Source organism: Micromesistius poutassou, assembly GCF_964030765.1.
Source record: "Micromesistius poutassou genome assembly, chromosome: 5".
In the NCBI taxonomy this organism is placed as follows: domain Eukaryota; kingdom Metazoa; phylum Chordata; class Actinopteri; order Gadiformes; family Gadidae; genus Micromesistius; species Micromesistius poutassou.
In genome coordinates, this window is record NC_140275.1 from 402303 (window position 1) to 471817 (window position 69515).

General features: G+C 46.9%; 5 protein-coding genes and 16 non-coding genes across 22 annotated transcripts; 2 read left to right on the forward strand and 19 right to left on the reverse strand.

Annotated features, from left to right (window-relative positions):
* Positions 1–5316: 5316 nt before the first annotated feature.
* Positions 5317–5913, reverse strand: LOC311343902 (uncharacterized protein; the record flags this gene model as incomplete). The annotated part of the gene is made up of 1 exon (XM_084468871.1): positions 5317–5913. The coding sequence occupies one exon, from the start codon at positions 5911–5913 to the stop codon at positions 5317–5319; it is 597 nt and encodes a 198-aa protein (XP_084324997.1).
* A 4505-nt stretch (positions 5914–10418) lies between these two features.
* On the forward strand, positions 10419–21325 carry fam81b (family with sequence similarity 81 member B; the record flags this gene model as incomplete). The annotated part of the gene is made up of 8 exons (XM_084468872.1): positions 10419–10510; positions 12505–12718; positions 14306–14424; positions 15708–15837; positions 16799–16896; positions 18705–18840; positions 19196–19382; positions 21249–21325. 8 exons carry the CDS (start codon positions 10419–10421, stop codon positions 21323–21325), a joined length of 1053 nt encoding a protein of 350 aa, XP_084324998.1.
* AC3HAE_014161 (transfer RNA isoleucine (anticodon AAU)) lies at positions 16057–16130 on the reverse strand. Its single transcript has one exon. It is a non-coding gene; the product is annotated as a tRNA-Ile (tRNA).
* Positions 16256–16329, reverse strand: AC3HAE_014162 (transfer RNA isoleucine (anticodon AAU)). The gene has a single exon. It is a non-coding gene; the product is annotated as a tRNA-Ile (tRNA).
* On the reverse strand, positions 19520–19593 carry AC3HAE_014164 (transfer RNA isoleucine (anticodon AAU)). Its single transcript has one exon. It is a non-coding gene; the product is annotated as a tRNA-Ile (tRNA).
* Positions 19734–19807, reverse strand: AC3HAE_014165 (transfer RNA isoleucine (anticodon AAU)). Its single transcript has one exon. It is a non-coding gene; the product is annotated as a tRNA-Ile (tRNA).
* AC3HAE_014166 (transfer RNA isoleucine (anticodon AAU)) lies at positions 19950–20023 on the reverse strand. Its single transcript has one exon. It is a non-coding gene; the product is annotated as a tRNA-Ile (tRNA).
* Positions 20156–20229, reverse strand: AC3HAE_014167 (transfer RNA isoleucine (anticodon AAU)). The gene has a single exon. It is a non-coding gene; the product is annotated as a tRNA-Ile (tRNA).
* AC3HAE_014168 (transfer RNA isoleucine (anticodon AAU)) lies at positions 20357–20430 on the reverse strand. The gene has a single exon. It is a non-coding gene; the product is annotated as a tRNA-Ile (tRNA).
* A 1008-nt stretch (positions 21326–22333) lies between the features above and the next one.
* On the reverse strand, positions 22334–22406 carry AC3HAE_014169 (transfer RNA phenylalanine (anticodon GAA)). The gene has a single exon. It is a non-coding gene; the product is annotated as a tRNA-Phe (tRNA).
* Positions 22407–23954: 1548 nt separating this feature from the next.
* AC3HAE_014170 (transfer RNA phenylalanine (anticodon GAA)) lies at positions 23955–24027 on the reverse strand. Its single transcript has one exon. It is a non-coding gene; the product is annotated as a tRNA-Phe (tRNA).
* A 3579-nt stretch (positions 24028–27606) lies between these two features.
* On the reverse strand, positions 27607–27679 carry AC3HAE_014171 (transfer RNA phenylalanine (anticodon GAA)). The gene has a single exon. It is a non-coding gene; the product is annotated as a tRNA-Phe (tRNA).
* A 182-nt stretch (positions 27680–27861) lies between these two features.
* Positions 27862–27935, reverse strand: AC3HAE_014173 (transfer RNA isoleucine (anticodon AAU)). The gene has a single exon. It is a non-coding gene; the product is annotated as a tRNA-Ile (tRNA).
* Positions 27936–28055: 120 nt separating this feature from the next.
* On the reverse strand, positions 28056–28129 carry AC3HAE_014175 (transfer RNA isoleucine (anticodon AAU)). Its single transcript has one exon. It is a non-coding gene; the product is annotated as a tRNA-Ile (tRNA).
* A 129-nt stretch (positions 28130–28258) lies between these two features.
* AC3HAE_014176 (transfer RNA isoleucine (anticodon AAU)) lies at positions 28259–28332 on the reverse strand. Its single transcript has one exon. It is a non-coding gene; the product is annotated as a tRNA-Ile (tRNA).
* Positions 28333–28465: 133 nt separating this feature from the next.
* Positions 28466–28539, reverse strand: AC3HAE_014177 (transfer RNA isoleucine (anticodon AAU)). The gene has a single exon. It is a non-coding gene; the product is annotated as a tRNA-Ile (tRNA).
* Positions 28540–28738: 199 nt separating this feature from the next.
* On the reverse strand, positions 28739–53435 carry skic3 (SKI3 subunit of superkiller complex). The gene is given in 42 exon segments (XM_084467766.1): positions 28739–28962; positions 29793–29925; positions 31389–31522; positions 32253–32405; positions 33532–33702; positions 35361–35485; positions 36507–36558; positions 36560–36642; positions 36992–37103; positions 37515–37568; positions 37847–37919; positions 39044–39268; positions 39718–39841; positions 40184–40308; positions 40917–40994; positions 41959–42052; positions 42967–43108; positions 43571–43645; positions 43872–43940; positions 44031–44087; positions 44185–44246; positions 44336–44414; positions 44558–44705; positions 44866–45048; positions 45302–45404; positions 45602–45852; positions 46608–46732; positions 47129–47308; positions 47776–47902; positions 48014–48117; positions 48614–48700; positions 48986–49110; positions 49418–49516; positions 49662–49802; positions 49962–50070; positions 51020–51118; positions 51450–51596; positions 51790–51865; positions 52134–52225; positions 52500–52643; positions 52826–52926; positions 53362–53435. Coding segments are annotated over 41 exon segments (4731 nt in total). The 5' UTR covers positions 52916–52926; positions 53362–53435; the 3' UTR covers positions 28739–28881.
* On the reverse strand, positions 30244–30317 carry AC3HAE_014178 (transfer RNA isoleucine (anticodon AAU)). Its single transcript has one exon. It is a non-coding gene; the product is annotated as a tRNA-Ile (tRNA).
* AC3HAE_014179 (transfer RNA isoleucine (anticodon AAU)) lies at positions 30800–30873 on the reverse strand. Its single transcript has one exon. It is a non-coding gene; the product is annotated as a tRNA-Ile (tRNA).
* Positions 53436–53779: 344 nt separating the features above from the next.
* On the reverse strand, positions 53780–57395 carry arsk (arylsulfatase family, member K). The gene is made up of 8 exons (XM_084468850.1): positions 57076–57395; positions 56794–56923; positions 56421–56580; positions 55881–56163; positions 55597–55768; positions 55164–55388; positions 54808–55023; positions 53780–54470 (listed from the first exon to the last, which is right to left on the reverse strand). The coding sequence occupies exons 1-8, from the start codon at positions 57178–57180 to the stop codon at positions 54199–54201; spliced, it is 1563 nt and encodes a 520-aa protein (XP_084324976.1). The 5' UTR covers positions 57181–57395; the 3' UTR covers positions 53780–54198.
* A 1710-nt stretch (positions 57396–59105) lies between these two features.
* On the forward strand, positions 59106–68276 carry arrdc3a (arrestin domain containing 3a). 2 transcript variants are annotated; one of them, XM_084468701.1, is made up of 8 exons: positions 59106–59622; positions 61465–61546; positions 61748–61895; positions 62530–62632; positions 62854–63110; positions 64196–64358; positions 64613–64755; positions 65207–68276. In XM_084468701.1, the coding sequence occupies exons 1-8, from the start codon at positions 59343–59345 to the stop codon at positions 65273–65275; spliced, it is 1245 nt and encodes a 414-aa protein (XP_084324827.1). In that variant the 5' UTR covers positions 59106–59342; the 3' UTR covers positions 65276–68276. The 2 variants fall into 2 exon arrangements, with proteins under 2 accessions (XP_084324827.1, XP_084324828.1); XM_084468702.1 differs by having other exon boundaries at positions 59489–59622; positions 61391–61546.
* Positions 68277–69515: the final 1239 nt, after the last annotated feature.

The window sequence follows — 69515 nt, forward strand, 5'->3', positions numbered from 1 at the left end:
CCAGACATCTAGGGGTTATCATGGATTCAGATTGACATTTCGACAGTTACAAAATCTGCATATTATCACCTTAAAAACGTAGCAAGACTTAGAGGGCTCATGTCTACAGAAGACTTGTACAGAAGACAAAAACTTGTACATGCCTTTATCACTAGCAAGCTTGATTACTGCAATGGTCTCCTTACAGGTCTCCCAAAAAAAACTCTAAGGCAACTACAGCTTGTTCAGAATGCTGCTGCTAGAGTTCTAACAAAGACCAAAAAATTTGAACATATTACACCAATTCGTAAATCGTTACATTGGCTCCCTGCATGTCAGAGGATTTATTTTAAAATCGTGTAACCTATAAATCCCTACATGGTTCAGGGCCAAAATATTTAACTGATATGCTTCCACTACATATATTAATTATCCCCAGAGTCAACACGAAACATGGGTTACTATGCAACAAATAGCTGGAATAAACTCCCTGAGGATTTAAGACTTGCCCCAACTCTGACAGCTTTTAAAAAAAGACTGAAGACTTTTATGTTTGCTTTAGCTTTCTGCTAAATCTTAAATCTACAATGCTTCTATATATTTTTTAGAAGCATGCCTTCTAACTAACTTTGCCTTTATTTTCTCACTTTCTAAAATGCATTTTTCTTTTTACTTTGCCTTTCTAAAATGTTTCTAAAATGGTTTTTTTTTTACTTTGCCTTTATTTTCTATATATTTTACTTTTTACTTATCTATTTTCTTTTATTGTATGACAATGTTTATATGTGAAGCACTTTGAGTCTGCCTTGTGTATGAAAAGTGCTATATAAATAAAGTTGCCTTGCCTTGCCTAAAGGTGAATTGTGTAGAATTGAGTGTAATCTAGCAGAACGGACTTGGCAGTAATGAATATAATGTGCATAAGTATTGTTCTTCACTTGCCGAGCAGGTGATTGTAGAATGTATTTAAACACTGTGCAGCTTAGAACAGCACAAAACCCTACAGCACACACGGTGCAGCGTCCGCTTTAATGAATCTCCACGAGATTTACGTGAAGGAAAAAAAACATTGTGATCCCGACATAAAGGAACAAAATAATGTTATCTGTCCCACCATCGTGCTGTGGGACGGGGTCAATAATTCAATAATCGAATCAACTCCTTCTTTGCCGAGTCGTTGACCCAATGCTTTTACCTGAGCTGGCTTGGTGTTAAATGAGGAGCAGGCAGCGGGTGGCCACCGGACACAACGACGCCCACAGGCCCGGCGCCATCAACCAACCACTCACTCTCAGATCCAAGTGGAAGATCCTAATAACAATTCATTCCTATAGTGCCCTTTCCTGAAGTGGTAAAACCAGAAACCCATGCCATCAAATATTCAAACCTCCTTATAGTCCAATTTGAGAGGGCGTGCTTTGAGCAGGGCGTTGGATGTGTTGAGAGGGTTCGCTCTGAGCGTGGGAGTGCGTTCCTCAGCCGGCCAGCAGCACCGCTGCCCTCCACCGTGCGTTTGCGACGGGGCTGCAGGGGGTTCAAGGAGCGGGGTACTGCTCGGACAGGTAGGGTGGGCCAGTGGAATGGACGGCCTGGGAGGGGCGGACCAGGACCTTGAAGTCAAGGTCACTAGCCCCGATGCTAACCTGCCCCCGTATAGGTTCCCGCTAGTTGGGCTCCCTTCACGACTCTCTCCCTAATCTCTCTCGGAAACACTGACAGGATTTGATCCCTTATCAAAGCTCATTTGCATCAGTGTGTCGTTACATCTGCCATCAAAATATTGTCGGTTGTACTTTGCTTTTGTCCACTTGTGATCTCATTCGGCTCTCAACATGCAAATTACCTCAATTTCCGGAGAAGGTCCTTTCGGGAAATTGAGAATAAAGCGGAATTAAGAATATTTATGAGACTGAAAGAAAGAGAAGAGGAAAGTCATTCAGGTCTGTATAACAACATGCATCAGGTATGAACCGCGGTGTGTCAGGAGGAACCAGACGAAGCTCCGCTGTGTGATTAATGCCCGACTAGACCTTTAGGGGCTGTGGACCGTCTCCAGGAACCTGGACTGAGCGTAGACCTAGACCTGACCTTTAGGGGCTCCAGGAACCTGGACTGAGCGTAGACCTAGACCTGACCTTTAGGGGCTCCAGGAACCTGGACTGAGCGGAGCGCTTTTACAAATGTACCTCTTCCGTCTGAATTGAACCGTTTTCCTTTTATTAATTATAAAGCTACACAGCTACAGAGACACACAAACAAACAAGAACACACAGGATGCTGTGTTGTGCTCACCGCAGCTCCAACACAGCATGCATGCTGGTAACATGGAGTGGCTCCTGCCAGAAATGCAAAAGGGTGGCATTCAATCAGAAGGTGGCAGCATAAACCTATCAACGTCCACAAACCGCATCACTCAAGCTTTCTCTCTGGTGGGATTGTGTTTTCACACCCTCCTCTTCCTCCCAGCAGACACCATGAAGGGCTCAGCATCCATCGTGTGGGAGGCAGCCTGCGCTGGGTGCGTCCCACAAGGGAGGAGGCAGTGCACATCCATCTCAGTTAAAATGCCAATGACAGCTTCGCCATCAAGGGGGACCACAGGCGTGATGGTCACCACCAGCCAAAACAGCTCCTCATGCAGAGCCACAACCCAGATAAACCGCCCATATGGAGCGCTCTCTTCCCACAGGGCTGCAGGCTAATGCAACAACAACAACAACTAAATACACATATCAATGTACTTGATATCGTGATATTAATATTTCACATTGTAGGAGCTACTTCTGTAATATTTGTAGTCCTTGAGAGCATCTAATATATGACTTTGCAAAAAGGCAGATAATTATGTTAGGAGTTGTCCATTTGAGTAATACAACACCATATTATGTACACTGATGCGTATGTTATAGTGTTGCTATCGCTGCATCACTAATTGCGTCACACCGGCTGTAATTGCTTTACATGATCAAATGTGTAACTGGAGAACGTGAACCATGACGTCACTTGGTCTCATGTGTTCCACGAGTAGAAAGGAGAAGAGCATAAAGCAAGCGTCGCTACAAACATGAAACGACGGAGGTTAAGTTTTACACAAGAACGTCGGTGGTACGTGAGAGCGTGGTGGTGTCCCCATGACACAGAAACCCACATCACCAGAAACAGTGTTGAATATTTTACATCTCTCCATATGAACGGAGGGACGGAGAGGGCTAGGGGAGGCTCTGGAGCTACAAAACTAATTGTAGGCTTCTCAAGGCAGGTTCATTTTCCTTTCATCAACAGACAAGATACTGTGTGTCTGGCATTAAGTGCCCACTTGGCTCTGTAATAGTGGAGGCTTTCAGGGGTATCCTGTTGGGAGGAGAAGCAGCCATTGTTTTCATGGTTGCTCCACTGCCACAAGATGTAGAATTTAAGAATTGATTTGGTATAGTGAGGAAAAAAAGCTGTCCTTTAGGTATTCATACCTTTATTTAAAAAGGATAAAATAAGTATTAGAAAAATATACAGTTAAAAGATAATGTTCAAATTCAACGTTGAAAATGATTAGGCCTATAACTGACCATTCGTATCTATCAACCATGTATAGTGCAGCGTCTTTGTACATAAAACAAGCTGGAAAAAGAAAGTCAGTAAACATATCTTGGTGTTGTCATCGGTAATTGGACGCCTGTGTCTGCGTGTCTTGTTAGTTCTGTTCGTTTGTTTTCCCTCTCGTAGCCCCTAGCCTCTCACTGAATGATAACCAGGGAATATTAAGAGAAACCTTTAGGGGCTGTGGAATTGTGTGTCAATGAAAAGCGAGTAGTACAAATGAAAATTAAAAAGGGGAACTGCAGATTTCATTACTTGTATGCATCCTCTTTTCAAAGAGGGTGTCAACATTATGAACAAATATGCAGAAAATCATCAGTTGTCTTGGTAAGATGTAATAATTGTGGATGTAAACCAAAAAGGTATCAATTGTTATTAATATATAGGTATTTATATGTTGTTTCTTTTTATGTGTTTTCTTCTCTCTTTTGCATCCTTTGTGCAACTCCAAGTAAACAGCAAACAGTAGCATGAGTAAACAATCAACATAATACCACAAACACAGACCGCAGTACAACTAAATCAAAAAATAAACACATAATACGCACATTACATAAGCCTGCTCTCTACGTCCCGAAGAAGTGAATCATCTCAAACAGTACTGGGAATAGCACAGCACTGCTACAACACCCGCCATTCTTCAAAAGAAACAATCCTTGAAAACGTTGTTCAACCACCGGGTGAATCCCGGAGTACACAGGAGCTTCTGAGCGTTAAGGGGCTTGATAGACCTCTGATAAGAGTGCGTGATGTTCCCATCGACTTCATGTTTGCCCCCCTACTCTACAGCCGATTCAACGGAGGCCCGAGAGGTGCTTGGCCTGGAGGAGTGCACTTAGGACTGATCCTCTTGCCAGATACACTCATCAACATGATGACACCCACAGAACTGCCATGGTGTGTGCTTAAAACAACAGACAAACGTGTGGAGAAGCGCATTGATTAAAAGGCTATAGTCTGCACAGAGTTCAGCAGTCAGCTGAATGACAACATCTTAATTCACGTAATGCTGCTGCCTATTGCTGCATCCACGCAGTAATAGTATATAAATAACATCAATAATACTAATCCCGGTATGGGATAGGATACATAATAAACATGTTGATTGATTGATTTTACAAGCAGTACACAGCAGTATATAATCAGATAAATGGAAAGGGAGTTAACTTGTTAGTAGTTATCCTAGGTTGTAAAGCTTACAGGATAAGTATGTGCCTAAATAGAGGAGAGAGGAAAGAGACAACATGGGAAAGTCCCTTGGGGAATATGTGGTAAAACGATGGTGATGATGAGCAATTGACCCCTAGCAAACTAGGGGTCAGTCTCTATTGTCACAGAAAGCATGAGCACTGACACAATATTGGGCTTATTTTAAAATAAAGAAAATAAAGATATTTTATAAAACAAATTGAGCCAAATGGCACACATGGCCTATTTACCACAACCATCAATTTAAACAAGCGCCAGGACTGATAACGAATACCACTATCACAACGCAATATCAGCAGGGTGCACGCCACCAATAACTACAAGAAGCACCAAGAATGCTCATCAATATCATTTGAATAGCCATATGAGTGATGGATGCATGGAGTGATGGCGGCAGTAGGCTAATCACCATCCAGTATAGAAAACGCGCTTCATGGCTCAATGTATCTGAACTTATTTTTACACTTCTTGAGATGAGGACGAATGTTTATGCATGTATGCATTTGTGTTTTGGAAGAGGACAGGACGCTGTCTTCACGCCACGCGTTTCACCACACCGGTTCCATAACAACTCACCGAGTCGCTTGCGTTTTTACGCAGCTCAGCCTCCTCACCCAACGCCAACACAGCTGGGTCAACCACCAGCTTCTCGAAGCACGCCGAGCCGAGGGAGGAGCTCTTCTGTTGGGACAGAATCAGCTGAGCGACGGCGAGCTTGGGGCTGCCGTGGTGCGTGGTCAGCTCCGGCTTGCTTCCTGTGGCTCCGGCTGCTGCCCCCATCAGGGGCTGCATGGGACCCCCTGCGCTGGTACCCGGGAGCGGGTCACCTCCCCGAGACGCGCCCCCCTTGAACGCCGGCGGATGAGAGCTGGACAGATTGGGCTGGGACGACGAAAAGACGCGGTCCATCTGTTTCTTTTTCCTCTTAAACATCCACAGACCCGATTCCTTCTTACTGCCATCTGCCCCACCGGAACTCCGACGCTCGGAGCCCAATTTGGGGCTCAGCCACGGTTTGGTTTTCCCTGTGAAATTCTTCCACATCCTCCGTTGGTAGGACTGCGATTCTTGTCCCTTATGGGTGCTGCTGCTGCTGCCGCTGCTCTCTTCCTTGGGTGTCCGGTCCTCCATGGTGCTTGTGCAGCAACCTGCCAGCCTGAGCCCACTCTGTGTGTTGAATGGATGTCAACGTGTGCAGAGACAGCGTAGTGCCACTTCTTCCACTGACGACGATGAGGATGTCAGTGCCAAGCCGATCCCGCGCAACGTGAGGAGTGGGTAGTCTTCTTAACACATTCAAAATAATCCAGTCTTTCGCAGGTGGGGAAGTGGGTGAATGCAAGGTGGTGATACGACCAACATCTTTCGTTTTTTTCTTGATTTATCCTGTCGTTCTTAAATTGACGCAAGTTGTCGCACAATGTTTGGTCATTCTATGTTTTGGGCATATCGACGCGAATAATAATAATAATATAGTTGGACATTCAGTGATGTTTAGGGTTCAACATCCTGCAGGGTGTGGGTGCTGAACTCTTCCACAGGCTTTGAAGAAACCTATTGCAATGAACTGCTGCTGTCAAAAGTAGTGGGCTGCATAGCGCCCCCCACTGGCCGGCTGGCTGGCTAAATGATTGCCGAAAGCCGGCGATTGCGTAATCCAAGTCGCATAATTCCCCTGCGAAAGGTCTTGTCGCTATTCATCTTTTTTATTAGATGGTTATGTTATGTTATTAAGTCTGATACATGTTTGCATGTGTAACATGCACACAGATATTCCTATGCCTATTAATGTTTGTGGTTCAGTTTAGACTATGACTATTATTTTAGAATAGGTCAATAATATATTATGTATTGACTTGGAAATGAGCTGAGCTGTAGGATTGACCACCTTGATTCGTTGGGGGTTTTCCCTCACTGAGAACCCGACCTGTTACAGAGCTGCAGTCAAACCCTGCAATCGATAGGCCTAATGCTCAATATTTCTAGCCAGGCAACTAAGACGCTGTAACTGCTGCAGTGCATAATTAATCATTGCCACCAACCAAGCCTGTAGCCAATTTTCCAGCATTGTCCTGCAGTGGAGACCAATGCACAGATACCAGTGGATGTCTCTCTCTTGCTCTCTCTCTGAGTTCATCCACTGATCCTTTTTTCCAAGAGAACTGATTAAATTGCGGATGAAAGGACAAAGGTGACTGGAATAAATGAGATCAGCTTCTCCCAGTGCTCCCACTATACAACAGGTCTCCCGACAGAACCAGGGCTTTGCACTTTTTATTTAATTATTTAAGGACCGCGTCGGTATGGGTTATCGTTTTAAGAGGCCAGTAAAAGCCTGCTGAAGTCTCATGTGTTATTCGTACGTTTCTTGAATAACGGCTTCTTCAGGTCCAGTGACCCCGAAGCTGAACACTACAAGATAATGCCAGGGCGACTTACCTTACACAACAATGCGAGCTCATCTACACACCGTAGGCTACAATAGCTCATACACTATCATGGTTTTCTCATCCATCTCATGAGGCTGTTAGGCGCTTCTTGTTCCCATCGGGGGAGTGTAGCCCACCACCAGCCTCCGAGGACACTGGTGCTTCATTATAATTATGCACAGGAAAGATGTGTAACAGTGTATTAATTATGTTTAGTTTATAGTAAACTGCCCCAATTCCAACCTGTACCATACATCATTTATTTAGTTCCACTCACCGTTGTGTTATTGTTTCCGATGGAGCGCTAATTGAGGTTGAACACGCCCAGACTCGCTGGAAGTCTGGAAAAGGGGTAAGCTGGGTTTATGAATCCTACGTTAAAGAACTTAATTAATGTACCATTTATCTCATTGTTTTTTATGACATATTTTTCGTTGTGTAAGAATGTCTACTCTCAGTTCCGCTGTTAGTAATTCGGCGAATATGCAAATTATCATAATAAAGCCTGCGTGAGTTGTTGAATGTATTTAAGTAGGCGCTAACTGGCTAATTACTGTCGTAGGGATGCCAGCGTTCTTCTCCCCTGCCATGTGTGATGTGCCCTGTCTGTCCTGTGTTACAGTATTAAGAGTATTTAAAGATGTCAAGTATTTAATTCATAATCATGCATGTATTTTTATTCTTTTCAGTTATTATACTATTACTACACTATATGATCACTAGTATTGTCTTCCATTATTTTGTTGCTCTCGCTGGAAGTCTGGAAAAGGTGTGTGAATTGCCCTGTCTGCCGTGTGTTACAGAATACAGACAGATCAACTCCACGTCAGTCATCCCCTAGTCAAACAAAGACTTTGATATTAATGCAACAGGCTGGTCAAAGTCTGTTACAGATGCACCTTCATTAGACGGGGTGGTGTGGGGCGATAGAATAATCCATATTTCAATTTATATACAAATGGATCACAACGCCTCCATTCACCGACCGTAGAGCCTGTGGGGCTTCTAAATCAACACACACGCCCGAGACTGCATAACTCAAAGCCCATAATATTATCCCATGGAAAATGGTCATTAAAGTGTTATATGTGCTTTCATACTCACCTAATTATGTTGTGCATGTTTAGGTTAAGTTTAACGATCGAGTCCTTGATTCATTTATATCTTAACAGGAGTTCATCTTCATTTGGATGCCAACACCAGGAGCAGCACTTTGTGATGAGCAAGCCTCACCTGCAAAATGGAATCTGAGTAATAAATCCATGCGTTTGTCCGGCAGCAGGTTTTTTTACTGGCGCTAGACTGTTGTTGCACCCCACTGTTTGGGGGTAGTGGTGGAGGTAACAGATGTAAAATGGCGGGGTTACGGCTGATGGATAAGTAAGGCGACAAATGATGGTGAACATGGCTTTACTAAGGACTGGTGAACACAGAACATAAAACAAGCTCCACGCCACAACACCACCAGGCCTTAAGTGTTGCCAAAGAAATGAACCAAATCAAAACAAAGCTAAGCTAACAGCTAACACAGGGAAGCAAAGCTTACCAGCTGCCAAGCAGACCACATGTCTACTTCCCTAACTAAACTAACCCAATATCACAGTGGTTAGCAACCCTCCTAACCTATTGTGTCTAACCAGAGAACAGCACTGCGTGTTGTAACTGTACAGAGGCCTCGTCTTACCTGTCTCAAGACCGCAAGGCAGCAACAAAGAACATAAAAGTGGATCTATGAAGTCAAAGGATCAAGCAATCCTCAAACCTCTCCAGGGACACAACCAGCAGACCGAGAGAGAAACAGAGAGATAGTCTAGCTAGCATAACACGCTTTTAAATGTGTAGCAGGCCTCTCCCCTCGCTGGGAATTGATTGGTGGAATCGGACGAGCTGATTGGTAGAGGCGGGATGAGGATCAAGGTGGTTGACTGGCACCCGCACACGAAAACACGACGGCAACAAGAGGGAAACAAGGCAGCAACATGCAAACAGTTGCCGTAACAACTGTATTGAGGTCCAGACATGGTCCAGGCCATGATAGATAAAAGACATGACCCCTGAGAAGTTAGGTAAATGGATCCTCTGAGGGAAGACAAAATGGCATGTGAGTACCCTCTGTCCTACAATAACCCCTCAATGTAAAGACTCCTCAGGGATACAAGACACAGACACACACACACACACACACACACTCACATTTCCAATTATTCGGGGTGCACCCAACACTTCCACCATTATGGGGTCCGCCCTTTCCAGTGCTACACAAAAATCAGCCAATATGAGCAAAAAATCCTGATCACAACTATAACAGCAACTAAGCAGAATCCTAAACTTAAAAAAAAAAAAGTTTTTTGCCAACATGGTGGGGCCCCGTTTTTTAACACTGCTATCTGTCCAGCTAGGCTGCTATCCTTCTTGTCTTTCTGGATACAAAAACCTTTAAAATGTCTATGAAGTCCATCTGTCATTTCAGTTTCACGCCCAGCGGAGTAGCCTTCTGCCAGGTGGTTCAGCCTGTCCAGGCTCATAGTGGGACTCCTGTAATGCCTCACTAATTGAATCTGCTGAAAGTATCTCTCTCCTCCTGCTGCGTTGACGGGCACAATCTTGATGGCATTGAGAGCCGATGTTCCACGCATCCCCCGGCCGGGTCAGGTGTGGACACACTCCGCCCGCCAGCTCATCACGAGGCTGGCTAGACGTAGATAAAACCACGCCCCCACAACCTTCTTTCCACAGAGGCTTCGTGCTATTGCGCTATCCCTCTTTGCTAATGTTACACAGCAAATGATCCCACTTTGGGATTAATCAAGGATCATCTTAATTGCCAGTTTATTTGTATAGTCCGTGACCAAAGTTTCAAAGGTCTATGGATGGCAACACACAGCCCTAGCCCCCCCCCCATAGGGCAGGAGAAGGAAACGAGAGTGGGGCTCTAACCCTTCCAGGGATGGGAGGGCGTGCACATAGCAGTATTACAAGACAACAATACAAATATACAAACATTTAAAGTATGGTCCATGGTTATGGGGTACTGCTAGTGAGAGGCTGTAGCCGTCGGGGGGGGGGGTGTCAGGCGTCACCATCACATCAACACACTAAAACAGAGACGGCACTAGATGGCAGGGGGGACAAGGGCGATGGGGAAACTCTAGACCAGAACCTCTCTGCAGCGGGGGCACAGATGGCTTACAGGTCGATTGAGCTGTAATGAGAGCGTTCCTCCAGCGGGACGTGAACCCTCACCACCTGCTGGTGGCGAGCTCCGGCGTGGTCCAGACCCGGGCCCCCTCCCCCGAGAGGTGGACGCCAACAACCTCCAGGACGGACGGCCGCTGAGTGCCGGCCGCCGCTGCTGAGTGGGGTCCCTGAGGCTCTGAGAGGAGCTTCAGATCCACGTGAGAATCCTCAAGGCACAGCTTCACACACACACGTCAAGGCCTGGCTCTGCTTTGGTTTCATCATATCCTAGCACCCTGTTTGTTCTCTTTCTTGCAGGTCTCATGATGTGTGGGCCCATTGGCGCACCATCTTGGCCATGGCAAGGGACAATCGCAATAATGCAATAAGTGTAATGCATATTATGTATTTTATATCATTATGCGTTGCACTACTGCCTTGTACTTTTTACTGTGTGCATACTTGGGTGCTGCTACCATTCCGTTGTACACTGTACAATGACAAATAAAAGGATTCTGACTCTAAAGGTTAAGTGATGGACTTTTGATTTGCCATGATAATCTTCTATCGATTGATTTTCTATGCTTAATGACCTGGTATTAATGACCTGTTGATGTCAGGTCATTAATACTGTTTTAGGTGCTCACTGTAGCTCTAATAAGAGTAGCAGTCGACCCAAACCCTAATAGCTCCGCGTCCCGTCAGCTTGGCCGAGGCAGGCTGCCACCTGCTTAGGACTACACATCAAACTCAAACCATGGTGTTGACGAGTCTACTGTGTGGCCAACAACAGTAACCAACAGTGACCAGGACAAACAAAGGAATCAAGCTAAGGTACAGCCCTGGTCTGTAAGTATCCTGGAGAGCAGTTTATACCGTACAATAATCTCTATTTGTTGGTATTTGTGTCGATAAAGAAGCCGTAATCCAATAGCAGATTAGTAGACAGTAGCCTGAATCGTGTCTATGAGAGCTTCCATTAATACTGCAGTTATTCTACTTTAATGAAATCGTTGGATTAAGGAAAACGGGCAAATGTTGTCGGACTATTTTCCTTTTTCAGATAAGCCAATCAGGAGGAGCCATGTCACGCAGGTCAATGTTACATCAGAATCACAGCAAGTAAATAAAATCTGTTACCAGCTAGTGCGCTTTATGTTTACTTTTCTTTATTTACCATGGCAACAATATCTTATTCGTTATGAGAAGTGAAAACATGTATGTTCATGTGTTATTTGATGCAGTCTAAGGGTAAGGGTTAGGGTTAGGATTAGCCCCTATATGTCGTTGCATTTTCTATATTGTTGTTTGGACAGAAATCAGCAGGCTGGATACTTCTAGTTACCTGCATTCAAATACTGTAGATCTCCCTTCATCAAATGAATCCTTCATAAAGTAACCTTAGATTCGATCCAACTACTATTTAGTATTTTTGTTTTTTGTCACTCACACAGTGTGCTTAAAGCTGCATGCATGCATCAGCAACTTGAGTCGTGGTTCTCATGAATTGGTTTGACCATTTGTCCTTGATGGAGACCCTAATGCATGAGAACCACAAGACTCAACAAATCACGATGTAATAAAAGCAAAGTGGGGCAAGCAGAAATTGCTGACTGCAGCTTTAATAATCCATACCATCTCCTTAGTTATCTCAAGGCATTCTGAGTCCAGGTGAATGAGGCTAAACCAGTGAATATGTCAGTCACCTTCCATGTGTCTGTACCTTAAGGGTGGTTGTGTGGGAGGGGCGTCCAGGGGCTGTAGGAACCACCTCATTATTCAATATTGCAACAAAGTGTGTTGTGATTCTGCACATATTGTGGTACATATTGTGATTCGTTCAGGGCGAATTAAATGGTTGGACCGTCTGATTACCGGCCTGTGAAAGCCACAGATACCGTTTTTTTCTAAAATATATGTCAGCGCTTTTGTATTGATCGTTTGCTGTCTTGATGTAAAGAGAATTTCAACAAAAATTCCCCAAAATGCTACTAAATAAATGTCAGATCCTAGCTTTAATAAATCTCTGTGTTACAATATACATGACATAATATGATAACATTTAAAACCGATAGTATAAAAACGTGACGTGAATGGACTTGTCCCCGGCCCCTAGCGGTCTGGAGGGTCCGGAGGGTCCGGAGGGGGCTCTGGGCCGGCTCCTGGAGCGCGCTCTGAGGATCAGCGAGGAGGTGGTAGGGCTCCAGACCCCCCAGGCCCCCCTCCCTCCCCAGGGCCCCCTCCAGGGGGGGGCCCCGTCCCGCAGGCTGCTGGAGAACCACATCCACACCATCACACACATCGTCCAGCAGCTCAGCACCAACACACAGGTACCACTCGTCCACTGATGGTGTAAGGGTGTGTGTGTGTGTGTGTGTGTGTGTGTGTGTGTGTGTGTGTGTGTGTCCATCCATGCATGTGTTTGCATATATGCATGTAAATGAACTGAGTTCATCTGTTGGGTTATGTAGCTCTATTTGTATTTCTGCACCCTCAACACAACATCCTCTTCTCTACATGACTTCCACATGCACGAGTGCACAAGCACCCTTGAGCTTATTTACCACCACTTGATTGGAATGGAAAATGGCAGAAGGAGTCAAAAACCCCCTACAGTTCCAATCCAGTGTGTGTGTGTGTGTGTGTGTGTGTGTGTGTGTGTATGTGTGAGTGCCTGCGTGTGTGCATGCGTGCGTGCGAGTGTTTGTGTAGACGTTATGCTGAGATCAGCACATTTGCGTTGAGTCATGACATCAGATTTAGTGTTGCCGCGTTCTGAAAGCCTTTCCAATCAAAAGGCATTGCTCGTTAGAGCAATCGTCTGGACAGGTTTAGGAAAACAAGAAGGCATCTCTCTTCCTATCCCGGTCTCCTAAATACTTGCTAATAGATTCTGGGGATGTGAGTGTCCATTACTAGTTATTAGTGACCACTCCCAAACCATCACGTCTTGATAATGAAACTCATGGGAGGTTCACCTGAAGGATCTCATGTTGCTGAGATGATTTCTGATCGTTTCACTGCTCCTGGCCTTCAGAGCAGCTAATGATGATAATGGTGATGGTGTAAGTGTAGGTGTGTTTGTGTGTGTGTCTGTGTCTGCCTGTGTGTGTGTGTGTACGTGTGTGTACGTGTGTGTGTGTGTGTACGCGTGTGTGTGTACGTGTGTGTGTGTGTGTGTGTGTGTGTGTCGGTGGCCGGTAGGAAAGCTGATCAATAATTGATCCCTGGTCTAAGCAGAGATAATTGTTTTAGTTAATTTGTTCAGACTTGGCAGCTTCTACAGCATGATGTGATGGAGGATAAAGATAATCTTCCTTTTTCCACCCATCTGAATCACCATAACAGATTTTTGGCTGCAGCAGTTTATATTTAGTTGAGTCCTTCATGTGTGGGCCCTGTTCCATGGATCCACAGCTGATTCCAACTTGGACCCCTGCCAAGCTCAGCGTGCTCAAAGTTGACTTGAGGTTCAACATAAGAAGCGATTCTCTCTGTGGATCAAAGTTGACTTGAGGTTCAACATAAGAAGCGATTCTCTCTGTGGATCATTTTGGATGGTTTTAGGGGGCAGGATAATTTATGATTTAGATTAAACACAGTCATAGTCCATGGGCAAGAAATGTGTTATTCTGTCCACAGGCAAGATATTAGACACAGCAAGGATGTGATATTTATATTCAGTGATTCAAATAGTACTTCACGCTGTCCCATTGCCATTGTAAGTAAGCAAAGAAAATGAAAATGCATCTCTCAAATGCCTTCTTCTGTTGGCCGCAAGCTAAATAAAATTCTACATATCCTTTCGTCTTCCAAAATGAAAATGTCCTAACGCTATTCAGCGTGAAAAAGGAGTGTGCTTGTGCTCCCCATCACACCAGGTCCATCAGGCGTCTTTTGTCCCTCCGTGTGTGTAGGCCTTGGAGGGCCAGGGCGCCCAGAGAGACGCGCTCGCCGCTGAAACCACGCTGGCCGTTCAGAGCCTGGACCAGAAGAGCCGGGCGGCGATCGGGGACCTGAGGGGCAGAGTGGCTCGGTACGCACCTCACCACATCTGTTGATCAGTGACCCTGGCGTCGCCGTTCATTACATCACAACGACACGACAAGGTTACTGCGCCGGAATCGAATCGCTCTGTCGTGTTTTTGTTCTCTGATATGTTTTTTATTATTTGTCCCTCCGTTTTAATATATTTTTTATTGTCATACTTTTTGAAAACACTTTGGAGAGCATAAACACTTTGTGTGCGACAACTCGGGTGCTTATTTGTGTTTTTGTTGTTTATATAATGTGATGGAATCGATTCAGACGACCTGATTGAGATGTATGTAGCACATACATCAGAAACCATGCCAGGACTCTGTAGTGTAGGGGAAAAACACCAGCACATGTACATTGATACGTGGAGTTCAAAGATTACAGTCTTTAGCTCAGGCCTTAATAAATGGGTGTGATCCAACATGGGTTTAAGTGTTTCGTCGCCAGTCTGACCTCGTCTGGATATCTGGCCTGTGGCCTGCTGTAGCGTTGACTAAGAGGTCTGAGGGGGGAGACCCAGAGGTGCTCAACACAACAGAGGAGATATACGGCCCTCGGGAGGGGCTGTCGGGAAACGGCTCGCTTCAGAGCCATGACAAAACAGAAATCTGTCGAGCTTCAGTGTTTTTAGCACAAGCGTCTAAATGTAGCGTGCTTCTAGTGTTGCACTCCCGGCAAAGAGGGAACAACGTCAAGTAGATTGGGTCCTCCATCAGTCCACGTGTTTATTGAGCATGGTGCACATCAACACACACACACACACACACACACACATAAAATTGATCTGTGTTGCCTTGTTTATTTATTTTCCCACAAATTAGATTCAATAGCCGGCCTGCCGGAGGAATGACGACGACCATAAATTAGGAAGAAAGAAAGCAATAGTGGAGCTTTGCAGAGCGAGAGAGAGAGCGAGAGAGAGAGAGAGAGAGAGAGAGAGAGAGAGAGAGAGAGAGGCTGCCCGGGCTGCCCCTGTTGCTCTTTCAAAGTGGAAGCAGGGAGGGATGGTTGAGGAGAGCAGTTATCAATAAGAATGTTTCATACCTGTACTTTTAGATGGATATGGTGTGTGTGTGTGTGTGTGTGTGTGTGTGTGTGTGTGTGTGTGTGTGTGTGTGTGTGTGTGTACATGTTTATTCATATTCATGCAATGCTCCATTATCTGAGTGGTATGTGGTATGTGTTGCTCGCTCGCTCTCTCTCTCTCTCTCTCGCTCTCTCTCTCGCTCTCTCGCTCTCTCTCTCTCTCATTAACTGTGTGCCTGACTCAATCCTTCACAGCTGTGATGCCAGCATAGCACGAGTGAGTGCTGATGTCCTCTCTGGAGGGCAGCAGGCAAAGAGACTCCAACAGGAGGTGACAGAGCTCAGGTCCACCCTGGATGTCCGACTGAAAAGAATGGAGACCAAGGTGAGACTGGGTTGAAAAACACACCTTTTTAAAATAGATTTTCCCATTTCAATCACCCACCCCCCTTTTGGGCTGCTGTGTACACATATGTATATAGATATATATACTAATTTGATATTTTTATGTGAATCTTATATGCATCGTACACCGCTACTGACAAACACTACGTTATACAAGGTAAAAACGTTACTGTTATAGCTATGTGGTGCAAGAAACATATGGCCATTACGGGTATCGAACCCGCGACCTTCGCGTTATTAGCACGACGCTCTAACCAACTGAGCTAAACGGCCACGTGTTCAATAAAGCGGATAACATATAAAATATGCCGTAGACAGTTTCTTTGCCCCGATTTTCTGACCACCCAACACTATGTTACACACGGTGAAAAGATTACCCTTGTAGGGCAATAAGTATATGGCCATTACGGGTATCGAACCCGCGACCTTCGCGTTATTAGCACGACGCTCTAACCAACTGAGCTAAACGGCCATGTGTTTTAGACACACTATGTACACTCCATCGGTATGATTGAAGACTATTGGCTTTTAGAAGACCGTCAATTTGTGCTATAAAACGAATTCTAGTGGAAGTGGATGATTTATTTTGGTCGTGAACAACCAACACTTTAGCGTGGTGGTCTTCCTGACTCAGCAGAAACGACAAAGCCCAAAGAGCAGAGCCACGAAATTGTTGTACCGGCACTTCTATAACATTAATCTTCATTAGCAGATATTTTATGTTTTTTTCACTCGCTCTCTGCATTATCTATGTGAGTTTTTCTGTGTTTGCGCTAAAGACTGTATTTGTGTGTGTGTGTCTGTCTGTCTGTCTGTCTGTGTGTATGGGTTATCACCCTCTTCCTTCCTCACTCTATTTTCCCACTCTCGCCGTGCGTGTGTGTGCGTGTGCGTGTGTCCTTGTGGATGTGTGATCACGCTGCTACTATCAGCTCTGTCAGGCTATTGACAAAGTGGAACGCTCTGTGACCGAGAATCTGAACCAGCAGAAGGTCGCCATGTCTGACCTCCGCGGCCAAGTCCAGCTCCTGGAGAACAGGTGAGGAGGGACAGGTTGTTGACAGGTCTCATTAGGATTCAACCATACACCTTCAAACCTCCATGTCCCATCGTCACCAGTCCAATGCACACCTATCTGTCCAGTTGAAGCACACTGCATCTCTATTATACCAGTAACCGCAATGGGATAAGGTGAGATTCATGGTTAGACTCTACTATACTCTAACGTATGCTGTTATCCTGCAAGGATTTGAATAGATTTGAATAACACTACAGGTTGTGTGGTTTGTTTATAGATATCCAGTATTACTCCAGAAATATATACAATATACAAAGCAGACATGCATGTGTACACACACACACACACACACACACACTGCATTGCTTTGAGCAAATATTGATTTGTATGCATGTAGTAGAGAAATCAGGCACTAGACATTCCCCAAGGTGATTGCTTCCATTCCAACATGTCTGTTGATTTACATGACATAACAAAACAGTTTGTGTGGGTGAGTTTCTGTGTGTGCGTGCGTGCGTGCATACATGTGTGTGTCTGCGAACGTTTGAGTGTGTGCGTGTGTGCACATTCAAATCAATAGTGTTGATGTGCAGGAAAACAGACTAATAGCCTACCTATATGAAGAGACAGGCTAATAGACACTATAATACCAATCACTTTCCAGGGTTAGACACTCATACACTAACATAAACAAAAAGGACTTCTGTCAACTACATTATGACAAAGACTACAATGATGATGCACATGATTATTAATTCAAGAAGCACTTTGCAGTTATAAGCAGTTAATGGCTCCTACCACGGTGAAAAAAGGCTACAAACTTTGCAAGGCATTTTGCAAAGTGGGATCTATGGGAGCTTTAAATCAAATGAATGAATTAATATAAAGTCCGGTAGACAGGATATGTTATGATGTGGTGTAGTGGGGCTGTGGTTGGCTCACATACTGACTTGCATTCAGTCGCTGGCCAGATTTTTAATGGATCATTATTTATAACACTGGGCAATATAAGGCCTCTCTTTCTACAGTAAGGAAACGCCCATGTGCTCATGATACGCAGGCTATACCTGTATCGCTACTCTACAACGTTCTGGGGGTCTAAGTAGTTGTGAGGTTGTTGGAGAAGGACCCCAGGCAGGGAACTAAAGAGTAACGACCCCCTCTCCACCCCATCACACATCTCTCACATCCCCTTTGGCGTTTCCACTCAAACGATCCAAAGGGTTCTCCTCACCAAATGGACACCATTACAGGGACCATAGACCTCTGAAGAATAAGTCCTGCCTCCGAGGCTCTGGTTCCCTCGGTCAAATGTCTATGGGAGATAACACGGGGTTAATGAATGATCGTACATAACAAACTCTGTAGGTGGCGGAGAAGTAAAAGCTGCGTCACGTTTTCAACTACAACCGTTTTCATCTAGTTTCAACTGGCTTTTTGGACTTTTTGGTGCCGTTAAAGTAGCATTAATAATCGTTTACTTCTTTAACGACGACAATCCAAAAACGCAGTCGAAACTAGATGGAAAAAGTGTGTAGTTCAAAACGTGACGCAGCTTTTACTTCTCCGCCACCTACAGAGTTTGTTATGTACGATCATTCATAAACCGCGTGTTATTCCCCGTAGACATTTGACCGAGGGAACCGGGAGCCTGACGGAGGCGGGACTTCTTCTTCTTCTTCAGAGGTCTATGCTGTAGCTAGGACGACCCCGGGCAGCGTCCCATCCAGAGAGACCGTCTGGCTTCGTCACAGAGTGGCTCTGCCTTTGAGAGCAGGACACTCAGAGCAGGAGAACAGTCCCGGTTGTCAGTATTGTCTCTCTGGCAGGCACTCGGCAGAGCTGCAGGGGGCCGGGGGGGCCGTGGCCCGGCTGAGGAGGTGGACCGAGGACCGGCTGCAGGCGGCGCTGCAGACCCACACACAGGAACTCCTGCAGCTACAGGCCCAGCTACAGGCCCGGCTGGTACGGCCCCGCCCACCTGCGGTGCTGTTGTTTTGATGCCTTCTATCGTTCTATCGTAGTGTGTGTGTGTGTGTGTGTGTGTGTGTGTGTGTGTGTGTGTGTGTGTGTGTGTGTGTGTGTGTGTGTGTGTAGTTTAGGACATATTTGGCAGCTGTGAATCCAAATGAATCGTATTTGATTGGTTTATAAATTCATATCAAGTGGCACCACACGGTACGCTGATAGAGGCTCTTCTGTTGAGAGGTTTAGAGTCATGGTCGGCGCTTAGTGGTCACACATTTCAAACGGTGGCCCCCCCCCGATCAGATAAATCAATCCAAAGGCCTGTCTTGTGTCATCGTTCTGTGTTCTTCAGCTAGACGCAGAGTCCAGGTCTGAAGAGCACATGCGTGTTCTGGAGGCCAGGCTGGAGAGAGTGGAGGTCCACCAGACACAGACAGACCAGCAGAAGGGCCCAGACTCTAAACTCCTGAGCAGGATCAGATCGCTGGAGGGCAGCCTGCAGACGGAGCTTCAGCAGCTCAAACAGGAGACCCACAAGGGTAGGAGACCTTTACGTTGGCTTAAGAGAGAGATTAGTGAGAGAGAGAGAGAGAGAGAGAGAGAGAGAGAGAGAGAGAGACTAGAAATACTGAAGGTAAAAACCTTACTCTTAAAGCTATATGCTGCAATAAACATATGGCCATTACGGGTATCGAACCCGCGACCTTCGCGTTATTAGCACGACGCTCTAACCAACTGAGCTAAACGGCCACGTCATTGACGTGAGAATAACACAAAAAAATAATCTGTTAAAGTTTCTGAACCCCCGTTGTTTGACGGACCAACACTACGTTACACACGGTAAAAAAAGGTTGCCCTTAAACTTTAAGCGGTGTGCTAGAAAAAGTGCATGGCCATTACGGGTATCGAACCCGCGACCTTCGCGTTATTAGCACGACGCTCTAACCAACTGAGCTAAACGGCCGCATGCCTCATTGTGAGGTATACACAGACTATAGCCAGTCAGTCAAAAGTTACTGCGCTCCACTTCATTCCATAACCAACATTGGTCCTGAATAAACACGGTAAAGTCGTTACCCTTGAAGCAATGTGCTACAAAAATGTCATGGCCATTACGGGTATCGAACCCGCGACCTTCGCGTTATTAGCACGACGCTCTAACCAACTGAGCTAAACGGCCCGTGCCTGATTGAGAGGATAACACAAACTATACCCCGTCAAAAGGTCCAAGCTCCATTTCTTTGACTGGTCAACACTGGGTTCTACACGTAAAGTCGTTACCCAATGAAGCTATGTGCTACAAAAAAGCACATGGCCATTACGGGTATCGAACCCGCGACCTTCGCGTTATTAGCACGACGCTCTAACCAACTGAGCTAAACGGCCTGTTTTTGAACATCCAGATACCACACAAACTAAACCTCTACGTCTCCGAGGGTCGCTTTGATTGACAAACACAACATGACACAATCTGACAAGGTTACCCTTGTAGCTATGTGTTACAAAAAGTTTATGGCCATTACGGGTATCGAACCCGCGACCTTCGCGTTATTAGCACGACGCTCTAACCAACTGAGCTAAACGGCCACTGAATGACTTTTGATAGGTAACCACTGTGAAGCCTGGTGGCATCGTGTGACCCTTTTAAGAATTCCAATATTGGGAAAATGTTTAAATATTTAGAACAGTTGTTTTCTTTTCAGTACTGAATTAAATCCATCCCTCTTTCTGCATATTTAGTTATTGTTCCAATATGAACATTACAACAGTAAGAGAGGACCCGGATTTACTGTGGCTTCTATTTATAGTTCTCTGTCAGATAACATAATCAGATAAAAGAAACATACTTCAACCGACCGTCAGCAGAAAATAAAGGACTGACAAGGAAAACAACCCAACACCTAGAATGCAGTTAAGCAGTCCCTGACCCGCTGGTCAGATTCATGACTGCCTCATCTGCCGACCAATTTACTACTCATTTACCTCTCTCTCTCTCTCACTCTCTCTCACACACACACACACACACACACACACACACACACACACACACACACACACACACACACACACACACACACACACACACACACACACACACACACACACACACACACACACAGTAAGTAGTACTGTTAAAAGAGAACACAGACTCTTATTATCCTTGTTGATGGTTTGACAGGAATGCAAAAATATGAATGTGTTAATTACCCGACGAGAAGCCACAGGTGGCTGGGGTTAGAGGAACTCAACTGAGGGCTTTTACGTGTTTAACACAACCTTTTCAATTCCAGTGCAAGCCCCGACGAACTGTTCCCATATGAAACAAGAAGGCACAGATTGGAATTAATGTAGTGTAGTTCTTTGTCTATCTTTGTTGATCTGTTTTTGTTCTATTAATTGGAAAGGGTTCAAGTATGTCCACGACGCCATTGAGTTTCTGAGGCAGATTGGGGACTCCAGGTCCCACCACAGCAGAGACTAACCCCGTCAGGAGACAGGAAGAGGACAGCAGAGACTAACCCCGTCAGGAGACAGGAAGAGGACAGCAGAGACTAACCCCGTCAGGAGACAGGAAGAGGACAGCAGAGACTAACCGCGTCAGGAGACAGGAAGAGGACAGCAGAGACTAACCCCGTCAGGAGACAGGAAGAGGACAGCAGAGACTAACCCCGTCAGGAGACAGGAAGAGGACAGCAGAGACTAACCCCGTCAGGAGACAGGAAGAGGACAGCAGAGACTAACCCCGTCAGGAGACAGGAAGAGGACAGCAGGAGAGCGACCTCCAATTAAAGTGTCACCCAACAGAGAACAATTCTCTGTTTGGGAATAGATAATCATTGGCTATCGCAAATGTTTTTCTGGAATAAAAGTAATTTAAGAAATGCTCGCTGGCGATCGGGTGAAGTGTCAGTGTGCCAATTTAGCTGTTAGGGTTTTTAAACAGTCTTATAGATTACAATAGACCTCTGAAGATTAAGTCCCGCCTCCGAGGCTCTGGTTCCCTCGGTCAAATGTCTATGGGGAATAACATGGGGTTTATGAATGATCGTACATAACAAACTCTGTTTGTTATGTAGCGGAGGTGGCGGAGAAGTAAAAGCTGCATCACGTTTTGAACTACACACATTTTCCATCTAGTGTCGACTGGCTTTTTGGATTGTCGGTGCCGTTAAAGTAGTAAACGATTATAAATACTATTTTAACAGCACCGACAATCCAAAAAGCCAGTCGAAACTAGATGGAAAATGTGTGTAGTTCAAAACGTGCTGCAGCTTTGACTTCTTCAGAGAACTCTTCTACAGAGTTTGTTATGTACGATCATTCATAAAGCCCATGTTATTCCCCATAGACATTTGACCGAGGGAACCGGAGCCTCGGAGGTGGGACTTATTCTTCAGAGGTCTATAGTGTTCCATATACTGTATGTATATATAGTTTATTATTATGCCTTCTACTATAACATGGCGGCAGTTATTGTTGGAAAAACATCTGCCGAAACCCGGGATCGAACCAGGGACATTTAGATCTTCAGTCTAACGCTCTCCCAACTGAGCTATTTCGGCACATGTCTACTCAGCTAGGTAAACACGTTTTTTTCGTAATAGGTTATGCGACATTAATGTCTCTTATCCACCGACAGTACCAGCTCAACTCGCCTCGGCCTGCCTTTTTTTGCATTTCCATTGTCAAAAAAAGTACCTGGTACTTCTTTTAGTAGCACCTCCGTCGAGGTTCCAAGAAAGCGGAGCAGGTACTTTTGTATGACGTAAACAGGCTACTGGCAACTGCTTGGCCAGCGGCTGCAAACGGGAATAATCACTGTAAGTTAAGTTGTGTCCAGCATGGCTGGAGTCCACGGACCCGCTCCCGAGGGGGACATGGATCAGCGTTTCGCCCTGTGTGTCGCTCCTTTCCCGGGGCTAGACTGCAAGCCATGACGAACTGTCCCCATATGAAACAAGAAGGCACAAATTGGAATTAATATAGTGTAGTTCATTGTCTATCTTTGTTGATCTCTGTTTTTGTTCTCCTATTAATTGGAAAGGGTTCAAGTATGTCCACGACGCCATTGAGTTTCTGAGGCAGATTGGGGACTCCAGGTCCCACCACAGCAGAGACTAACCCCGTTAGGAGACAGGAAGAGGACAGCAGAGACTAACCCCTTCAGGAGACAGGAAGAGGACAGCAGAGACTAACCCCGTCAGGAGACAGGAAGAGGACAGCAGAGACTAACCCCGTCAGGAGACAGGAAGAGGACAGCAGAGACTAACCCCTTCAGGAGACAGGAAGAGGCCGGCAGAGGAGAGACCTCCACTTAAAGTGTCACCCAACAGAGAACAATTCTCTGTTAAAAAAATAGTATAATATTATAACTTTATGAATGACTCTATCGCCTTCCGTCTTCAAGCATTTTATGTTCTCTTTTATTAGACTTCAGAATTGAGTTTACTACCTTTTGGGAATAGATAATCGTTGGCTATCGCAAATGTTTTTCTGGAATAAAAGTCATTTAAGAAATACTCCCTGGCGATCGGGTGAAGTGTCAGTGTGTCAATTTACCTGTTAGGGTTTAAACAGTCTTATAGATTACAATAGACCTCTGAAGAATAAGTCCCGCCTCCGAGGCTCCGGTTCCCTCGGTCAAATGTCTATGGGAGATAACATGGGGTTTATGAATGATCGTACATAACAAACTCTGTAGGTGGCGGAGAAGTAAAAGCTGCGTCACGTTTTGAACTACACACATTTTCCATCTAGTTTCGACTGGGTTTTTGGATTGTCGGTGCCGTTAAAATAGTAAACGATTATAAATGCTATTTTAACGGCATGGACATTCCAAAAAGCTAGTCGAAACTAGATGGAAAATGTGTGTAGTTCAAAACGTGACGCAGCTTTTACTTCTTCAGAGAACTCTTCTACAGAGTTTGTTATGTACGATCATTCATAAAGCCCATGTTATTCCCCATAGACATTTGACAGAGGGAACCGGGAGCCTCGAAGGAGGGACTTCTTCTTCAGAGGTCTATAGTGTTCCATATACTGTATGTATATATAGTTTATTATAATGTCTTCTACTATAACATGGCGGCAGTTATTGTTGGAAAAACATCTGCCGAAACCCGGGATCGAACCAGGGACATTTAGATCTTCAGTCTAACGCTCTCCCAACTGAGCTATTTCGGCACATGTCTACTTAGCTAGGAAAACACGTTTTTTTTCGTAATAGGTTATGCGACATTAATGTCTCTTATCCACCGACAGTACCAGCTCAACCGAGGGGGGCACGGATCAGCGTTTCGCCCTGCGTGTCGCTCCTTTCCCGGGGCTAGACTGAAAGCCATGACGAACTGTCCCCATATGAAACAAGAAGGCACAGATTGGAATTAATATAGTGTAGTTCATTGTCTATCTTTGTTGATCTCTGTTTTTGTTCTCCTATTAATCGGAAAGGGTTCAAGTATGTCCACGACGCCATTGAGTTTCTGAGGCAGATTGGGGACTCCAGGTCCCACCACAGCAGAGACTAACCCCGTTAGGAGACAGGAAGAGGACAGCAGAGACTAACCCCGTCAGGAGACAGGAAGAGGACAGCAGAGACTAACCCCGTCAGGAGACAGGAAGAGGACAGCAGAGACTAACCCCGTCAGGAGACAGGAAGAGGACAGCAGAGACTAACCCCGTCAGGAGACAGGAAGAGGACAGCAGAGACTAACCCCGTCAGGAGACAGGAAGAGGACAGCAGAGACTAACCCCGTCAGGAGACAGGAAGAGGACAGCAGAGACTAACCCCGTCAGGAGACAGGAAGAGGACAGCAGAGACTAACCCCGTCAGGAGACAGGAAGAGGACAGCAGAGACTAACCCCGTCAGGAGACAGGAAGAGGACAGCAGAGACTAACCCCGTCAGGAGACAGGAAGAGGACAGCAGAGACTAACCCCGTCAGGAGACAGGAAGAGGACAGCAGAGGAGAGACCTCCACTTAAAGCCCATGTTGCAGGTTAACCGGAAGTTTCGATTAATGGGTACATAAAGCACTCAAAATAAGTATATTATTAATAAAATGTCTCCAAAATAGCGTTAAAGTCCAGTTTTTGTCGTTTTTGGTAGTAACGGCCGGGTGTTTTCTTCCGTAACTCGGCGATGACGTCACGTTGGGGAGACGTGGTGGAAGGTAGCCTCAGCCTAGTGTTAGAACTATGACGTCACGTTGGGGAGGCGTGGTGGAAGGTAGCCTCAGCCTAGTACTAGAACTAGGGCGTCTGGGATGAGGAAGAGGTGGCAAGAACCACACATTACATGTAGGATGGCCCACAACCGTATAATTTCGAACCTGTCAGACGTGAGAGGGCGAATGAGGAATTGCCGAGAACTGAAGTTCGTCAAAACCGATTAAATGGTCAGAGGAGGATGGGTGAAGAGCTGCTATCATTTAGCAACGCAGCAACGAGCGCTGGAGCTAGTCTATGAACAGCAGCGCACACAATAACAACACTTGTTTTTACTGTCCGTGAATAGCACCGAGTGAAAGTCAAGGTTTTCTTTATATCTAGTGACAGTGATTATGTTGTTAGTTCAGATACGTACCGGTACTCAGTCAGAAGATCTAGGAATAGAAGGCATAATGCTAGCTATGGGCTAACTTGCCAGTCCCACCTGTGAATCCCCCCCAGATCATCCCTAATTAAATCTCCCCCCGACGTTGTAAACACATTTCCGATTAGTTATCCCACGTTTTGATGGTAGCCCACTAGCTCCAGTAACAACCTCTTTGCCTAGTGTTTATTTCTAAGCTTTTACCCAGTGTGCGAAATACCCGTCAATATATTCGTTTGGTCCCATCTCCCGATTGTTGCTTAATACCGATCTACATTCCTCAATATGCAGTAGGCCTATAAGTTATAACATTACAATATTTCATCGATGCAAGCCAAGACAATCAGTCTATAGCCTACATGACAACACACACACTTAACAATTTTGATAAACCGATATGTATTAGCCTATCAGACACGCAATCAGTGAACTTGCAAATGAGAGCCTGCAGTGTGACATTATTTAACCATCTACAGCAAGTACGATCAGACAGATACAGCATTGACACGCAAAGCACATTCGTCCAACCCGGCGGATGCTGACAGCCCACAACGAGCCAAACATCACCACGGCGGGTGTGCTCTCTCTCTGTCTCGCACGCACACAAACATCACTCCAACTTCTCCAACTCCATGGCTAGGCTGCTTCACTAAGACCACAACCAACCACAACTAACCACAACTAACCACAACCAACCACAACTAACCACAACCAACCACAACTAACCACAACCAACCACAACTAACCACAACCAACCACAACCAACCACAACTAACCACAACCAACCACAACTAACCATGCAGTAGCGCGAAGCCGGGAAGGACACAACGCACAGTCGCACACACTCATCTTATGCACAACAATCAGTTCCACCATCAACATTCAGTCACTGCAAAGATTTAAATAGCCTCTTACCTTAAGTTAGAATGGACCCAAAGTGTGTGAGTGATACAGTCTGGTTCAGCTTTCGCTTGCTATCCGTTTGTAGTTTGACTTCTCAACATTACGTCCTTCTTCTGTTTGGCGCACATGGCTAATTTGCAACGCATGTGTCTAGTTTTAATGTGATGTCTTTTGTGTATGTCCAGTCAGACTTGTTGTCTCCCTTGTTCTGTGTGGTCTTGTAGCCTACTGTCCTGTGTGAACCAAATCACCTAAATGAATTCCCGACGATTTGTGTCGTTTGGCAATAATACATACTTGAATAGGCTATCTATCTAGGCTATCTATATATATATATATCTATATCTATATATATATATATATTGATCTGTATAATCTGCTGAACACTCTCTCTCACTAGTCTCTACTTAAGGGCCTCGATGGGGCTTCAGTCTGTCGTCTCCCCAACGTGACGTCATGCAATGCATTATGGGGGAAATGAGAATCAATTGCAAACCGCTAAAATCGTACCTTCTTTTTCGTATTAAATTCTGTTTTGTGATACCCAACAACATTAAATACAATGGATAACCGTTTAAATGTTTATTACCAACAAGCAAATTGCACGAACAAAAAAAAAATTAACCCTGCAACACGGACTTTAAAGTGTCACCCAACAGAGAACAATTCTCTGTTAAAAAATAGTATAATATTATAACTTTATGAATGAATATCGCCTTCCATCTTCAAGCATTTTATGTTCTCTTTTATTAGACTTCAGAATTGAGTTTACTACCTTTTGGGAATAGATAATCGTTGGCTATCGCAAATGTTTTTCTGGAATAAAAGTAATTTAAGAAATGCTCCCTGGCGATCGGGTGAAGTGTCAGTGTGCCAATTTACCTGTTAGGGTTTTTATAGATAGATAGATAGTAGATAGTCTTATAGATTACAATAGACCTCTGAAGAATAAGTCCCGCCTCCGAGGCTCCGGTTCCCTCGGTCAAATGTCTATGGGGAATAACACGGGGTTTATGAATGATCGTACATAACAAACTCTGTAGGGGGCGGATAAGTAAAAGCTGCAGCACGTTTTGAACTACACTCATGTTCCATCTAGTTTCGCATCTTTTACTTCTCCGCCACCTACAGAGTTTGTAGACATTTGGACCGAGGGAACAGGGAGCCTCTTCAGATGTCTATAGTGTTCCATATACTGTATGTATATATAGTTTATTATGATGCCTTCTACTATAACATGGCGGCAGTTATTGTTGGAAAAACATCTGCCGAAACCCGGGATCGAACCAGGGACATTTAGATCTTCAGTCTAACGCTCTCCCAACTGAGCTATTTCGGCACATATCTACCCATTCAGGTAAACACTTTTTTTTTCGTAATAGGTTATGCGACATCAAGACCTTTTTGTAGTTTGTTCGCACCTCTTCTACTCTTCTACACTACCTTACAGACGGTAAAGTTAAAAACGTTACTCTTAAAGCTAAGTAGTAAATTAAAAAAAAAAAAAAAAAAAAAAGGACATGGCCATTACGGGTATCGAACCCGCGACCTTCGCGTTATTAGCACGACGCTCTAACCAACTGAGCTAAACGGCCAGTAGAAGCCGAAGGGGATAACACACAATATAAACCTTTGAGCACTACTTTGACAAACATTACATAATGTTTCAAACGGTGGAAAGCTTACTCTAAAAGCCACCTGCTACAAAAAGCTTATGGCCATTACGGGTATCGAACCCGCGACCTTCGCGTTATTAGCACGACGCTCTAACCAACTGAGCTAAACGGCCCGTATCCAACAATGAGGATAAAACACAATGTAAGTGGACAAGTGCCACTTTAGAGTTTCGGAGTGCCACTTTGATTGACAAACACTACGTTACACGCGGTGAAAAGGTTGCCCTTAAACAAAAAGGATATGGCCATTACGGGTATCGAACCCGCGACCTTCGCGTTATTAGCACGACGCTCTAACCAACTGAGCTAAACGGCCCGTGCCTGTGTGCGAGGATAACACAAACTATACCCCGTCAAAAGGTCCGAACTCCATTTATTTGACTGGTCAACACTGGGTTCTACACGGTAAAGTCGTTAGCCATTGGAGCTATGTGCTACAAAAATGCATATGGCCATTACGGGTATCGAACCCGCGACCTTCGCGTTATTAGCACGACGCTCTAACCAACTGAGCTAAACGGCCACTTGCCAAACAAAAATGGGTACACGTTTCCTCCCAAGGCTCAATACAGGGATTAATACTTTACACGACTGTGATACCAAATAATCCCCTACAAAGGCCTCTTATTTTTCTATTTTCTATATTTTCCTATTACACTTTCATTCAATAGTCATGCATTCAATACATAACTTCAAGAGACCTTCTGCGATTCAGAGACATTGTTTATTGGAGTTTGAGCGGAGGGCATGAGTCATGGAGGTAAGCAGGCGTCTGCCCCGTGGTTATTATTACCCAGATCCCGGGCTTCACACGGCTCTGGGGACATGTGACTCTTTTAATGCAGGGTATGTCTCTGGGGAAGGCTTAGGAAGACGAGGAGGTGAGATGTGAATACAAAGTCAGCAATCTCTGGTCCCCACTCCCTTTGGCGTGTTCCAGAAGAGTCTGTCCAAGAAGAACAGAAAGTAATTATTGAGCAGGTACACGCTCAACACAAATCATCACTACTACTACTACTGCTGCTACTACTACTACTACTACTACTACTACTACTACTACTACTACTACTACTACTACTACTACTACTACTACTACTACTACTACTACTACTACTACTACTACTACTACTACTACTACTACTACTACTACTACTACTACTACTACTACTACTACTGCTGCTGCTGCTGCTACTACTACTACTACTGCTGCTACTACTACTACTACTACTACTACTACTACTACTACTACTGCTACTACTACTACTACTACTGCTACTGCTACTACTGCAACTACTACTACTACTGCTACTACTACTACTACTACTACTGCAACTACTACTGCTACTACTACTGCTACTGCTACTACTGCTGCTACTACTACTACTACTGCTACTACTACTACTACTACTGCTACTACTACTACTACTACTGCTACTACTACTGCTACTACTGCAACTACTACTACTACTACTACTACTACTACTACTGCAACTACTACTGCTACTACTACTACTACTACTACTGCTACTACTACTACTGCTACTGCTACTACTACTGCTACTACTGCTACTACTACTACTACTGCTACTACTACTACTACTACTACTACTGCTACTACTACTACTACTGCTACTACTGCTACTGCAAGCAAGACATTCATAATTTGAGCAAGTCGTAAACTGTACCACCCCAGTGTATCCCTTTAAAAAAAGATATTTGATAAAAATACATTTTCTAGAATGATCTGTCTGCTTCCCCGCGGGCGGCAGCACTCACATCCATCAGCTCCTGGTCGTTCTTGGCGTGGAGGTGTTTGAGGAGGTACCAGCGTGCCACCTGCACCACGCTGCCAGCCTGCTCCCCCGCACAGGGAGGGTAGGCCAGTCTCTCCAGCTGGCGCCGGGTCTCCCTGTGGGGGGGGGGGGGGGGGGGGAGGAGTGAGACGTGACCCCTGGTCCCCAGAGACTGACGGCTATAGGTGTGATCTGGAGATTTAAAGGGCCGGCGGCGGGGACTTTTGGCTCCTGAGCTGCGTCACCGTGCGTTCCGTCGGCTGACCCAGCGATGCCGCGCTGGAGGACTGAGGCCCCGGTTACGTTACGCGGCCGAAACAAAACGCCACCGCCGACGAGCTAACACGATATCAGCCAGGGGTTCGTCCGACCGAGACGAAACGTTACCCACGGTGAAAATGTTACCCTTGAAGCAATGTGCTACAATAAGGATGTGGCCATTACGGGTATCGAACCCGCGACCTTCGCGTTATTAGCACGACGCTCTAACCAACTGAGCTAAACGGCCCGTGACAGGGAAGGAGGATAACACAGTAGAAAAGGACAAGAGGATAATATAAACTAAACAGTATCTATTATTCAGGTAAAGCGGCAATTAATGAAAAAACGACCTAACGACCACACGATGACTAGAAAGCAGAAGGATGAAGGCCCCGGTTACGTTACGCGGCCAGGGCCAAAACAAACGCCACCGCCGACGAGCTAACACGATATCAGCCAGGGGTTGGTCCAGCCGAGACATAACACGTGGGACGTTGGGGTTTTCTCCCTGGATTCAGTGCACTTCTGAATCCGGTTTCTTATTGATTATGGTTGATCTTGTTCTTCTTCAGTAATTTATTTTTATTTATTTTTAACGGCCACGTGACAGATCAAAAGGATAACACAGACTATACCACGTAAACAGTTTCCGAGCTCCACTTCTTTGACTGACCAATACTAGACACGGTGAAGTCGTTACCCATTGAAGCAACGTGCTACAAAAGTTCATGGCCATTACGGGTATCGAACCCGCGACCTTCGCGTTATTAGCACGACGCTCTAACCAACTGAGCTAAACGGCCACTCACTGACAAAAACAAGTAACCATTTTCATCCCTGGTGGCATAGTAGGACCCCTTTAAGAATCCCAATATTTGGAAAAATGTTTAAATATTTCGAATTTGTTCTTCTTTAGTAATTTAATTAATACAATTAATATAAATGGTTCTCTCTCTGCTCTGTCATGTAACTGATAAGGAAACTTCCAACTGACATACAGGCAAATTCATTCTTTTTTGCCAGAAGCTGCGTAAGACACTGAACGCCTCTGGCACTATTTTATGAAGTCTATGTTACAAGCCCACATGGTTGCCGTTTTTAGCCGTGCAAAAAAAAAAAAGAATTGCCGGAGGACCCCGGGATCTGACCAGTGACCTTTAGATCTCAGGTCTAACGCCCTCGCGACGCAGCTATTGGGCATGTGGCAAGCTCCGTTGAGACAACACATCCGTGATATTGTGTCTGAGGATTGCTATATTGAGGATCTCTGCTTCAAACACCAGAGACGGCACAGAGACCAGACAGCAGAGGCACCCACCTAGCCGCCATCTTTGTAGCGAACAGAAGCAGGGCCTGGAAGAGAAGCGCCATGGAGGAGGAGGAGGCCAGCTTCAGAGCCTCCGAAGTGGCTTCCAGAACGAGCTCATTCCACTCGTTGCCATGGACACCAGCCTGAGAGGGGACACACATAGACGGGAAGAAGAAAAAAAAAAATCCCTTTTAACTAATTTTAGATTTACGATTCCACATATAAAAATGACAAAATAATGTAATATCAGCCCTGCCAAGTAGTTGAATTACTAAAGAAGCCACATTTTTAATTCATGGGAAACATCGCAAACGTGAATTCATTTCACAGTCGAGAGACTCAGAAGCCCCGTTCTGATCGTCTGTTCAAAGAGGATAGGCAGCAGAAAGGCAGCATTAAAGGATTTATCCGCCAACGGCACACATCCAAATGTTCCGCAGTGAACCACGCACGAGTTCCCCAAATGCTCAGAGCTCCTGACAAAAAAGGAAAAACAAAACGCATGGCCCTCCTCTGCTGGCCTGGCTGCTTCCAGTTGACCTCGACTGATCTGACTGTGAGGCCAGCTGCCCTCCAGCCCGCCCGCTGACCTGCTCCTAACAACGTGACTCGATGAGGGCACGAGAGGCCTCGGGCCCTGCACTGCGCCGTGCCCACACTATCCACCAGTTACGTCACCACAGTCCCCTCCTCTGCAGAAGAAACGCATGAATGATCGCCCGGATCGTGAGACTAGTACAAAACTTCAGCGTTCCTGCTGGGCTTTGAGACTTCGGGCTCTGATGTAAAAACTCAGATCTAATTAAACATGTACTTGTGGGAGGGCCCTGATGGGGACGACGATGCGAGCTTGTTTACCACATGGACACTCACCATGCACGGCCCCAGAGCCAGCAGGGCCAGGCCCAGCAGGCTGGCTATCTGTGCACTGGGCAGGCACAGCTGGGAGGCCAGCTGCAGGCTCTGTCTGTAGGCCATCACGGCCTGGACCAGCAGGCCCTGGCTACGATACACCTCAGCCAGCCACTGGGGGAGAGAAGAGAAGAGAAAGAGTGATGAGAAGAGAGAGAGAGAGAGAGAGAGAGAGAGAGAGAGAGAGAGAGAGAGAGAGAGAGAGAGAGAGAGAGAGAGAGAGAGAGAGAGAGAGAGAGAAACAGACAGAGACACAGAGAGAGAGACAGAGTGAGAGAGACAGTGAGAGTAAGAGAGAAAGAAAGTGTGATAAGCAGGAGGGGAGGGAGCAGCAGCAGCAGCAGAGAGAGGCAGTGATGAGAGGAGAGGGAAGGTCAAAACGGGAGGATTACAAAGGCCAGGGGGACAGGGAGGGGTGGAAAAGAGACCAAGGAATGACGCGGACACAGACAGCCTTTCAGTAGCAGTTACTTCAGGCATCAATCTTATCACTACACTGCAGAAGTAGAAGAAACTAGAGACTGAGAAACTGAAAGTATTTCAACAGTCCGTTCTATCAGCAGGAGACGGTGTCCGTGGTTATAATAGCCAAAGTCATCTTTGCAGAGAAGGATGAAGAAGGGATGCCTTTGTGGGAGTTTGTGCGTCGTTGCTTTGCCCGATGTACAGTGAGCATGCAACGGTCTGAATCCACCCTTACGTTGTTTTATCTTCTAAGTTAACTTTTAGAATGGCTTATGGTACCCAACCACTCATTGATACATTTTTATTGCTAGATCTCAAATAATTACATTAAAAAAATATCCAACATTTCTTCTTTTAATGAATGCGCTCTCTGGCAGGCATTGAAATAACGTTTTGGAAAGTGGCCAATACACTATCATTATATTGTGTCTGTCTGATTGTCTATGCTTAGTTTTAGTTGTTTTGCAATGTTCGCCATGACGAGGACTCCCATTATGATGCACCTTCTAAGTGGAGCACTAACCTAGTGCTCCACTAACCTAGTGCTCCACTAACCTAGTGCTCCACTACGGGACAATAAAGGGCTCCACAATGGACGTGGAATCGGCTCATTTGATCTCCGCCGGGCTGTGTAGGTAGCGAGTGGGCGGAAGGTTTTCAGATCCATTTCAAAGCAACAAAACGGCCCTAAAATATTCATAAGCAGCGCGTCCGCCAGCAGCGCCGCCGCGCTAACGACAGAACTCGTTTTGAAACCCGAGGACGAGACGCTCACATGCCACGCCCCGAGGTCGGCGGGGTTGGCCATGACGCTGCTGCTGAGCTGCTCCAGGACGGGGTCCGGCAGCGCGGTGGCGCCACCCCCCCCGGCCAGCAGGAGGCGCTGGCACTGCACCCGCCGCAGGGACAGCACCGCGGCCGGGTGGTCGGGGGAGGCGCTCAGCACCTGGTGGGGGGGGAGGGGGAGGACACATCGACCGTCAGGAATCAACCATTCAAGGACATAACAGATGTGATCTGATCACGTTTTCTGATCCCATCGCCATTTAATTCATTACTCTTTATAAAACGGGTGGCTTAAATCAAGCGATCTGATTGGTTCCCAACTGTTGTATATTGAGCGTATACACACAGCTATGACGCCCGTTCAGTTTACAGAGTTCAGTATCACTCCGCGCCTAACTTGAACTGTTGTTTATTTATATATAAAAGCAATAGCATAGTTCACTGAAGCCTAAAAACATGTTGATTGCTGGAGAGGGTGGAAATGTTGTAAAGCAATAGGCACACGGTGAGTGAACTCGACAGTAGGCTAAAATGCCGGCGAACCGAGCTACCGTCTCTAGCCTTCTCTCTGAAGGACGCTACCGTGTGTTGCATAGCAACTGCCGTACACTTTGCAGGCAGCCAGGAGGGACTACTTTTTTGTATTTGTTAAAAATAAATGCTTTTCCGACTTTCTCGCTTTCTCAAAATTGAGGGTGTCTATGACTTTCATTTCGCCATACTTATGTAACGCTTTATAAAAGCAATAGATCACTTCAGTCAGTGAAATGTTCTCATTATACCACAGTTAAGGGGGTCGCGTCGGGACGGACAACGCCCCTTAACTGTGGTATAATGAGAACATAACACAGCCTGTTGTGAGCTATTGCTTAATTACATCACATTAACATTTACATTTAGGGCATTTAGCAGACACTTTCATCCAGAGCGACAATAAGTACATTGGTCAGAAGAAAGACTAACAACAATATATCGCTGTCGGTACAGAAAGGATGTTCATAGAACCTTACCACTTACAATCGCTAGGTTAATTAGGTTAATTACCTATTCCACATATACAGCAAAAATAGCTAGGATAAGATGCTAAACGATGCTAAGTGCTGTTTTTAAGTGCCAGAACATACAACATACAATAAGTGCTTGCGTTAAGTGCCTGGACGTCCAAACACAGAATAAGTGCATAAGAGGGGTGTTTACAGGAGTCAGGGAGGAGGAGGAAGAGCAAGCTGGACTTGCTGGATACACTTCAGCCCCGAAAGCACAACGAAGGGTCCATGAAGGGTTTCCTAGCCTGATCTAGCCTCTGTGTGTGTGTGTAGATTGTGTGACTGTGTGTGTGTGTGTAGATTGTGTGACTGTGTGTGTGTGTGTGTGTGTGTAGATTGTGTGACTGTGTGTGTGTGTGTGTGTGTGTGTGTGTGTGTGTGTGTGTGTGTGTGTGTGTGTGTGTGTGTGTGTGTGTGTGTGTGTGTGTGTGTGTGTGTGTGTCTCCCCCTACCTGTGCGTGCATGCGTGTGCGTGCGTGTGTGTGTCTCCCCCTACCTGTGCGTGAGTGCGTGCGCGTGTACGTGCGCGTGCGTACGTGCGTGTGCGCGTCTCCCCCTACCTGTGCGTGCATGCGTGCGTGTGTGTGTGTGACTGTGTGTGTGCGTGCGTGCGTGCGTGCGTGTATGTGTGTGCGTGTCTCCCCCTACCTGTGTGTGCGTGCGTGCGTGCGTGTGACTGTGTGACTGTGTGTGTGTGTGTGTGCGTGCCTCCCCCTACCTGTGTGTGTGTGTGTGACTGTGTGTGTGTGTGTGTGTGCGTGCCTCCCCCTACCTGTGTGCAGAGGGCCTCTGCCTCGTCCAGCCGGCCCCCCAGTGTGAGGCCGGCCAGCGCCTGCTGCAGCACCCAGGCCTCCAGAGCCGTCACCAGGGGCCTCTCCGCCTCCTCCACGCAGCGCACTGCCGCACACAACACACAACACACACACAACACCACACAGACAACACCACACACAACACACAACACACAGACACAACACCACACACAACACCACACACAACACACAGACACAACACCACACACAACACCACACACAACACACAGACAACACACACACAACACCACACACAACACACACACAACACCACACACAACACCACACACAGACACACAGACACAACACCACACACAACACCACACACAACACACAGACACAACACCACACACAAAACACCACACACAACACACAGACACAACACCACACACAACACACAGACACAACACAACACCACACACAACACACAGACACAACACCACACACACAACACCACACACAGACACAACACCACACACAACACACACACACAACACCACACACAGACACAACACCACACACACACACAGACACACAACACACAGACACAACACCACACAGCGGGGGGCCGTCCATCAACGGAGGCTCACAGCAACAGCAGTGTTTGTGCAAGTTCACACTTCACAGGAACTAGTTCAAGTTCAGTTCATACAAAAGAAAATAATTCATGTTCATAGTTCATCAATTCAGTTTTGAACTAGTTCATGTTCAGTTCATTAAGTTATTTTAGAAACCGAGGGAAAACTGTGGGAGTAAAGTAGTATTTCTGTGCTTATCTTTTAAATGAATCCTCTCCATTACCAGCTGCCCATCACTACCGTCTAAAATTGTTGTGGATATTATTTGCACACCTTTTTCATTCATCACATTTCATTAATACACAGGATCAGATGTTATAATCCCTTGTGCACCTTTTTCATTCATCACAACTAAGGCAGTAACTCTATTTAATAAACCGGTCATCTGGACCTAAGCAAGTTCAAGTTCTTTGGTTAGAAATATGTTCAGTTCAAAGTTAGATAGAAAAATGAACCAGTTAATTCAACAACACTGGACAGCAAACACCACATAACCTGAGCCGCGGCCCGAGCAGAGGAGAACCAGACCTTTGTCTGAGACCACGGCCATGAGCACGGGCTCCAGCCCGGCCGCGCGGGGGGGGGGGGGCGCCGCGGGACAGGAGGCGGGCGGCGCTCTCCGTGTGGCAGGCGGCCATCAGGCCGGCCCACGCCGCTGGATCGTCTGGGGCCGAACGGACGGACAGACACACACACACACACACACACACACACACACACACACACAGACAGACAGACAGGGAGCGGAGGGGTAGGAGGAAGGGGACGTGAGAGGACATGAACCAAGTTTTCACATGAGCAGAGAGCAATCTGTCCAGTGAACAAACAGAAGCCGCTTTAGACTTTAGACACAAAGTCAGTGGGGCAAGAAATTGTTTTCTTTATATTTTATATGTTATATTATTATAGTGTGTGTATAGTGTGTGTGTGTGTGTGTATAGAGTGTGTGTGTGTGTGTGTGTGTGTGTGTGTGTGTGTGTGTATAGTGTGTGTGTGTGTGTGTGTGTGTGTACCAGGACAGAGCAGCACTGCTCTCTGCATGGTCTTCAGGGCATTTCTATGCCTGTCTTCTCCAGAGTGTCTCCCGCCTGCCAGCTGGTTCACGCCACTGTACAACAGCGCCCTCTGCAGGCACACAGGAGAACTGCAGGCTCAAATGCAAGTTGGCAAGACCGAATAAAACGAGGCCAAATAATCAGCTATTCAAGAACCCGGCCAGCCCCACGGCGTCATAGAAAATATTTATTTTCCTAACTTAATAATTTAAACTGTTTGCTTGTTTTACTATGTACGTCACTCATGGAATCCACTGCACTCCTGGCAATCCCTTGAAGGAGGGACCCCCCCACTCTGCGTTCCTTCTCAACACTTTCTCCTTGCTAATAAGAGTTTTTTCTCACCCTCTGGGGGCTAGGGTAAGGGGGGGGTGTCATCAAAACACGGCCCGTCAAGCCTTTTGAGACCAACTGTGATTAAGGGCGATACAAATACTAGTTAATTGATTGAGTGTGACCCCTGTAGCGTCAGCACACGTACCTTCCCTTGTGTCATACTGGCCAGGCAGGCGACACGGCCGGCCACTGCTCCGCCCTGGGGACAAAAGAGACATGACCTGAATCACAACGACAGATGGCCCACACCCGTCTCTAATGCACTGGGGAGATATATATATATATATATATACACACACTTTTTTTAATGATATGATTTGGGTTGCGATACAGCAATTGGTGACCTGGATCTAATTATAGAACATGTTTTCCATTAGCTCTACTACTACGTGTGTGTGTGTGTGTGTGCGTGCGTGTGTGTGTGTGTGTCTGTGTGCGTGTGCGTGTGCGTGTGCGTGTGCGTGTGTGTGCGCTTACATTTGCTTTCTTGGGGCAGTACTGTGGGACCAGTCTGGACAGCAGAGCCCAGAGTGAGGGGTTTCCAGGATTGCTGTGATAATAAAAAATAAATAAACACAAAATAAATCTATCTATTAATATAACACTGTAATGATTTAGTACGAGTAAAGGCCAAAGTATACTACTCCGACTCCGTAATCCGACTCCGTAACCACGGAGACCCCTCGAGCAGTCACAGTTCTCCGTCGGGATGTCGGAAACGCGATGCAATGCGCCGCCCGATCGATCTCACATGCTGACTACTGACCACGTAAATAGTGTTGAAGATAAACCTCCAAAGCCTTTCAAATCTTATTTGGTGTTTTATTGGTCCTTAACGTGCAAAGTAAACAAAGTACAAAGTAAATAAGGTGCAAAGTCAAGCCGGGGAAAGTGATTCCGTAAATGTTTTTTTTAGAGGACCAATCACAGCGCTTGCCGTCTCCGTCCGTCTCCGTTTCCTCGACGGATACTTAAAAAATATTGGATGCGCACGTAGAGCTATGGAGAGGGTCTCTGTCAGGCTCTCCGTCGACGGAGAGGGCTCTGGTAAATGGTAAAATAGTAAATGGTTCTCATTTATACAGCGCTTTTATCCAAAGTGCTTTACAGCGTTGACTGACATTCACCCATTCATTCATGCACACATTCACCACACACCGACGGCGCAGTCGACCACGCAGGGCGACAGCCAGCAGGTCAGGAGCAGTCAGGGGGAGGCGTCTCGCTCAGGGACACCTCCACACTCCGCTAGGAGGAGGAGCCGGGGAACGAACCAGCGACCTTGCGGTTACCAGCCGACCCGCTCTGCCTCCTGAGCTACTGCCGCCCTCTCCGTGTCTACGTAGTACGGCACTTTAGGGAGTAGTATAAACCCGCCTTAAGGTACGCCCCGATAACTAAACCACAACGTGAACACAGTTGAAAGGTGACCCCCTGCTCAGTGGCGGTTCTAGGGGGGGGCCAGTGCCCCCATAACTCTGAGTCCGGCCCCCCCTGTGCCCCCCCCCGAACGAGCCAACCCCACCCCCCGTCAACAATCGCGCCCGCAACAGCGCTTGTCCGCGATCCCCCCCCCCTACAACAATTGGGTTTGTGCCCCTCTAACAGAAAAGCCGGCCCCATCTCGGCCCCCCCATTAAAACCGGTCTAGAATCGGCACTGCCGCTGCTGCACCTGTGCACGGCCCGGGCGGCCTCCCGCTGCACGCCGCTGTGGTCGCCCTGCAGGGCCAGCAGGGCGCAGGTCAGCAGGCAGCGCTGCTCCACGGCGCCCCCGGTGGCCGTGCCCTGCTTCAGCAGCTCGGCGAGGGCGGCGGCGGCCAGCGTGGCGTCGCCGTGGTCCAGGCCCAGCGCACACAGACACAGCAGGGACTCCGGGACGGGCTCCTTCAGCATGGAGCTGGAGGAGGAGGAGGGAGGAGTTAGGACCTAGGGCTAGTGGAGCTGGAGGAGGAGGAGGAGGGAGGAGTTAGGACCTAGGGCTAGTGGAGCTGGAGGAGGAGGAGGAGGGAGGAGTTAGGACCTAGGGCTAGTGCTTGGCACACACACACACACACCACACCTTCAGCTACACACACACACACACACACACACACACACACACACACACACACACACACACACAGTTACCTACACACACACACACACCTTCTCCCACAACTACACCTACACACAGTAAGTAGTACTGTTAAAGAGAACACAGACTCTTATTATCCTTGTTGAATCATCATCACATCTACCAGTTAAAGACGACACTCAGGCAAGGCTTACTCTAACTCTAACTATGTCTGGTAGACGTGATAAAAGAGGGGCTGCACGCTGCACAGCTCCGCGGGGCGGACCACTGACCATCTGAAGAGCAGCGTCTTGGCCGAGTCCAGGCTGCCCAGCCGGTGCTGCAGCAGGGCCAGCGCCGTCAGCGTGTAGGCCTTCTCCCTCTCACTGGAGGCCACGGCCAGGGCGCGCTCGTAGGCTGACACACACACACACGGACACACAGACACACACACACACACACACGCGCACACACAGAGACACACAGACACAGACACACAGACACGCACACAGGCACACGCACACGCACAGACACAGACACAGACACAGAGACACACACACACACACACAGAGACAGAGACAGAGACAGAGACAGAGACACACACACACACACACACACACACACACACACACACACACACACACACACACACACACACACACACACACACAATAATCAACACAATGAGAAACTGTGCGTGTCAGTACCCGTCAGACAGTAATCAGCTGCTGCGCTGCGGCGGCGGCGGCGGCGGCTCACCGCTGATGCTCTCCGGGACGTGTCCTGCCCGGCAGTGGGCCAGAGCCAGGCCGGCCAGGTCGTGGAGCTCCTGCAGCGGGGTGGACGAGTAGACGCGCACCGCCTCCTCCCACTGGCCCGTGGCGCTGGGGGGGGGGGGGGGACCGGACAGCAGCGTTAGACACCAGCGCGCTCCATACAGAACCACCACTGCTGGTGAGTGCATCCGTTTAGGAAAAAACACTGAAATGTGTGTCTCTGTGAGTTGTATTGACTGCTTTACATCTGACAGACTTGAACCCCCGCCACACTGGTGGAGCCCGGGAACTACGCTGCACACCGAGTCCTTATGTTAACGAGAACCTGGGTACCTGTACCCGGGCCTCTGAGCACCTGTTGGAGTGCGTACCTGTGTGTGTACTGTGAAGTGTGTACCTGTGTGTACTATGAAGTGTGTACCTGTGTGTGTACTGTGAAGTGTGTACCTGTGTGTACTATGAAGTGTGTACCTGTGTGTGTACTGTGAAGTGTGTACCTGTGTGTACTATGAAGTGTGTACCTGTGTGTGTACTGTGAAGTGTGTACCTGTGTGTGTACTGTGAAGTGTGTACCTGTTGAACTGCTGGTGAGTGCATCCGTTTAGGAAAAAACACTGAAATGCGTGTCTCTGTGAGTTGTATTGACTGCTTTACATCTGAGCGAGACCAGTACAAACTGTCAGTCACTATCAGGGGCTGGCGGAGCGGTGAGTTACCACAGCGCGCGGCCGAGGCTGCCCAGAGCGAAGGCCAGCTCGTCTGTAGGAGGCAGGGACTGGAGCAGCTTCACCGCCCTGGGGTTCAACACACAGCAACGCGTTACACGTCTACACAAAGAGCCCACTACCTGAAGAAGAGCCCGACAACACGTTACACAAAGAGCCCACACACTACCTGAAGAACAGAACAACAACACGTTACACAAAGAGCCCACACACTACCTGAAGAACAGCCCGACAACACGTTACACAAAGAGCCCACACACTACCTGAAGAACAGAACAACAACACGTTACACAAAGAGCCCACACACTACCTGAAGAACAGCCCGACAACACGTTACACAAAGAGCCCACACACTACCTGAAGAACAGAACAACAACGCGTTACACGTCTACACAAAGAGCCCACACACTACCTGAAGAACAGAACAACAACGCGTTACACGTCTACACAAAGAGCCCACACACTACCTGAAGAAGAGCTCGACAACACGTTACACAAAGAGCCCACACACTACCTGAAGAACAGAACAACAACACGTTACACATCTACACAAAGAACAGAACAACAACACGTTACACGTCTACACAAAGAGCCCACACACTACCTGAAGAACAGAACAACAACACGTTACACGTCTACACAAAGAGCCCACTACCAAATTGGCAAATTGTATGAGATTACGGCTACAGGTTAAAATATCACATCCATGATTTTCTTATTTGCCAAAGTGACATAATGCCAAAGGTAGAGGTAAAGAAATGAGACCGACGTGCAGAAGTTCAGCAGATTTTTGGGCTTGAACGTCACACATACGCCATACATACATAAGGCATAAGGGGGGGGGGGGAAGAGAGAGAGAGAGAGAGAGAGAGAGAGAGAGAGAGAGAGAGAGAGAGAGAGAGAGAGAGAGAGAGAGAGAGAGAGAGAGAGAGAGAGAGAGAGAGAGAGAGAGAGAGAGAGAGAGAGAGAGAGAGAGAGAGAGAGAGAGAGAGAGAGAGAGAGACAGACAGACCGAGAGAGAGAGCACTGTTACCTCTGGTAGGCCTGCAGTGCCTGTGTCTTCAGCTGCAGGTGTTCGTTGAGGAAGCCCAGCATGATCAGGGCGTCGGGGTCGGTCTGGATCCTCTCTGGGGAACAACACCGAGACACGAGACAACCGGAGCGGTCACACCTCACCCAGACACCGCTGCTCAAGCGGACGTTTGTTTGCAGTCATTACTTTGCTCCTAAAGGACTATCGTAACGAGCTGAGCCCGTCCAGCCGCCACTGAATCACCGCCAGTATCTAGAAGGTGGGATCTATAGCTCCTGGTCCGTCGCCAGGATATAATTCAATTTCTGGACAAAAATGATGACTGCAGTGAAAAAGTTGCTGAGCGCAGACTTGAACCCCCGCCACACTGGTGGAGCCCGGGAACCACGCTGCACACCGAGTCCTTCTGTTAACGAGAACCTGGGTACCTGTACCCGGGCCTCTGAGCACCTGTTGGAGTGTGTACCTGTTGGAGTGTGTACCTGTTGCAGTGTGTACCTGTGTGTGTACTGTGAAGTGTGTACCTGTTGGAGTGTGTACCTGTGTGTACTGTGAAGTGTGTACCTGTGTGTGTACTGTGAAGTGTGTACCTGCGTGTACTATGAAGTGTGTACCTGTGTGTGTACTATGAAGTGTGTACCTGCGTGTACTATGAAGTGTGTACCTGTGTGTGTACTGTGAAGTGTGTACCTGTGTGTGTACTATGAAGTGTGTACCTGTGTGTGTACTGTGAAGTGTGTACCTGTGTGTGTACTGTGAAGTGTGTACCTGTTGGAGTGTGTACCTGAGTGTGTACTGTGAAGTGTGTACCTGTGTGTGTACTGTGAAGTGTGTACCTGTGTGTGTACTGTGAAGTGTGTACCTGTGTGTGTACTGTGAAGTGTGTACCTGTGTGTGTACTGTGAAGTGTGTACCTGTTGGAGTGTGTACCTGAGTGTGTACTGTGAGGTGTGTACCTGTGTGTGTACTGTGAAGTGTGTACCTGTGTGTGTACTATGAAGTGCGTACCTGTGTACTTGCTGAGGGCCACCTGTGCGGCGGACACGGCGTTCATCTGGACGATGTTGTAGCGGTACAGCTCAGAGTCCCGGTTGCTTTTGTCCAGCAGGGTGGAGCACACCCAGAAGGCGTAGCCCTTCACGCCCTCCGTCTGGGGAACCAGGAGACACCGTCACGGAACCACAAGTAGAACCTCACAACACAGCTGTACCAATACGACGGGCTGGCCCTGGATCCTGTGCGGTACACCTGTGTTGTGCTATTCTGTGTCAGGAGGATAAGTATAGGAGTATAAGTTCCTTTAGGTCGGGTCGGAGTCCCGACGTGGCTATCAGAGACTGTTGATCTTAAATACACTTTCTAAAATGCTTTTTTTTTTTTACTTTGCCTTTATTTTCTATCTATTTTACTTACCTATTATTTTATTTTATTGTATGACAATGTTTATATGTGAAGCACTTTGAGTCTGCCTTGTGTATGAAAAGTGCTACATAAATAAAGTTGCCTTGCCTATACCAATATTACTTTCCGAAGGGCAGCACCTGGAAGCGTGTAATTCTCCCCCTGACCACAAGGTGGACACCGATAGAGTGTGAGTTGAAGGTGAGCTCACGTGGGTGCTGAGCTCCGTCGTGTGCCTGAAGAGGTCCATGGTGTCGTAGCTGCCCACCGCCTCCGCTATCAGGGCCTGGCAGGAAGGGACCAGAGGTACAGAATTAAAGACGCAACGTTGGATAGAACAGAGAGGGAAGGACATGGAGCATGGGACCACAGGTTGGACTCTAACCTCGCTGGCTCAAAGGGATATTCACTACATGTTTAGCTTGGATGGGGCCACAGAGGCACCCCTGAATCAAAGGCCCACGCTGAGGCGTCTGATGGATGATACCGCTGACACACGTGTGATCCAATACCTGTCCGATCCAGCAGTTCACGTACAGCGGCTCCAACGACTGGGCTACTTTGAAGGCCTCGTGTGACAGCTGCGGAGCAAGAAGAGAACTCATCCGTTGTATTCGCTACAGAAGGCAATGGTTACCATTGTTTTCTTTGTTCAAATATACAATAATTACCTCTAAATTCTCCTTCTTCAAATAGAGTGTACCGAGATTGGTCCAGGCCGTTACGTTCTACACAACAGGGGACAAAGTCAACAATAGAAAATCTGTGATTTCACGTTGCCGGCAGTAATCATCACCACATGAATATATAGAACAATTTACTCACATTAGGTTCAACTTCAACTGATTTTATGAAGCTGTGTTGAGCCAGGGCGAAGTTCTCAAGACCTGGTGAAAAAAAAAAAAAAAAAAAAGTATAATTCAGACCTTGACTTGAAGACGATGACGCACAGTATTTACATGAAGCCCTTGATTACCTTTGCTCATGGCGATCACTCCCAGGGCGTTCCAGTAGCTATAGTTCCCACTGTCCATCATGATCGCCTTTTTAACACACTAAAGAGAATATAGGTAGAATTAAAAAATAAACAAGCAAAGCCCAACAGATATGAGAGTGTTCCCAATAACACAGACTCCCCCATCCAAACCTTGTGGACACGGAGCTGTTCATGTACAGACTAAAAAGGGAAGGCCGCTACCTGCTGGGCCTTCTCCAGAAGCAGGGCCTGGCCACCGTTGTCCCCCTCTGCAGGGCAGGGGAGGCTGGCCTGACGATGGTAATTGAGTCCCAGGTCGTACCACAGGCTGGGGGCTTCAGGCATCAGCTTCAGAGCGCGGCCGTAGCACCTGAAGAGCACGGTCAAGGGAGGCGAGGAGTGGGTCAGGCGTGGATGAAAGCCACCGATTTTCATAACGGCTTGTAACGGCTGATCACTCACACCTGGTGGTGTGATATGGGACCTTTAAAAGGGGGGGGTTATACAGAGGGCCGTGCTGCTGGTCGTACCTCTCGCCCACTTTGAGGGTCTGGGCCTGGTTGAGCAGGTGGTTCTGGGTAGAGGGTTCCAAACCGGCCAGCGGGCCTGGCATCAGAACCCGGGCTCTGTTGGGGGACACGGCGCTGACCGTGGTGCAGGCGTCTCCCAGCAGCTTCCACAGGCAGGACAGGTCTGGACGGAGCTCCACCGCCCTGACGGGGGGGGGAGAGGAGGACGGAGCATCTCATCATCTCATCACCGTACATCAAACGGCACCTTATCTCTCCTTCTCTTGTACCTTTTAAATAAATGAGATTGTATTGTACCGCTGCTACGATGACCTCATTTCCCCCCGGGGATAAAGAAAGTTATCTATCTGTTATCTATCTATCTGTCTATCTATCTTAACCTCCACTGTGATGCAATGGTCTGAGCGAGCCTTGTGTAACCCGTTCCTCCCGGTACCTGAAGTGGCTTCTGATGGCCTGCTGAATGAGGTCTACGGCGCTGCCGTCTCGGTAGTCTTCCAGTAACCCTTTGGCCAGGGACAGGAGACACTCTCCCAGACCTGGAGGAGGATCAGTTACCGTACGCCGAAATAATATCATATACGGTAAGGCACACACACACACACACACACACACACACACACACACACACACACACACACACACACACACACACACACACACACACACACACACACACACACACACACACACACACACACGGACACACACGGACACACACGGACACACACAGTACCTTTGAGGGCGGGGACGTAGTCCTCCCTGGCGGTGATCAGCCGGTACTCGGCGGCGGCCTCCTGGAACTTGCCCAGGGTCTGCTTGATGGAGGCCGCCTGGTACAGGCTGTAGACGGAGGCGGGCTGCAGCGCGTGGGCCTTCCCGAACGCCTTCAGCGCCGCCGTGAAGCTCCGGCGGTTCAGGTAGGCCTCGCCCAGACACTCCCAGCACACCCAGTCCTCCGGGTCGGCCCGCAGGGCCGACTGGAGGCTGAGGGAGGAACACACACATGGAAAATTAGGAAATCAATATTTGGGATTTTGAATGTTGCTTTTGGCCTAGATCTACAACCTAGCCCTTTAGTGGCTATATTTGGGGTTGACGCTGCGATAGCCACTGGCAAGAAAAATGTTATTGCTTTTGCAACTCTGATTGCGCGAAGGAGAATACTTTTAGAATGGAAATCCCAATTACCACCGAAGGCATCAATGTGGCTTTCTGATATGATGATGTTTTTAAAAATTGAAAAAGTTAAATACTTTCTTAGAGGATCAACCAAAAAATTTCTACAAAGTATGGGACCCCTTACTGGTTTATTTTGACAAACTTGCAACTCTCCCCTCTCATTAGTAAACAAGCTTCAACGTAAAGTACTTTAATCTTGGGATAATTAATTATTATTATTTTTTTTTTGTATGTATTTTTTTTATTATTTTTTTTATTTTTATTATTATTATTATTTATTTATTTTCTTCACCGGCACAGGGATTGTTAGGGTTGGATGGGGTTTATAAAAATGTAAATTGTTAAAATGCTGTGTAATTCTTGTTACATTGTACACTGTCGCCAAAAGAATTGTAACCACTGTGAAACATTACAACCTGTATGACATTGTACATCTGTTTTAACAACAATAAAAATACATGTAAAAAAACAAAAACAAATGGAAAATTAAAGGACCGGATCTGGAGGCAGAAATGTGACCGGGAAGAGGAGGGGGGGAGGGGGGGGGGTGAGTTACGTACTCCGCTATGGCCTGGGGCTGCTGCCCGACCTTGAGGTGATACAGGCCTCGTCTCATCCACGCCCACTTGGCGGACCCAGGGGTGGAGTCGTCGATCACTGCCTGGAGCACGGCCAGAGCGGTGTCCTACGCACGGAGAGCGAGAGAAAGAGAGAGAGAGAGAGAGAGAGAGAGAGAGAGAGAGAGAGAGAGAGAGAGAGAGAGAGAGAGAGAGAGAGAGAGAGAGAGAGAGAGAGAGAGAGAGAGAGAGAGAGAGAGAGAGAGAGAGAGAGAGCGGGATGAGTGACAGCTGAACCAACGCCGAGAGAGCGGTGTCAGCGCCGTGTCCCCCAACAGAGCCCGGGTTCTGATGCCAGGCCCGCTGGCCGGTTTGGAACCCTCTACCCAGAACCACCTGCTCAACCAGGCCCAGACCCTCAAAGTGGGCGAGAGGTACGACCACCATGATCCATAACCCCAGCCATAGACGGCCCTCTCAACGCTGCGTTGGGATGGAGGGCGGGCTCTCTGCGGGGCCCTCACCATGTCTCCCTGCTCCATGCTGAGGTCCACGGAGGCGGCCCCGGACTCCTCGTCGCCGGCGTCCAGCTCGAAGGCCTTCTTGTAGCAGCCGCGGGCGCGGCCGCCGTCGCGGGCCACCGTCCGGTAGTAGTGGCCCAGGTAGCGGTACACGCAGCCCAGGTGAGGGTCCAGCTTGGCGGCCTGAGGAACACATTGATGACAGCCCATCAGTGTGCATCGTGATGACCAAAACCCAAACGCAGTAGAAACAATGGGACATGGATGCTTTTTTTTTTTTTTTTTTACATTAAAGTAATTTGTTTTAAGTGACTCCAAAAGCACTTTGTGGTTACATATTTTAAAAAGGGACCATAAGGAAAACTATTTTGCTTGAAATCTTCTCTCAAACACATTCTGTCGTGTAGACGCTGGTTTAAGGCCACAGGGGTACTAGTGCTCTGCAGCAGAGGGAAAGGTCTCAGGTTCTGAAAGAGTCTCGCTTGTTGAGGACGGGCGGGGTGTGGAGCAGAGCATATAGCATTTTTCTCGCAGATCTTGCATCTTGTACCTATAGTTGGTACAAGTAAAAAGAAAAGAAAAGCCAGTAACGATGGACTAGAGGAAGAAGGTGACCCTTGACCCTCCTGGAGCAGCAGCGCCGTGCCAACCTTGAGCAGATGAGTGTGGGCCTTGCTCCGGTCCGTGCGGCTCTCCTCTCCCATGTCCCAGTAGAGCTTTCCCAACAGGAAGAAGCTCTCCCCACCGTCCAGGCCCTGGGCTGCAGCCTGCAGGAAACTACAGCAGGAGAGAGAGAGCGTTTACAAGGACACCGGCCTGTTCAACCACACGGTACAACCAGCCAGGTGCGTTCACACTGAAGCACTAGCTCCACCCGGGCCTGCCCACCTCTGCTCCGCCAGGTGGAGCTGTCCCTGGGCTGCCTGCACCAGGCCTCTCAGAGCCAGCCCCTGGCTGAGCTCTGGACTGGAGCCCAGCAGCTCGGAGGAGACCTGGGGACGAGCCAGAGACATACAGAATAATGCATCTATATAATGAATCTATATAATGAATCTTAATGATGAATCTATATAATGAATCTATATAATGAATCTATATAATGAATCTATATAATGCATCTATATAATGAATCTATATAATGAATCTATATAATGAATCTATATAATGAATCTATATAATTAATCTATATAATGAAGCATCTTAATAATGAGTCTATATAATGAATCTATATAATGAATCTTAATGATGAATCTATATAATGAAGCATCTTAATAATTAATCTATATAATGAATCTATATAATGAAGCATCTTAATAATGAGTCTATATAATGAATCTATATAATGAATCTTAATAACAAATCTTAATAATGCCAAAGTTGTTTTTTTTACCATGAGGTCTTACATAAAGTGTGTTTCTGAAGCTATTGCAACCATCGCATGTGCTTCAAAGGACATGGAGCACATCTTAAACCACCAGGACTCATCACCTGTAGAGCTTGGTCAGCCTGCCCTTTGTTCAGATAGGCTCGCCCCTTCAAAGCTTTCAGGACGGTGTCCGTTTCAGCACCGGGGATCTGAAACCAAAAGTCGACAGCATATTAAATGAAATAACAATTGGCTTGATTGTAAGATTCAAGCAGCGCACTAAACAATATCTAATGCCTTATATAAACTCAGTGTGACTCAGCTTGCTGTCAAGTTCCACAATCTGGGTTGTTAGAAACAATAGGAGAATGAAATAATTGACCAAATGAAAATCTCAGATTTACTGCTACACGTTTCTGTGGCAGACTGGATCGACGAATCAGCCCCCAGTATTGACTGTTGTGACGTCCAACTGAAAGCCCTGAAGGTCTGACCTGCTTGAGGAGCTCCAGGGCCTGGTCCGCAGCCTGGGCGTCCCCACTCCGGACCAGGGCCTCCAGCCTCATCCTCAGCAGCTTCATCCTCACGTCCTCATCTCCCGACACACACAGGGTCAGACCTGAAGCCCGACCACACACACACACACACACACACACACACACACACACACACACACACACACACACACACACACACACACACACACACACACACACACACACACACACACACACACACACACACACACACACAGTGCATCGGTTCTCTGATCGTGGATCAAAGGCTTCCCTGATAAAAGGCAGATCTAACAGCGTGTTACTTCTACACCAGCACTGTGATCATAACTGTGTCGGCTCGAAAAGCCAATCAAACTTGTGTTTGTCTTTTGTCCCGGAACAGTTGTGGAGACCCAGGCGTTGCTGTACCTCGGGAGCAGGACAAAGCGCTGTCACTGTATCGGTGCAGCCTGAGCTGGGCCCGGGCCAGACTGCACCACCCGCCGGTGGAGCCCGTCTGCTGCAGGCCTGAGTGAACAGAGGCCTGGGAATCAGTCCCCCAGCGCGGACAGCGCAGGCGGTGGTAGGAAACCAGCCCTGTGCGGTTGACTATGAATGCAATAATAAATAGCTGGTGAACAAATACGCCCCGTCGGTCGGCGTGGGAGCTCACCTTGTGCCAGGCTCCTGATGGCCTCTTGATATTTGCCTTCCTGCAGCGACTTGGTGCCCATACCAACGCGGGCCAGACCATTGTTTGGGGACATTTCCAGGAGCTGAGAGAAACAGCTGCCAGCTTCCTCTGTCTGGACGTCTAGAAACAAAAACAACATGTGAGGACAATCATATGACGTGTCGACCTTTACCGACTAACCTCTGCTAGACGCCGAGGATGACACAAATAAGTCTTACAAAGTGCACCTGAGGTTCATGGTCACATGGAGGTTCTGATAGAGCGTGGTGAGGCGGTTACCTGTGTTGAGGTGGTGCAAGCACAGGACCTCCAGGGGGTAGCTCTGACGGGGGTAGAGGGACAGCATGGACTGGCATGCCTCCTTCATCTTGGCCTCCTCTCCTGGAAGCTGCAGAGCATCACGACAAACAGAGATATTGTTTCTGGCATGAGGGGGCCCTAAACTCTTGTTTGGCACTTCTTATTCCTTAAAGATTACTGTTGGGCAATCTTCCAATTAAACAGTAAATCAAGGATGTATAACATTATTACGGTGTCCATAACAATATCAACCCTTTTAACAATGTTTTACACTTATTAGAATTTCTCCTGCCACTGATCTGGTGTCGTGCTTACTTTCAGCTGTTGTCATTTGAGAACAGAGAATTTGATGTCAGCCAATCAGTGGGTTGTGCTTCAGCAGGAGGCCCAAGCCTATGACAGTGGAGGTGCTGAAATGGCAGCTAGTGCTATATTATCTGCATCGGCGTACATGCAGAACAGGGACAACAAACACGAGACACGATGCTATTGCTGCGCTCAAGCTGGCTGGCAACCTTACCCACTCTCCCGGTGAAACTGCTCGTCAAAATCACCCCCTTTGAGGCCACCGATAATAACGCTAATAATAATAACGATGATTTAATTATTTCCAACGGCTTAGGGGCCTGGCCTAGCCTACTAACAAAAAGTTTTAGCAACAAGCTTATGAAGGTCATAATTCATTGCTAGTCTATCACTCAAACATGCCCAGTAGCCTTATAATTGATTGGTTAATGGGTTTATTATCTATGAAACAAGAACAGGGACAGAACGTTATTTTGTGACCATGGCTCCCCCCTGTGGCAGAAGAGAGCATAGCGGCAAACGGCACATTTGAAAAAAGACGCTATAAGATGCGCTCTTGATAAATTATGCTACTTTTTTTACGGTTTATCTGTAAATAAATATCGCAATGTTTTGGGAAGAGGTTTTAAAATATCGATACCACCGAACCCTTCAGAGACACACCTCCGACAGGACTTAAGGCCTTAACTCTAAGTAATTTAAATTTAAGGTCTTAAGTTCTTAGGCCTAACCTTAGAGAGACAGCTGATGTAGTCCGCAGAGAGCCTCCGGTGGTCCTCCCCCGGGGCGGGGCAGGTCAGGGCCATGGCCCGCTCAAAGGCGGTGAGCAGCTGGATTCAGGGAGGACAAGCAATGACATCTTCAGCTCTAAGGAGCAGGCATCGTGTGATTCACCCAGAGTGCAGTGGCCGCTCTAATGAGGGGACCTGATATCCGAGCGCTCATTCATTTGGATCTGAACTGATATCAGTACAGATACTCTGTTGGCCAGCATATGATCCAACCTGTGTCTTTATGATTCTCAAGGAGAAGGTGATTTTTCACAAAATGTCACGAACATAATGGTATATAAAATAATAATAGTTCATTAAAACCGCATGTTAATAATAATAATAATCTTATAATGAGGAATTGTGAAGCTGAATATAGGGGAAGTCGTACATGCTGTTGCGTTTCATTGTCGGCCTGTTGTGTCTCCACGCAGCCTGACAAGTCTGTGACCATCTGCTGCCACAACTGCAGCAGCTCAGCCTTCTGCACAGCATCTTCCTCCTTCAGCTGGATGAACTGCAGCCAGAGCCTGGCCAACTACGCACACACACACACACACACACACACACACACACACACACACACACACACACACACACACACACACACACACACACACACACACACACACACACACACACACACACACACACACACACACACACACCTTAATTTACAATCTTTGTCATTGGTTGCTTGGAGTTGAGCATATGTTTCATTAGTATTGTACCTTTAAATGTTCCTTGTCGGACTGATAGCTTTCCGTTAATTTCTTGATCACCTCGTAACATTTAGTTTTGTCCGAGCTGTGAATGGAAAGAATGAGGATTGACAACAATAGGTCAGGTGTATCACACCACTCAATACGTATCGTTAACTAGCCGTGCAGCCAAGGGTAAAGCAAATACAATTAAAAAAGAAACCAAGAAACAACATTGGAACAGCCAAAAAAAAACTGAGAAAAAGCGGTGAAGTGGTGAGGTGAAGTGGTGAGGTGAAGTGGTGAGGTCGACGGTGCGTCTGGTGGCGTGGGGAAGGGTTCTGAGGAAGGCTTTGCTCCTCATCAGGACCCACCTCGCGTACAGCTCCACGAGCTTCTGGTAGACGTCAGGTAGCTCCGTTTTGAAGTCCCACTGGTCGGTCTTTTCATACAAATTAGCTAAGCCCTGAAACACAAAAAGCAATCAGGCACTTCAAAGCAGGGGCTTGTTGTGGTCACATCACAGGCAGAATCTCCAGTCTTGTTTTGAGAGACCAAATTAAAACTGGAACATTAAAAGGCAATCTGAGTAATTCATCCGGAGGGGACACGATCTGCATATAAACCTAACAAGACGCATCAAACAAATAAATGTCAACCCTTAATTTGTGGCGAAAGAGATCTGGCACATGATAGATAAGAGCATAACCTTTAAGAACTTCGTGTTTTTCCTCCTTTACCTGCCATGCGAGTAACTGCTGGGGTTCAAGCTCCAGGGCCTTTCTGTACGCTGTCTGAGCCTGATCCGGCTGCTCCAGCTCACTGGCCGCCAGGCCGATGAACACCCAGGCATTATAGTTCCCCTTCTCAAGCTTCAAGACAGCCTAAACAAAGCAATGGGCGAGGGAGAGTCAAGAGGTAAAAACAGTAGTGTTAGCAAGGAGAACCAAGGAATAAACCAAAACATTGAAGCATTGCATGCAAGCTGTTTATAAATCTGTAAACGTTGTTAATACCTCTATGCTTTATGGGGTACCTTATGTAGTAAGACATGCACTCTCCTTACCTTGCAGTGCTTTAAGGCCTCTTTGAACTCCTTGTTTTTGATGGCCTCTCGGGCACTCTTCAGTGCAGCTTTCACCTCTTTAGTAGACATCCCGCAGTGATCTACAGAACAGATCAAAGCCCCAGGACAAGATTAACACACTTCACAGTCTGATAATGACCGTATTTAATCTTATGAAACATAGTTTAATCTGAGCCTTAAGTTAAAAGCGATGGTTTCGTTTTCAAAACAGGTGACAACACATAGTTCTAAAAAAAACAAACAAAGGCATACATTTGAATTACAAGAAAAAAAAAACAATAAAAAGTATGGATTCATTCATTTGTTTGAATACTGTTAATGCGATCTTTATGTAATGTCATCATTGTGTCTGAGTCACTATCTGTACACACCAAGTTACTGGTTAGCCTGAGAAGCTAGTTCAAGTGTACATACGACTAGTTATTCAAAGTAAACACATGACCAACCCGTTCAAACCTTTAAATAACATAGACCTTAGACTTGTACGTGTGAGAGTAGCCCTTTAGTGAGTCCACCTGTTAGTCTCTGCCCTGTGAACGATGTGTGAGCTGAGGTGCAGAGTCGAGCCGGGACGTTCTGCTGCTGCGGCTCCGCGTTCAACCACAGGAAGTAAACAGTCGGGATTTTCAAAGTAAAAGCGTCATGCTGCTATAAAGCGTCTGCATTTTCCTCCGAACTCTATGCACTATATTAATGGATTTATATGATGATCAACTGCATTCTGTGTCTTATGTATTTTTTATTTAAGCACTGCTATAAGGAAAAGCTCTTTTTAATGATTGCACTTTAGATGTTAAACTGCATTTCGTTGTACTGGTCGTTCTTACTTGTCGTCCTTGCAATGACAATAAAGTTGAATTTAATCTAATCGAATTTTACTGGATAGTAATATATGACTTACACATCACTTTGGCTTTTTATTAGCATTGGCAATACAAGTAATAATCATAATAATGTTCATATTAATAATAGAGTCAAATGTTAGACATGTATTAAATATGATAAGGTGTCAGCGTCATCATCATACCGGCATCTTTATTATCCATCACAAAATAAATGCTCACAATAGGCATGGTATAAACACACACACACACACACACACACACACACACACACACACACACACACACACACACACACACACACACACACACACACACACAATCAGAAAACATGATGATTGATATAAACTCTGCTGTGTTGAGGTGTGGGTATTTGTTAGATGATTGTCCTGTAGTGTTTCTGAGGCTGTACCCTGCCATTACTAATCAAACATATTTCGTCATTGTGTCCATGGGAATGAATAATTAATGATAATATAATAATAATCCTTGTCCACCGTCCATTATCGATCATGTACCATTGAGCCAATCATCAACTGCCTTCTCATTAGCCAACACGTCTCTTTGCCAGTCCACGTGCCATCTCAGGTTGGCGATGACTTTGCTGTAATACCTCCCCAAACTCTTCCGCCAAGATATAAATTGCTGTTGGTTGTACAGTTGCACGGCCTGAGACACTTTTGGATATGGCACAATGCTACGTAGCTGCTCCTCCATGTATGCCCCGATCTGCGGGAATTTGGTCACCACGTTGTGAAGTTCTTCCTTGTCCAGTGTCAGGTCTGCAAGAGAGGATGGAGGTGAAGGGGAAACAGCCACAGGTATAGGACTCCATACTAATGATAACAGTTGGTTGTTTTTTTATAGGGGAGAGATTACCTAACATCACTAAATACTCATCATATTTTATTACAAGCACATAAGGTGTTCTTCTCAATATAACAATGAAAATATAAATGTTCAAAAATGTATAGAATCAAAGAACATTTTTTGTTTGCTTCCCGTAGTTTCTTATGAACAAAATGTCTATGTGAATCTCTCTCTCAAGTGCAGAGAGAGAGAGAGAGAGAGAGAGAGAGAGAGAGAGAGAGAGAGAGACCATCATGGCAGGGGACTGACCAAAGAGCTGTGGAGGGATACTCTGACCATCTGCGTAGGCGATGTACTTCCACTGGCCCTTCCTCAGCATGTAGGTGGAGGCGTTGGCATTACATCCGTGGTACTCGCTCAGAGCCCAGCCCGGATGGGTCCCGGCTGGACGCGGGCCGGGCCGGGAGAGCAGAGGGAGCAGAGAGTGTCCACTCAGGGAGCCCGGTGCTGGGATGCCTGCAAGCTCTGCAGAATCAAGAGAGGTGTTGTGCCTTCAAATCAAGATACATAGACTTTATTCATTCATCCGTCAAAAACACAGTGTTCCAGGAGGATGTGTCTATCCATCCCAAGGTGTTGCTTTGGACGCTCCCTGCTTCTCTTACCCATAATGGTGGGGTAGAGGTCGACCAGAGAGACCGTCTGGTTGGACTGCAGACCAGAAGCCAGTCCGGGGCCCGCGATGAGCAGGGGGACGTGGGCACTGCCCTCAAACATGGACATCTTGTAGTACTGCCGGTGGTCCATGGCCAGGTCCCCGTGGTCGGCGGTGAACATCACCACGGTGTTGTCCAGCAGCCCGGCGGACCGCAGGGTGCCCAGGACCTGGCCTGGGACCGGTGGAACAACAGACCGCACAGAGGATCGATAAAGCAGAACAGGTCTATCAAGACTTAGAGACGCTATCGTAATATGCTACAGCAAGCAATAATGCTATAAATGTAACAGGCTCATGAATAAAACAACTGAATTGTTCATTAGTAAAAAAACATATGATAAATAGCAGATTTAACCACCGGGTGCCACTACTGTACTAACCAAGCATGGCGTCTGCCTCAGCGCACATAGCGTAGTAGAAGGCCCGGATGTCCCTGATCTCCTCCCGGGTGAACTCTCCGCTGCAGTTCTTGGTGAAGGTGGAGTAGTAGTCCACCGGGTGCATGGCTGACACGGGCAGCCATTTGGGAACAGAGACGAGTTCCATGGATACCTGTAGGGTTGTGTGTGTGCGTGTGCATGCGTGGAAAAGCAAGGGTCAAGGTTGGTTTGTGTGTTTTTCGCTCTCATATACGACAATAGCTGAAAGGTACTCCGGAACAGACCTTCTGGAGCCAGTAGGGGGAGCTGCGGTAGGTGGACCCCCCCCCCGTGGGCCCCAGGGAGTCGGTCCTGTACGGGTGGGGGAGGTTGAGGCCGAGGTAGAGGGCGAACGGCCGGTGTAACCGCCCGGCCTCGTCCCGTAGCCACTGGCTGGCCCGGTCGGCGGTCTCCCAGTCCTTGGTCATGACCCGGACCGTGGACGCGTTCCCGACCAGCTGGGTCACAGGCCGGCCCTCCTGCCTCAGCAGGAAGCGCACGCCGCGGGTCCACGCCTCCACGCGATTACTGGAGCGCAGTGAGACAGAGAACTACACAATGGATGAGGAGTTCTCAGTTGGAAGCGTGTAATAACATGTTTATATACACACACACACACACACACAAATACTTTTGTGTGTGTGTGTGAATAAAATAAAATACAATTAACTTGCTATATCTGTTTGAATTCGTACAACATTGTCTTCTTCTAATGCACTCATATCCGTGCTATTCAATCGTCCCGGCCCTTGTCGGCTTGTGTCCTGAACCAACCTCTCCCCTACCTGAGGGAGTGGCTGCCTGAGGTGTAGTCCAGCTTCCCCAACATGTTGGTCTGGTAACCGCTCTTCTCTAGCAAGTCCATCCACGTCGTAGCGTTACCGTCAAGGCACTTATTGTTGTTCCAAGACTGGGTAAGGTGAGCAAATTGGCCACTCCACATAGCTTGACAAAGGGGCAAATATCATTTTAAGATGAGTTTAAGGGGTTGTACAACGGCCCCCAGTAACATGAACGCATACATGTCAACAACAAATCCACATTGATAGATGAATAATTGTTTTGTTGTTATTGTACATACCATGCATTTCTATTCACGTCTATTACAAGCCAATTACCTGTAGATTTGAAATTAATTAAAGTTATGGGACGTCTTACATGCTCTTGAAGGGCAGCATATTGGAGAATTTGTGTAGGCATCTAGAAAGGTTGTTCCCAGTCCTCTAAGGTAGTTTATATATGGAAGTTGCACTACTCTCCGACCAGGATCAAAGGTCAGTCGTCCATCCTGTATTTTGAAAAAGAGAGGAGAGAAGGGAAGGGTAAGGGAACGTTATTCACACTTTTCCAATCGAACGAAACGAAAGTATCCACTTACATGTTGCGCATAACATATAACACACAGTGTTCATTCACTGAGAATGGGAAAGAGACACTCACGAAAGCATCAGCCATCACCATGACTATGTTGGGTCGAGCACGGTTGTGGAAAACACATTCCACAAAACTTTGACACAGTACAATCCACACAACGAGATGCAGCATCCCTGGATGTTGTTCCTGTGGGTGTTCACACAGTAGACCTTACCACTCCTGATTCCAACACGACCGTTCTGAGCGTCGATTCTCCAAATAATTGCACTTCGAGTCGACTCCGCCTGCAGGCTCTACTCCAAAGTCTGGAGACGAATAAAACTATTTAATTTAGTAAGCTCAGTGGTTTGTTTTTATTTTAAATCCTATCTGCACCAATGTGTGTTTGATTCCTTTAGTCTGATCCGTTTCACGGGGGAGGAGGAATGAACGAAAAATAAACGAAAAATAAACTTTAACTGATAAAAAAAAATGGCCTCTACATATACTTAAATATCACTAAACCAATTTCAAACCGTGCTTTTACTGAATACTACTTGTATGGGCTTTGTGTACACATTTTCGATTGAGTTAGAAAGTCAGGCACGTCTTTTCATGCATTTCTTTAGTTTATGTAATGTAGTCACATGGCCTTTAGGTGGCAGCATTTTACCACGAAATGAAGATTCTTCGTCAGCCTCTCAACAAATCCACTGTGACTGAATGCGGTGCAATCCAGCTGCAATTCTGTTTAACCACCTGTTGCTTTATAATGTTCCCTAAAGGTTCTCTCAAGGAACATTTTCCTAATTGTAAAGCATTATTTTCACAATTACTATAAATAAAACCATTGTCCTCATTCCAGTCGTGATTCTTGGTGATCCAAGCATGCAACGCATCAAAATAGGTGAGATAGGTTGAATATTATAGAATATTATGTCACGTAATTACATTGAAACCCTATATAAACACATACTAGATAAACATAGCCTTCTAGACAAAACCAACCCTGACCGGCACAACCAAAACCAGTGATGGTCTGCTATTAACTAAATCAAATCAAATGAAATTAAAATAAGCCTATTCAACAGGCGATGCCTGTTTCTAAGCACTGGTTCGGTTCCTATCCGCCAGGTGGCGCCTGTTCGGACTCTGCGTGCAGCAGCGTTCATACCTCGGCCCCCATCCCCCAGCCTGTTGGTCTCTGTACGGCCCTAACCAGATAGACAAACATCAAGGACCATTTTATTAGCACTACAAAAGGGCTACGTTTTGCATATTTGGCCACAACCTATATTTTACGCACACCAAATGTAGTCTCTATCGGGACACGATGTTCTGCACCGAGGGAACGTTGTCTTCAGCATACTGTGACGACCACGGGCCCGGACGCCCGTTCCGGGTTGTGCCACAAGGGATTCTGGGGGTTCAACTCTTTTCGGGGCCCCCTGGGTAACCTTGTGGTCGGGTGTTGTGGGGGGGTTAATTGTGTGGTGTTCCATTGTTGTGTGGTGTGTAGTGTGTGTGTTGGTCAGGTGTTCCGTGTTTCTTTTGTGTCGCGGGTGTTGATGAAGGCGGTTCCGTTGTCGGGCGGTGTATGGGGCGCGGAACTGCAGAATTGCTTAAACCGGGGCTGGGCTCCCGTCTCATCCCTCCCGTGCTGCTCGCCACAATGCAGTAGCCTACGAAGTCTCCCATTTCCACGAGAATCTACAATTGGTGCAGCAAATGCAACACGGTGTAAACCTGGAAGTGAGAGACCACACATGCGGATTGAGTTATAGGTTAATGGAACACCAGGCTGGCAATGGCACCTCAACAAACGCAATACAGGCCTCGCACGAGTAAGGCGACTCTGCTTCAATTGAGAACAAACTACCACTAAAATAGTTTCCTCAAAGTATAAAGTGGATATTTGTTCCATCAGTGGCCCTTTTCCTCTAGAAGTCTGTCAAACTGTTCCCCAAAAGTTGTCATCTGGCTCCACGCCACCCTTCTCTCTCCCTTGTCCTCAGAGACGGAAGGTGGGGGCAGTGGAGTCGTGCGCATGCTCAGTAGGTTGTTTTTCACCAGAGCGCCGCTTAAAGTGCGCTGCGCTCCGAGAGCTCGCCGTCTTTGACTGGAGACCGACGCGCAAGAGGCGGACGGTAACAGCCTCCGCTGCTGCTCTTCAGCCATCACCCCCCAATGACCTGTTCTGATCCGTCTGTGCCTACTGCTGTTTTTGGCAGGGCAGAAGATACCGATCAGTGTCCGGACGGCTACACCTTTTTTTAAATGAGATTATTTTTTTCTTAGTGTTTTTTTTTTCTTTTATTTCTAGGGGTCTCCCCCCTAGCCCTTTGCTGTCCATCATGGTGCTCGGCAAGGTGAAGAGCTTCACCGTGAGCTATGACTGTCTGCACGACAGCCAGGTGCCCGTGTTCTCCAGCGGGGACTCGGTCTCAGGGAGGGTGCTCATCGAAGTCACCGGGGAGATTCGGGTCAAATCCCTGAAGATCCACGCAAAGGGATTCGCCAAAGTTCGTTGGACTGAGTCGAGGAACGCTGGATCCAACACTGCCTACACGCAGAATTACACGGAAGAAGTGGAATACCTGAACCACAAAGACATACTCATTGGACACGAGAGAGGTGAGAGATAAGGAGTGTATTGGAGGAAACTTGGGACTGGAACTGTTGGGCTCATTGTACTTGTGGGTCAGGTTAATCTAGAATGGGTATTTCCCTGGAAATAAATATAATCTGTACATAATGAATGGACACCATCCAAGATATGGATGTATATATATGGAATAATGTATGACTGTGTTTTAGATGAGCTGGTGCTATACAAAAGCACACGTTGTTTGTCCCAATGTGAGCCAGCAGAATGAATGACAGTCGTGGAGGCATCGCCTTGTTTTTCGGGTAAAGAAACCTTTGTGTCATCGTCTGAAGCGAACCCTCAGAGCGCCACACGCTGGGCCGGTGAACGGTGAGGTGGTCGTTGGGTAGTTTGTTGCGGAAAGGTGCCGCATTAGGTGGTTTCTTTGATACATTTTCTTAAGTTTCCACCCATTGTTCAAAGCGGTTCAATCCTGTTCGTAAACTGGATGGGTAGGGGGGTGAAGGGACTGGTCTAGCCGCGCTCTGATTGGCTCAGGTGCTCGTGTGTCGCTGATGACATCATGGCTTTGCAGAAAGTGACAGAAGGGAGCTGCAACTTTGCAAGCCCCTGCAACATCAATATGGAAAACACCATATTAGGACAAGGAGTTACAGTTCTGCACATTGGTTTGAAATGCAGACGTTTGAATGGCGACGGGTGGTCCACCAAAGTATCGACTTTCAAAAATGCATTTGTAAAATTTGCAAATGTTTGCCTGCAGCCACCGCGTGCTTCGCTCGGTTAAAGCCCAGTCGTTCAGGTCCACAGAACGCTACCCTAACACACGTAGACGACGGGCAAATGTGGAATGACCGTAAACCAGGGAGAGCCTGTTTGTCCGTTTCTGCTATCGATGCTCGTAGTAGCTCGACTACTCTGCGATATTTTATGTCGTGTATATATAAATATGCGTATTCATATGCATTGTGCCATTATTCACGTGGCTGTCATTTATTATCTGGGGGTCGAATAATACTCGAATCCATCGTGTGCATAGTATCAATGAATAGGCAAATTGTCCCTGATCCTCTTTTTCACTGCGCGCATCGGGCCTGCAGGGGGCGGCTGCTGGCGGTGAGTCGTCTGGGCTGTGGGCCAGTGACTGCATGCCGCACAATGAATGCGTAATGAGGGAGACCGGGTTGGGGAAGCTGCTCGCACCGGTTTAGGCCGGTCTCCTCCTGCTGAAGTCTGCCGTTTGAGTGACAGCTCCGGAGTTGTTTACCACACGACTGTGCGGCTGCTGGAGGAGGAGGGAGGGAGGGGGAGTGCTGAGCTGGCACAAGCACACCCGCCTGCCGATATTATCTTGATTTTTTTAAATGAATATATATTTTATAGGACACGATTTGAAGCCACGCCAGCTCAAGATAAACCAGCCGTTTCTTAGCAAAGGCATTTGAATATAATTCGGTTACTCTTAACGGTGCAAAAGAGATGGACTAATGGAGATGATGGGATATAATTGTTTGTTGCCTTATTGTACCTTATTGAATTATTTAATTTAGTCCATAATAGTTTTTTTTTTTTTTAGCGATTTTTATTGTGGTTTTGCGTAACACAGAACGAGCAATTGAAATACACATTTTGCATGCTTGGTATATTTAGGGGATTGTGATGATGATTCTGTGCCACCTGTCTTTTTTATTTACTGCAACCGATATGTTACCAGAACTATTAAAAGGTCAATTTACAGTGCGTTTTTATTTTTCTCTTTGTCTCCCCTGCCCTGTGTTTTGATATGACTTGCAGGCGCCACCGTATACGAGCATATATCCCAGGTACAGTATACATGTGTTTGGAACATTTTCCTCCTTTTCTTTCAGACGACGACAACTCAGAAGAAGCTCTCACCACTATTCATTCAGGGAGACATGAGTATGCATTCAGCCTCGAGCTTCCACAAACGTGAGTCTCCCCTCCATGTCCTCGGGCAATCACCTATTCATAGCGTAGATTTTCATTTTAGTACTAGAGTATTTATACTGACATGCTCAACGTATATAACTATATGTGTACCTATAAGTGCTATGAAATGCATTGCAAGTTAAGTGTTTCTCTGGAGCCGATTGGACTGGAGATAACCCTGCCCCCGTTCTCTGTCCCCAGACCTCTGGCTACCTCTTTCGAAGGCAAGCATGGCAGTGTGCGCTACTGGGTGAAGGCTGAGCTGCACAGGCCCTGGCTGCTGCCCATGAAGACAAAGAAGGAGTTCACCGTCTTTGAACACATCGACATCAACACTCCATTACTGCTGGTGAGCCTACAGAGAGACAGTCGCCTCTTTATCCAGCCTGGCTCTTCAGTGTGGCTGATTGAGGTCTTATCGTTCACCACTGCATGGGATCACTTCAGGCAGAACCCTCTCTAACCGCAGAGAGTTACGAAACACCAGAGACAAAGGCCAACTGTTTTTGTTATCGCATAAAATGAATTCAACAGTTTTTATTATTGCATAAAGGCTGATGGCTGTGCAGCCTTAATACAATTACTTTTATAACGCAATGACTATAATGGGAGTGCCCGACAACAATGGAGCAGGATAGATGCGTGTCTAGAAAGGAGAAGTGAGTGACAGAATGTGATACCGCACGTCAACCACGGCGTTTCAACACAGAGCGTGACGCTGTGTGGTCCTCTGGGTCTCAACCAAACCAAACCCAACCACCAGAGAGTGGTGACCGCGACAGGGCTCCGTAGTGTGGTGCAGGCCGGTCACCGCCCCTTAATGAAGCTAGATGATTGTCATCATCATGTCATCATCATCATCATCATGATGATGATGACACATACCCACTGATGACCAATGAGATAGAGGCAGTACTCCAGAGATTGTCTTTCTTTTTGTAGTTTGCTAATCTTTGTTCTTCTGTTGTGTTTCTCCTCCTCAGTCACCCCAGGCCGGCACCAAAGACAAGACGCTTTGCTGCTGGTTCTGCACCTCAGGTCCAATCTCCTTAAGTGCCAAAATAGAGAGGAAGGGGTACACCCCAGGTGAGCAGCCCATCACTCTGATCATAGTGAATGGATGACATGAATTACTGTATTGACCGTTACTGTTATAACCGGGGAAAACATTAAAACTAGTGCCCGACTGAGTCGTAGTTATAGTTATAGTAGTTATATAGTAGTAATAGTTAATTATTCAAGCACTGCTTCCTTCATGTGTTTGTTTTCTAAGCATACATTCCCCCCCCCCCCCCCCCGCCGCGCAGGCGAGTCGATCCAGATCTTCGCAGAGATCGAGAACTGCTCGTCCCGCATGGTGGTGCCAAAGGCGGCCATCTACCAGACGCAGACCTTCTACGCCAAAGGGAAGATGAAGGAGGTCAAGCAGCTGGTGGCCAACCTGCGGGGCGAGTCCCTGTCCTCCGGCAAGACGGAGACCTGGAGCGGCAAGATGCTGAAGATCCCCCCCGTCTCCCCCTCCATCCTGGACTGCAACATCATCAGGGTGGAGTACTCACTCATGGTGAGCACCACCCACCACCTCACAGAGATGATGTTTATGACATTTACATATTCATATTTTAATCGTCCCACTCTGTGCCAGATAGTCAACATTGGTATCCGATAATGGAACTGATTAATTCGTATCAACGTGTCCATCTTAAGAGGTGACACAGTGTTACCTGTGACTAGTTTACTAGTGTTCTGTAAACCGTGACTATGGATCTTTACTAGTGTACTGTAAACCGTGACTATGGATCTTTACTAGTGTACTGTAAACCGTGACTATGGATCTTTACTAGTGTACTGTAAACGTGGCTATGGATCTTTACTAGTGTACTGTAAACCATGACTATGGATCTTTACTAGTGTACTGTAAACCGTGATTACTAGTGTACTGTAAACGTGGCTATGGAGCTTTACTAGTGTACTGTAAACGTTGCTATGGATCTTTACTAGTGTACTGTAAACGTGGCTATGGATCTTTACTAGTGTACTGTAAAAGGTGGCTATGGAGCTTTACTAGTGTACTGTAAACGTGGCTATGGATCTTTACTAGTGTACTGTAAACGTGGCTATGGATCTTTACTAGTGTACTGTAAACGTGGCTATGGATCTTTACTAGTGTACTGTAAACGTGGCTATGGAGCTTTACTAGTGTACTGTAAAAGGTGGCTATGGATCTTTACTAGTGTACTGTAAAAGGTGGCTACATGTTGCTCTGAGAGAAGTACCCTATAAATGACCCGGCTCAGCCCGGCTGGCTAAACGCTGGCTGACAGTGTACCAGGGAGCCTGCCCACACACACACCGCTAAGGGGATTAGCAGGGAGCTCTGAGGGAGCTCCTGCCCTACCTAGCGCTTTACCTCGTCACACTGCACAGCTCGCTCTCCAAGGTTAGCGTTCGCATTAAGCGTCATATGAACTCGTCATACGATTAACCGACACGCAGCAGTCACACCACTCCCGCACAGCCCGTTCGGACCGCTCGGGAGAAGCCCGCGTTACGGTGCCTCCACCTGTCTGGTCCTTCAAAGGTCTAGCGTAGCCTAACGACGTTTCTTTCTTCTTCTTCTTCTTCTTCTTCCTCTGCGTCGGTGCTCAGGTGTACGTGGACATCCCCGGGGCCATCAACCTGTCCCTCAACCTGCCCCTGGTCATCGGGACCATCCCCCTCCACCCCTTCGGCTCCCGCACCTCCAGCGTCAGCAGCCAGTGCAGCATGACCATGAGCTGGCTGGGCATGGCCCTGCCCGAGAGGCCAGAGGGTACGTCCATGGCGCCGGGCAACGCGCACACGGGACTCACACAACAACACACATACTGTAGCAGGAGCTCGGATACAGGGGGGAGACGTTGCTCTGACACACACGATGCACTCATCGTACGTCGCTTTGGATAAAGAGTCTGCTAAACGCCCTGAATGTGAACGCGGGGAATTGAAGGTTACAGTTTGACCGGTGCTTGTCTCTGGAAGCTAGACCTAACCCCAGGTTCTCCTCTCTCTCTTTCTCCCCTGCAGCTCCCCCCAGCTATGCAGAGATTGTGACGGATGAGCAGCGGCAGAGCAGTCTGGACGTGGCCCCGGCCCGCGAGGAGCTGGACGGCCCGCTCTTTGCCTACATCCACGAGTTCCGCTTCCAGCCGCCTCCGCTGTACTCCGAGGTAGGCCCCCTGCCGTCACCTACAGAGAAATAGATATAAGCCATGTTGGGCCATTCAGCTTGTAGTTCATCTATTAAAGGGGATGCATGTATCTGCGGGACTGTGCAGCTTGTAGTTCATCTATTAAAGGTGATGCATGTATTTGCGGGACTGTGTAGCTTACCTCTTAGAGGTAATGCATGTATCTGCGGGACTGTGCAGCTTGTAGTTCATCTATTAAAGGTGATGCATGTATTTGCGGGACTGTGTAGCTTACCTCTTAGAGGTAATGCATGTATCTGCGGGACTGTGTAGCTTACCTCTTAGAGGTAATGCATGTGTCTGCGGGCCTGTGTAGCTTACCTCTTAGAGGTAATGCGCGTGTCTGCGGGCCTGTGTAGCGTACCTCTTAGAGGTAATGCGCGTGTCTGCGGGCCTGTGTCTTACCGTGTTCCCTGCGTGTCCCTGGCAGATCGATCCTAACCCGGACCAGGCCAGCTGCCCAGAGGTGCGCCGGCTGGACGCCTGTCCGTCTCGCTGAGGGAAGCCCGCACGTTCACAACCCGAAGAATTCGGGGGAACTCCAGAAAAACATCTCCCTCCACGGTCTCCTCTGCTTTGTCCATTTCTTTTCCCCGGCGACGGTGTCCACCGCACTCGGTCGTCGAGGGGGAAAAAAACACAAAGTAAACCCGACCAACCAACACACAGACTTGGATGAAGCGACCATTATTATGTTGGCTCGGACTCCGTCTCTCCTGTCCTCCTCAACGAGAAGAACCAGGAAGTCAGGGGTTAGGGGTATCCCTTCCTTCCCGTGTCCCCCGTCTCAGGAAGGCACCGGGAGGAAACATTCAAACCCCCCCCCATCACGCATAAAAGCCCCCAGCCAGCGGAGGCCGCCCCCTGGTGGTGGAGGTGGAGGTGACACCTGGAAGGGGGATTATGACGATGACGATGATGATGATGACGAAGAGGAGGACTTAGCAGGGCTCCGTCTGGCCCGCCCACGACCTCACCCTGTTGGTTCTTAGACCCATGGCACATAAGGACACGGCTCAGAGCTGAACTAATGGTGTTCCGGAACCCTCCACAGAAGACGTGAGGCGGGGGGGCGGAGCTAGAGGGGGGGGGGGGGGGCGAGTGCGAGTGTTCTGCAGTGTCGCTATCACGGCGGAGCAAAGACATGACCTCCTCTATCTGCCTCGTTTGGGATTTTGATTTGCACATTTAATTAGCTTGAGTTGTGTGGCTCCATCTGATGATAAAAGAAAACTAAAAAAACTAAAAATCACTAATAGTTTAGTCACAGCGTTTTTTGTTTTTTTTTGTTTCGCTGGACTGAAAACGAGAGTGCGGGTTTGACTCCTCGAACTCTTCTGTTCGCACAACGTTGAGAAACGCGGAAAACGTGACTGGTTTAAAAAAAAAAAAAAAATTACAATGCACTGAAAGAGGTCGAGCTGTTTGAAGATATTACTCTTTTGTTTTCCTTAACAACTTTGAAACTAACTTACCCGGACTGCAGCACACGATACTGCACCGGGAACCCTCTAAGTTGTGGCCCTCTGGGCATCGACCCCGGCGTCACTCACCCTGTTATTGCGTTTAGTCCTGCTTCTTTTCTGTCCGTTTTTCTTTGTGTTTGGCTCGACGCGGAACGCCTTCCAGCCTATGTTTGATTTAGTTTCCTTCGCTTTGTGTCGCCCTTACCCTGGATTTGGACTAGAGAGCTGCAGACGGGAAGTCGACGCCGGCTAAATGCTACCTGGACGGCCGGCGTTCCCCCGGTGCTCTGACCGCCCGCAGGCCCCTCTACTCCAGATCTCAGGGCGCCGTGCCTCACTGCCTCTTTAAAGCACTGTCTCAGGTGGTCTGTTCACTCGCCAAAAAAAAAAAGAGAAAAGGAAAAAAAGCAGTTTTTCTTTTAAATTGCACTGTCAACATTTTTTTAAGTAAAACTACCTAAACTAGAGAGAGGAGACACACAGTGAAGCAATGCAGCTTTCTGGCGAACGACATTCCCTTTTTGTCCTGCTGCACATGCTCAGTTCATCCAATCTGTCGAGTTTACCAGACCCGTGAAGCCGGAATGCTTTAAAAGTTTAAAAAAAAAAAAATTCAAAAGATATCGCAGGAAAAAAACGTTTTTCCTGCTGCGGTAAAATAAGCAGCTCCAGCACAACACGTTTCGCTGGGGCTGTTCCTAAACCTCAGCTCCAACTGGCCACAACGCGTAGTGCTAGGTTGACATGAGTAATACATTGGTTTTTAAACTCGTTCAACACAAACGCCCGGCTGGAGCGGACGTTTAGCGGCGGAGATTACACACGCGTGACTTTTTTTTAACAAGAAAAATAAAAACTGCATTCAAAGGTGAAGGTCTGGATAAACTCAAATGGCAGTTACCCTGCTAATTCTAGTCCAGCAGTGTTGTTTAGGATACTGGACAAATTGTTTATCCTTTATCCAATTTTCGTTTTTTAAGTTTACCTTTTAAACGCTGCAAATACAGTTTTGTATTTATCAAGTTTTTCGCTTTTTTTTGTGTGTGTGTGTGAGTATACGCGCTTGTCGAGATGAGGCCACCTCGAATCGAGCCCCATTGACAGTTATCAACAAACTTCAGAGTTCTGAAGCGATCTTATCTTAGTGGCCTTGAGAGAAACAGACCTGTACATACTCTGTATTCTTCAGCGTCTGCGTTTAGTTCTGCCTAGCTCTCTTTCCTCTCTTCTAATTGGTTTGTCTGAATGTCGACACTTTTTCCATGTTTATTCTAAGGGACAAAAAGGGAAAGACAACAGAAGTGGATCGTTCTACAAACGTTCCCCAGACAGGCTTCCTCGATTTAACGTTTGTGGTTGTTTTTCTTTTTTCCTAAGCTTAAATCGGGCGAGTTTTTTTTCCATGTGTTTTATGGGCATTGATATAGTTAGCTTCTCCGTACGACGACATAGTTTGTATCAGGCTAGCCTCTCTGGGTTCCTCTCGGTGGGGGGGGGCAGAGGCGCTGTTGACCAGCCCCCCCACCCCCCCTGCCCAGGAGCACTTCTCTCACATAGATTCATAGACGAAAACGCCAATTCCAAGACAATAGCTTTTGTGTAGTTGTATTTCTTTGTAATTCTTCGCTTGGACTTGATCTTAGGGAATGTGTATCAAGCTAACTATATTGAATAAGCTCACAGATTTGTTTCAGGTTGGTGCGATTCCATAGTTAGTTGGCCTGGGCCTTTTCATTTTTTACTAGTCCAGGGTCAGAACTAAGCTAAACTCCTGACTTGGAAAAGACAGGAACCAAAATGTTAACAGATGAGAAGGATTTGGATAGGGGATCTGAAACATTTTAGAAACACAGTGCAATATTAGTCTTTGAATTTCATTATTTTCCATTTTTATGTCCTGTTAATTTTTCTTTTTTTTGTCTAATAGTTTTGTTTCATGCGGATGTGTAGATATTCTATGAATATGTGTTCTGAATGATTTAACTCTTGTCTTGTTCTTCCATTTGAGTTGAATAAACTTTTGTTCCAAATTAATATGAATAGCGTTTGTTTCTTCTTTAATCCATGAAAAAATGCAAACATTTGAACCAATTCCTGTCTCTTATGTCCAATCAACACAAAAGATGAGAAATACAACCGATATTCTGGAACACAGCAGCCAGATACCATTAGTATTTTGCTCAATGCAGTTCTAGTACAGTTATTGTTTAATAACTAGAACAACAGCGCCCCTAAAGGTCGAATGTATAACTGCATATCCTTTCTCTGCATATTATATGATCTTTGAAGTGTTTTTTAAAATATTCTTTTAAATTTGATCTCAATTGAATTGTCACTTCCACGGTAACCGCAATAGCATGGTTAAGGTTTTAGCGCGATGTCAGCGCGTATGTTTCGTATCTTAGATTATTAGAGCGTTTTTGGCTTTCTTCTACAATGACATACGCTGGACAGAGTGCCCCTTGCTCTAGTCAGGAAATGCTTAGCAAATCAGTTTAATATTTAATATCTATTAAGTATTTGTGTTTTAGTTGTGCACTAAACTCGGAATTGTATAACAGAGCTTTTTGCTATTTATCGGCCAACTAATATCCGAAACCCTCTCAATTGTGTTATTTAATAATTTAATATTGAATGTCAAACTAACCCTAGTATTGATATTCAACCTTGCATTCTCTCCATTCTCAAGGTTTTCTATTCCTTTGTGCCAATAGCGTGGAAGGATAAGTCTTGACTACGACTACTCTCCAGACCATGACCCCAGGTGAGACACCAGGAGACAGACCGCCAACTCTCTCTAGTGAAATCAGACACACACACACACACACACACACACACACACACACACACACACACACACACACACACACATGCACGCACACGCACACGCGCACACGCACACAGAAATCGGTGGGCAGCTACAGGTGAACATGATTTATTGAGCCCCTGTTGAATCATGCAGGCGCTGGAGGGGCCTCGCCGGCCTGTTTCTCAGCCCTGATGAAAGAGGGGGTGGACGGCCGTGTAACGTTTCAGAGCCGCCGCTCCTCATTCCAGACACGTCTCCGCTGCAGCCCGACCGATCCTGAGGGCTGTAGGACACACACTTCAAAGAGGAGGTCATCTTGGTTTTACACCTGAATTGGAGGTGACTTCGTAAATGGATTTTAAATAAAGTTAATTATAGTTAAGACTAATAAGTGTCGAATAACATGAAAACGTCAAAAAAAAAACATCCCTTTGATGGAAAGGCCTTCCATCGTATTAATTTGG

Bases quoted from the DNA above. Each gene is read 5' to 3' on its own strand.
- arsk (XM_084468850.1), bottom strand. From the start codon at position 57,180: ATGCTGCATCTCGTTGTGTGGATTGTACTGTGTCAAAGTTTTGTGGAA. The intron at 56,924-57,075 runs GTGAGTGTCTCT...TTCAAAATACAG, and splicing joins TGGTGATGGCTGATGCTTTC to GATGGACGACTGACCTTTGA. The intron at 55,769-55,880 runs GTCTGTTCCGGA...ACAACCCTACAG, and splicing joins CCCCCTACTGGCTCCAGAAG to GTATCCATGGAACTCGTCTC.
- arrdc3a (XM_084468701.1), top strand. From the start codon at position 59,343: ATGGTGCTCGGCAAGGTGAAGAGCTTCACCGTGAGCTATGACTGTCTG. The intron at 59,623-61,464 runs GTGAGAGATAAG...CTTTTCTTTCAG, and splicing joins ACTCATTGGACACGAGAGAG to ACGACGACAACTCAGAAGAA. The intron at 61,547-61,747 runs GTGAGTCTCCCC...CTCTGTCCCCAG, and splicing joins AGCCTCGAGCTTCCACAAAC to ACCTCTGGCTACCTCTTTCG.